This window comes from Quercus robur, chromosome 2 (assembly GCF_932294415.1).
Source record: "Quercus robur chromosome 2, dhQueRobu3.1, whole genome shotgun sequence".
Taxonomy (NCBI): Eukaryota; Viridiplantae; Streptophyta; class Magnoliopsida; order Fagales; family Fagaceae; genus Quercus; species Quercus robur.
This window is the reverse complement of record NC_065535.1, coordinates 39,983,991-40,041,290: the sequence shown is the minus strand read 5'-3', so window position 1 is coordinate 40,041,290 and position 57,300 is coordinate 39,983,991. Positions and strand designations below refer to the sequence as shown.

The 57,300-nt window shown below is 35.5% G+C and overlaps 2 protein-coding genes across 2 annotated transcripts; one reads left to right on the top strand and one right to left on the bottom strand.

Annotated features, from left to right (window-relative positions):
* Positions 1–16,562: 16,562 nt before the first annotated feature.
* On the bottom strand, positions 16,563–24,484 carry LOC126713679 (mitochondrial-processing peptidase subunit alpha-like). The gene is made up of 13 exons (XM_050413508.1): positions 24,324–24,484; positions 23,108–23,353; positions 22,713–23,009; positions 22,454–22,621; positions 22,204–22,371; positions 22,029–22,109; positions 21,675–21,741; positions 21,180–21,277; positions 19,840–19,912; positions 19,669–19,739; positions 19,543–19,592; positions 18,275–18,387; positions 16,563–16,875 (listed from the first exon to the last, which is right to left on the bottom strand). Exons 1-13 carry the CDS (start codon positions 24,366–24,368, stop codon positions 16,823–16,825), a joined length of 1,530 nt encoding a protein of 509 aa, XP_050269465.1. The 5' UTR covers positions 24,369–24,484; the 3' UTR covers positions 16,563–16,822.
* Positions 24,485–31,167: 6,683 nt separating this feature from the next.
* On the top strand, positions 31,168–34,475 carry LOC126713678 (nudix hydrolase 8-like). The gene is made up of 9 exons (XM_050413507.1): positions 31,168–31,520; positions 31,613–31,881; positions 32,360–32,425; positions 32,590–32,727; positions 32,812–32,886; positions 33,009–33,059; positions 33,147–33,181; positions 33,307–33,415; positions 34,181–34,475. Exons 1-9 carry the CDS (start codon positions 31,400–31,402, stop codon positions 34,364–34,366), a joined length of 1,050 nt encoding a protein of 349 aa, XP_050269464.1. The 5' UTR covers positions 31,168–31,399; the 3' UTR covers positions 34,367–34,475.
* The last annotated feature ends 22,825 nt before the right edge of the window (positions 34,476–57,300 follow it).

The window sequence follows — 57,300 nt, the reverse complement described above, 5'->3', positions numbered from 1 at the left end:
TACACATGAATAATATTGTAGACCCACCACTATGTGGGCCCAGCTTGTAAATCTTCTGCCCTTAAAGTACTTTGATCAGATGATGGTTGGCATTCACGTTTATAACATTCTTTTGAGCAGTCAAGAGTAGAATTATGAAGGGTCCAGAAATGATGTTTACACAACAGATAGATGGCCATGATTGCTTATTTGTCTGATATTTCTCTCTCTCTCTCTCAACAATCTTAGAGTAAGGTTACAAGCACAACAATTTTTCATAAAATTTCTTGCAATTATTGAGTTACACTTTCTCTTTTTTATATAATTTGACTCACCATTAATACCACTTTAATATTTACTATTAACAACTTATCACCATGATAATTATAAAATATTTTGCAAATTTTTTTTGTTATCCTAGAATTATTGAATTGTCTAATAGCATTGCCAGGGAGGAATATATATATATATATATAGAGAGAGAGAGAGAGAGAGAGAGAGAGAGAGAGAGAGAGAGAGAGAGAGGGGTATATCTGTGTGACAATATTAGACATTGTGAACATAAACAGAGGGCTAATTGGTTGAAACCAATCAAATGGTAAACAACCTTTGATTTTTAGTTCTCTCTTTTTGTCCAAAAGAATGAAGAATCAGGTTGCTCATATTATCCAATTAGTTGACCTTTGACTAATCAAGAAATGGACCCCACATATCTTAACACTGTTTTCATGTTCTTGATTCTTTGCATGTGCCATAATATATCTTGATATTTATATATTCTTATTGTGTTATAAATGGTTATTTCCTTTTTGTAGGGGAAATTAAATGTGCCCAGGAATTTCAATAATAATAAACAAGGATAATATTCAGCAATGCGAATGAAATATTCCACAAACTTTCAAGGTGCATTTCACTTGGCAGCATCTTTGTGAGTTTAGGTGTTCATTTTGGAAGGGAGGAGAATAATACTTAGTATATATGTATTTTAAATTATAGATAGTTTCAGAGAAACAAAAATGTGGAATGAGAAGTAACTATTATACATAGGAGCTGATAGGCCAAGAATGTATTGACCTCTTTAGTAACTTAATCAATTAATTTAGCCAAGTGAAAGTAATTTGATTCAATTACATGCAATGAGCATGGTAGCACAAACAAATCACCAAATAACTAAATATAGAGAAAATTAAATTTGACACGGATAATTTGTTTACAAATAGAGAAAACCACCGAGGCAAAACTTCACTGGATGAATTTAAGGTCACCACTCCTGAGAATCCACTATTATCAAAACAAGCGGTTGTAGGGGGTGGGCAGCGCTAGTGGTGTTGGGCTGCCTCTTGCTGCACTAAGCCCAAGTTTTCTGGATAAGAGAGTCGGGACTGGCCCAGCTTCAGATTAAGTTGGTCCGGCTTGTGCGCAAATTAGGCCAAATCTGCCAGGGACGTGTTCACGACAGGCGAAACTGTTTCAGACAAATTATGGCAGGCAGACATAATAATAATAATAAAAAAAACAGAAAATATCTAGCCACTTTAATGGGGAATTGACCAAATAGCCCTTAAAATCAATTACAATAACAATACTATTTGTTTTCTTTTTTACGGAAGAGAAAAAGGCATAATAGAGGACATCAAATGTTTATAAGCATGGGTTAGTCGGAATATTAGAGGAAATCGACCGGAAATTCAATCCGTAGGAGCAAAACCACAAAGGGAAGAACGTTCCTCCTCAAAGCAGTCTATCTCTCAGGAAAGAGTCCTATCGTAGAGGTTAACCGCCCTGAGGGAAACGGGTCTAAGTGGTTTTCTGCGTAGATACTCTCGAGTTTTCTTACAGAGGGCCGGATTTCATGAGGGAGAGAAGGGACTAATTTACCGGTGCATGCCCACCTTTCTAATTCTCACTATATCTTTCTTTCTTCTCACTTCGTTTTCCTTGCTCTTTCTTTTAAGTTTTCTATTTCTTAGTCAAAGTTCTGTTGTTCCTCCTCTCTGTTCACAGCAAGACCCTCATTTTATAGTGCTTGCCGTGACCCGATTTTACTATTTTAACCCTTAACTCTCTTTGTCTGGTCTGGGTGTACTGGCTGACCATCACTGTTCCGTCTGTGTGTCATCCTCCCATCGCCAGACAAGGAAGAATATTTTGTTTGCTAGTCTGCCGTGACACCCTTTCCTGTTACGGTCTAGGTTATTTCTCTCTCCCTATCCCTCATGGCATGCACCTAATGGTTCCAACTCAGCTTGCCTCTTTTGGGTAGTAAGCCATCCCAGCAGGACACCTTCTCGAAAGAGCCTGAGCCGGAACCATAAAAATAGATTTTCCCCTCGCCCTACCACCAAACCATGCCCTCTGATCCTCTGACCCCCCGACCTCACCATGCTCTGTATTGGCTGGGTACAGGCTGGTGGTGCCTGGGCCTTGTGCGTGCCCTTATTCCATATGTGTCCAAAACTTGCTTGCTGCCCATTCGTCTGCCGTGGTCTGGAGGCTTGCCGTCCGTGTTTTTTGACCTCTTATGTGTACTGCTTTTTGTTTTCCCGCTCCTCTCAGGAGCTGGGCTTTACTTGATGATGAATCTTACATTTCTTTGGACCATTCCTTGTTTTTCTTTATTTCTTGTAGTGTCATTCTGTTATTCCTGCTATAATAACTTAATTCTACTGGGCCTCTTTTAGGCCAGCCGTTTATTCCTTCTCTCAGTGGCTTGGCATGACCACTGGTTTGCTTTTATTTATGGACTCCTATGTCCCTTTTGGCTTTCCTTTGGGCATCCTCGGCCCGTTTGCTTTCTTTGGGCTTCCTCGGCACTTTTGCTTATTCTACATTCCCATGGGCTTTTTACTAACTTCATTGGGTTTCCCTGGCCCAATAACCTTGTTCTCATCCTTGGGGTTTATGGGCCTGCTATAAACCCCTTACTTTCTTAGTTTGCATTACTTTGGGCCTACGGCGGCCCTTTCTCGCTTTTCTACCTCATACACTGCCCATGGGATGCTATTTCTCTCTTTCCGGGCTTCTTTGAACCTACTTGCCTCTTCAAGGCCCATTTGTTTATTTCTTGGGCCTGTGATCCATTATTCCCGCTGCTTGGGCCTAATGGTTTTGCTGTCTGCTTTGTCAATTCTTTGTTGCCCTTGTTATTGGGCTTTCTTTCTTTCCACCTGGATTCTCACAAATGGGCGGTTATAAGTAAAAGGAATCCTAGTGCCTAATACCAACCTATAGTTGAACTCTTACCCCAATATCCAATTGGACTTGTAATGTAGTGACAATCTCTCCTTTCAATGCTCGGCTCCCAATGCATGATTAACCAATGATACACGGATCCAAGTTCGTGACTAACACACCAACTTGGGAAATATGTTGGCTGCAAAGTTCTTCAGTTCATCCAAATGATGAAGATCAAGAAACTCCTTGGTTACAAAACCCTTAGCATAAAGATGCAGCAGCTTCTACAAAGATTATGATGAACTAGGGCAATTTTGTCTCCGGTCACAATATGCGTGCAACAACAATTGCAACAACCTTTGTATCCCCTTTGACGGCCCTTAAAATAATCATTACATATGTCTAGGGTTGTGAGAAAAGAAACCCTACACAAATACACTTGGATATGCACGAAAATAGATTTAGAAATCTGAATTTCGTAATTCTCGATAAATACTGTTTCTGTCGAGCATCAACATTAAACCTCGATAGATATTATCTATCAAGATATCTGTCGAGTTTTAATGAACAACACTTCTTCACTTGTTTCTTGGATAGACTTGCATGGCTTCAATACTAGACTTGAACTCTTATTCCTTAAAGTACTAAACCCATCCTCGATCTACCCAATTATAAGTAAAGTGCGTTTTGTCAAAAGATTAGTCAATTTACAATAATATATGTTCTAACAAGTTCCACATATGTCCTAACAATCTCCCCTTTTGGCAATTCGTGACAAAACTACAACAAACAAATGAAGTATGAGAGAAGTCATAAATCACCAAACTCAGAATCACTTGTTGAGTACAATAAAATCTAATCCTAACACAAACACTTGAAAAACTTTGCAAGAAGAGAGTTCATGGCATGATAGATTTTGACAACCTGTCTTTTTGAAACACTTTAAACAAAATTCATCAAGGCATCTTAGTGTGAAACATAAATAAAGGATTGCATACATAAAAAAACATGTGTATAAAGAGAGAAAAGAAATAACACATGGAGAGATAGGTGAATAATAACACACATCATCATATATAAATGAGAAATGAGTACAATGTATGTTATAAAAAAAATAGGACCGGTGTACAAAAGGATAATGTAACTAAGATAAAGAAAAGAAAAGTACATATATCCTCACTACATCCTTCAAAAAATATAAACACTCCTATAAAAAATGTCCTACGCTAACTCTCCCCCTAAATACATGACTACTCTCAACTCAAAACTACCATCCCTTGTTGTCACGAATGACAAAGGGTAAGTCACTGAGAAGTCGTCTCGTCATCATTGGAAGAGTTAACATCCTCATCCTCATCATCATCATCAGTACCATCATCAACATCCTCATCCTCAGAAGCTTCTGGAGAAGGAGAGGGAGAAGCGACGAAGCCATCAAGGCAAGCCTGTCGTTGTGCGATATGACTAACATGAGTGTTCACCTGATACAACTCAGTAGCAAGTGTATCAAGGCGAGCATCCATGTGCTGAAACTGTGCCATGACTGCCTTGAGGGTCACACCACCCACAGAAGAAGAAGAAGGAGCAGAGGTGGATGGAATGGAGGGAGCTGGAGAATCCGTCATCTCGGTCCATGGCCGCTTTGGTCAAAGCTGGGCCTTGTTTCGTCGAATAGACACTGCGCTAATGGCATCCATGGCCGTGAAGTGAGGAGACTCAGGAATAGGGATAGGAAGATGGCAAATGATCTGCGTGATAGTCGAAGGGAAAAAGAGCTTATCACGGGTCTCCGTATCCCTATAGACATTATTAATAAGAGAGAGAATGAAGTGAGAAAGAAAGTCTATAGAGAGGTCCTTGATGAGGGATAGCAAAAATCGAGCACGAGACTTTGTAATAGAGTTATAGTGAGACAAAGGATGGAGAACAAAAGTTATCACCATGTTTAGGAACCTCGGACCTGTTGCAAAGCCCGAGCATAAGGTGTTTTGGTGCTCACCCCATAAAGAAGATGTCTCACAAAAGAGAGATAGAAGTTCGTCTTTGGACACAGTCCTCAAACGTGGACAAGCGAGGTAATCAGGATATGATACCCGCAGAATATGTAGTATCTCGGAAACAAGCTTCAGAGTGACTACGATACGTGTACCTCTAATATGCGTAGCAAATTGAGGTATAGAAGTATTGATACAGTGTATATTGGAGTAGACCTCCTGTATGATCACGATAAGACAACTCACGGGTATCTCACAGAGAGATTCCCATCCCCGACTGTGAATGACATCGGGTAGAGCAGTATCGGAAAAGTTCGATAGAACCACATGGCACTCTGGATGAACACCATGTTTAGAGAAGTTCTCCGAGAAGTCCTTATGGGCCTTGTCATCACGGAACCGAATGTGAAGAGGAGTAGTAGAAGAAGATGTCCTGGAACGAAGAGGGTTTCGAAATGGAGTGGATTTGCGCTTGGGTGTCATGTGTAGTCTATCCGAGAGAGAGGGGGAGAGAAACAAAAAAACACAATCACAACAGAATACCAACAAAAGAAAAGAGAGGGTACGTATGTATGAAAAATGTATGAACATGTGATGTGCTAAAGGAAATTGCATCATGGGTTCAACCCAATCCAAACCTATCAGCACACAATTTTCAACATATAAACACACATCTAGTTGCATGAAACATTGAGAAAATGTAAATGGAATGCAATGCATGATCATATAGCATCAAATAAGCAACACCCAACCCAAAAATTTCACAAAAAACTCAAAAGTTTTCAAAAACCCCAAAAACCTAGGTCTAATGCGTGAAATGCATGAAGAAAGAAGGATTAAAAGATCATACTAGAGGAGAAAAACACAATCTAGGCCAAAATCCAAGTGGGGAAGGTGAAGGGAGTGAGGGAAGAGTGTTTGGAGGGAGAGAAAAGAAATTTCTGTTAAGGGAGAAATGAGAAAGTGAGATCTAATTTTGCGCTGAACCTATTTAAACAAATCGTATCTCGATGGATCGAGGATCAGTCGAGATCTGTTAAGCACTAAATCTTGATAGATATGAATCTGTCGATGGCAAAATCACCTTGATGGATCGAAAATCTGTCGAGAAGCTATCGGCTAGACAAAAACTTTCTCGATAGATCGAGAATCTATTGAGAAGCTATCGAGACAAATTCCAGAAAACTTTGATGAATCGAATTTACGATAAGATCTGTTGAGGAAAGAAGTCCAAGAGGCTTGATAGATAGAAAGCTGTCGAGGATCTATCGAGATTGATAAAAAGAAGTTTTTCAAAGAGAGGAAAAACACACAAATGAATGCAAACAAGCAAACTACTTAACCAAAGATCCAATCAACATTTTAAGCTTCTAAAAACATCTCTCAACAAGAAAATGCAAAGCATTCATAGATTCAAAACACACACACACACACACACATACACTATAAACAAGTCTAACTAATTTTATATTTCAAAAACAAGTCAAGACAGTTTAGTGAGCATACATTAACACATGTATTCCTTGTAATGGGCAAATCACATTGTACCTGCATATGTATCAAAAGTAGCAAAGAATATGCGTGTTGTGCGTGAAAACATCGCAAGAGTGCATAAATGTCTTAAGTTATGACGATTTAAGATATGAGAAAATCAATTTTAACTCACACATAATCATAACTACTTGATGGTGACTATCACCTTCGAGGTACATCCTATAACTCTCACATCTTCTAAAAACACGCTTGCAACCATATTTAAAAGCATTTTAATTCTTTTTACTTTTATTTTCTTTGCATATTCTTTTTCTTTTTAGCATATCATGCATGGACATATAAGAAAGAGAAGAAATATTCAATTATGTTAAGCTTTAAACATCACAAATTTTCTATGCCGAAGCACACGGATGTTATTCATGATTGACGGGCTTTAGTGGTGAGATGGTTATTTATGCATTTCTCTTAAGATTTTTTAGTTTTTCCCGTAAAAAAGAGTGATATGAGTCTTAAGTACAAGAAATTACTTAATCGTACTCACCACAAACACGAGTCACAATGCTCACTTGCTTAGTTGTGCATTGAGATGCTCATCTAAGTTACAAAAGATACAAAGTTTAGAAAACTGTGTTTCAATGGCCATTCAAGGTACACAAGTACCAATGTACACAAAAACATACACTGTTTTTGTATTTTTTTGATTTTTCAATTTTTTTTAAATTTTTATGAAAAAAAAAAAAAAAAGCAAAACTGAAAACAAACAAACAAAAACATGTTAAACAAAACATAGCATAAAACTAGACTGACTCAAAAATAAGAAAGCAAAACACACAAGTAATGCATAAACAAAAAGAGGGAGAAAGAGAACAAGTGACTAAATCACTTTGAGATTTTTTTCCTTCCACACCTTGGAAGAACTTTCATTGAGCGAACTTTTGATCCGGCGGTGAGGGGGAAGAATGGAAACCATTCAAGTTCGAAAGGAATATGAGGGCCTTAAGAAGATCTCTAAGAGGAGCAAAAGAGGATGAAAATTGATTCTAGTTTCCAGATGAGATCATACTGTTGCTTTGTTAAGTGGCTAACAATTTGTAGCAATTTGGACAAGTATGCCCTGAAGCTCCACAGTGATGATAAAGATGCTGCTTTTTCTGTTTAGACTTTTGGTTATTACCCTTCTTAGTATTAGGGTTTCTAGTCTTTTTCTTTTCAAGTTTAGGGGTGCTCCTAAAATTGATTTGCCCTTGTCTACATTCTCACTAGCTATATCAGTTTTACATTCATTGTTCTCAGAATTAACATTATTAACAGGTGAGACAAACACAGTAGTACTAGAAGAAGTAATCTTAGGAGAAGAGAAATCATACCCCAAACCGGTTCTATCAGAAGCAGATTTCTGAAAGTTAAGCATCTCATCAAGCTTTGCACTAGAAGTCCTCTCCAATTGAGCTCTGAACCATGATAGTTCTGCTTCAAGCTTCTTGGTCTTTTCCACCAAGAAATTGTTCTCAAATCGCAGTGCTCCAATGGTTTGATTAGCTTCGTCAAATTTTGTGGAGAGCTCTTCTCGATCAAGTTCCACTTCACTCAGTTTCTTGGTGGCCAGCCTATACAGTTTCTCATGCTTTTCGGAGACCTTGTACAACTTTGCATAGGTTGTATGGATGTCATCCTGCTCATCCATCTTTTCAAACTTAGACTCCACCAAGTCCTCTTCTTCATCCACCTCTTCAACACTCCCTTCAGTAGGATTTACTATGGCAGTGAAGGCATTCAAGATTCCTTCGTCATCATTGTCATCTGAGTCATCCTTAAGCTCGTGGTCTGTTTGGATAGAACTTATTTTGCTGAAATTGAAAACTGAAAACTGAAAACTGAAAACACTGTAGCAAAATAATTTTTAAATGTATGAATAGTGATGTGGGACCCATTTTTAATGAAAAAGTTGATAAAAAGTGGAGTTTGTGGGACCCGTGAATAGTGCACAAGTGCACTGTTCACAGAAGAACGGGTCAACCATTGCAGCTGAAAAGGAAAAAAAAAAAAAAAAAACTGAGGAAACGCAAACGCAGCACTAATAAGTGCTATCCAAACTAGCACTCGGTGTCACTTAAGGTAGCAGCAAGGGCCTTGCTTTTCCCAATAGTCTTGAGATATGTTGGACATTCTTGTTTCATATGTCCAAAACCTTAACATCTGAAACACTTTGGTCCGGAGGGAGTAGTGTACTGACTGCCTTCCTTAGCATCATTCTTCCCTTTATCTTGGCTTTTGAATTGTGAAGAACTGGATTGCTTACGGTCCTTGTTGAATCCTTTTGCATTGACATTCTTTATAAATTTCTTGAATTGCCTGGTGATGTAGGATTTCATCTTGGAATCTTCATCATCAGAGAACTCATCTGTATCACTGTTTTTGGCCTTCAGTGCCATGCTCTTGCTTGATTTCCCAATCCTAGTCAAACCTAATTCATAGGTTTGCAAGTTGCCAACCAGCTCTATCAAAGGAATTTTGTCAATATCCTTTGATTCCTCAATGGCAGTGATCTTGGCATGGAATCTCTCTGGTAGAAATTTGAACACCTTTCTTACAACCTTAGGTTCGGGAATGGTTTCCCCAAGATTAAAGGCAAAGTTGACTATGTCCTTCAGTTTGGCATAGAACTCATCAAACAATTCATCCTCCTCTATCTTAATTTCTTCAAAGCTTGTGGTAAGCCTTTGAAGTTTTGAATTCTTGACAGCCTTAGTCCCTTCATAGGTTGTCTAGAGGATAGTCCATGCTTTCTTAGTAGTTTCTGTAAAGGATATCTTCTTGAACTCCTCATTGGTGACCATACTGAATAAAGCATTCAATACTCTGCTGTTGAAATTTGCCACTTTGATCTTAGCATCATCCCAATCAGCCGGTGCTTCCTTTGGCTTAATTCAGCCAATCTTCACAGCTTGCCACACCTTTTTATTTAAGGACAGAAAAAAAAATCTCTCATGCGTACTTTCCAGTACGTATAGTTAGTGCCATCAAATAAATGAGGTATAATTAAAGATTGTCCTCTATCCATGACAAACAGGGGTCAGTGGATCACACAGCAAAGATTAACCCTAATTAGAGTGTGCCTACTCTAATTGACTGCTTTGGTAACTTAATCAATTAATTTAGCCAAGTGAAATTAATTAGATTCAATTACATGCATGAGCGTGGTAGCACAAACAAATCACCAAAGAACTAAATGCAGGGGAAATTAAATTTGACATGGGTGATTTGTTTACGAATGGGGGAAACCACTGAAGCAAAACCCCACCGGGTGAATTTAAAGTCATAACTCTTGAGAATCTACTATTATCAAAACAAACGGTTATAAGTAAAAGGAATCCCAATACCTAATACCAACTTACAATTGAACCCTTACCCCAATACCCAATTAGACTTGTAATGTAGTGACAATCTCTCCTTTCAATGCACAACTCCTAGTACGTGACTAACCAATTGATGCACGGATCCAAGTATGTGACTAACAGACCAATTTGAGAAAGATGTTAGATGCAAAGTTCTTCAGTTCATCCAAACGATGAAGATCAAGAAGCTCCTTGTTACAAAACCCTTGGCCCAAAGACGTAGCAGCTTCTACAAAGAATATGATAAATTAGGGCAATTTTGTCTCTGGTCACAATATGCATGCAATAACAATTGCAACAACGTTTGCATCCCCTTTGACGGCTCTTAAAATAATTTTTATATATGTCTAGGGTTGTGAGAAAAGAAACCCTACACAAATACACTTGGATATGCATGAAAATAGATCTATAAATCTGAATTTCATAATTCTTGATAGATACTATTTTTGTCGAGTAGCTATTGAGCATTAACATTAAACTTCGATAGATATTATCTATCGAGATATCTGTCGAGTTTTAATAAACAACACTTCTTCACTTGTTTCTTGGACAGACTTGCATGGCTTCAATACTAGACTTGAACTCTTGTTCCTTGAACTATTAAACCCATCCTAGATCTACTCAATTACAAGTAAAGTGTGTTTTGTCAAAGAATTAGCGATTTACAATAACATTTGTTCTAACAAGTTCCACACATGTCCTAACAGGAGCAATTAGGACGAGCACAATAATAGAATGACATTCCTTGGCATTAAAACTATCAGATCCCAAACTAATCACCTATTTTCCATCCCAAGTAATGCTATAGAAACAAGCTATTTTACAACATTTTTACAAACTGTTGATGTGACTTTAGTAATTTTCAAATAATCATTGATAAACATAAATGTGATGTTAGTGGTGGACTCATATTAGAACTAATAAGAATTTTCCATATCAATAATTTGTAAAAATGTTGTAAAATAGTTTGTGACTATAGCATTACTCTTACTATCACTTTTTTCTTTATTTTTTTTAAAAGATAGAATTTCTATTCTAGCATAATCTAAGGGTCCCTTTAGATAGAACTTATTTTGCTGAAACTGAAAACTGAAAACACTGTAGCAAAATAATTTTTAAATGTGTTAATAGTACCGTGTGACCCATTTTTAATGAAAAAGTTGCTGAAAAGTGAAGTTTTGGGACCCGTGAACAGTGCACAGATGCACTATTCACTGTTGAAAAGTCAAAATATGCGACTGGGAAAAAAAAAAGAAAGAAACGCAAACATGGATCCGCAAACACAGATCCAAACAGATACCAAGTGTATATGTATGTAAAACTCCATTTTGAAGACTTGAACCCCCGGTCCTTACTCCCCACACCCCATAAGCATTTATACTTATGGAGTGACCACCGTACCAAGAGTCCGCGGTCTTACCATCCCTATAAGAGTAACAGATATATAAAAGAGTTCACAGTCATTAATTACTAAAAATTTATTAAAATAGTAAGTTATGATTGATGTAAATGTAAGGTCATTTTTACATGACACCACTAATAAAGTTTTTATTGTTTACTAACCGTATCTTATCACCTCAATAATTTAACATTTTCTGCGTCACTGCACCTATTGTATGCATAAACGCATTTTAATTTTCACCCCCAAAAGTCTCTTCCCCATTTTATAATTTTATTTCTTTAACTTTTTTTCTTTCTTTCTTTCTTTTCTTTTAAGTTGCTAAAAATTTTTAAATAACAATTTTCAGACTAGAGTCTTGAAAAAAATTCCAACTATTCTCATCAAAAGTATTAATTACGATATATTAGGAAAAGTAAGCTGAATAACCAATAAGAGTATACTGCAATGTACATGGACTAGTATAATATGTGATGATGCCCTGGATAAAATTAAAATTTCACACAAATGAGGCTAGGAAATAAAAGGTCGCATGTTTTATTGATGAATCAAACGAAATTAAAATCTTCCGAAAACCAAACCGCTTGAAACTTTAGCTAAAAATTAAGAAAACTAATAAAAAATTTGTCACCATGGCATTTCTGTGTTTTCAATAAGATTGTTGGTATAAAGGAGTGGTTGTTAAATCAATTATATATAAATCCTTCGGAAAATAAAATCAGCCTTGATTGCAGAGGCCTCTAGAAAAATTAGCTACTTTCATGTTTGTCATAAAGATAACTTTGTAACTCATAATCTTGTTAAACATGCAATAATACACATATCCACCATACCTTTCAAATATAATTCAAGCTGATTGTTTCAAAAAAAAAAAAATCTTAATAGAATTTAAAGCTTCTCAAAAAAAGTGGGCAAATAAAATTAACTGAAAATGGAAAGTCAAAAATAGACGAGGTCAGAGGTAGAAGCTGGGAACACAAGCAAAATAGGATAAAAGAAGGGGGGGAAGAAATCATGTAAGAAATGTAAGCCGGTAACCAACTTAAAATGTTTAGGAAGAATATGGAAACATAATTAATTAATATGCTTGCCTACACAGTGAGAGACAAAACATGTAGGTTTTTACAATGTGAGTTGGGTATGACTCTTGATACGAGGAGAAGAATTTTGATGTTAGGTTTATCTAATATTGGCCCTTGCTTCTATTTCACTCCATTTTCTGTTTTGACCATAGATTTTCCTTTCTTTGGCATGGTACGTACACCACGTTTGTTTCTTCACAAAATTCATCCACATTTCCAAGTAGCTTGATAGAATTCCGAGTCATTTATCATTCCTAACTCACTTGGTTACTAAATCAATAAAATTGTCTTCTTCTTTTTCTCCTAAGATATTTGAAACATCTTTACTCTTGAATTTTGCCCCTCAGATATTTGAGACAATGACTCCGGCTCTGAAGAGGACAAAGAATTAACAAATGACTTTAAAATGGGGTGTGGGAGAGGAGAACGGAAATGGACAAAATATATGTAAAGATAAGAACCTTTACATTCTCATCTTTAATTTTCCTTTAAAAACAATAATTTTAGGAGTAAAGTAGGGGTGCAGTTGGGCGGGTTATGAGTCGAATCATAAATGAGTTAGAGACATAATTTTTTTTTTTTTTATATATATAAATTAAATACCTATTACTCACCCAACTAATTTAATTTAATAACCCATTTATTTAACCCAAAATAACCCAAATACTCTCATGAACTTCAAAATTACCAAAATACTCTTGGAATTTCTAAAATGACCAAAATAAATAAATAAATAAATAAATCCATGTTGGTTGGCAATCATATTATTGGCATTTGAACTTCTATGAGAGATTTTGTGGTGGGACAAGCGCACACATGTTACTGGACAATTGCATGTTCTTAGATAAAATTTTGGATACTTAACCTTTAATGACTGGCATTTTTTTTTTTTTTTTTTGGTAAACCAACGCTGAAATAGATTAAGTACTCATAAGTTTGTTACAAAAAAGCTCGGCTTTGTCAAAAGCCAGCAAATCCTCCACCACAGGCGGTGGGTTAACAAAATTAACAAAATCCGACGAAAGGGTGGCTCCAAACTTAGCCAATGCATCAGCACATTGGTTTGCCTCCCTGAAAATGTGCTGGACATTTGTACTATGGAATTTCTTCAATAGGGTCCTGTAATCACCAAGCAAAGGCTCTAGCATGAGATTATTTATCGAGTAATTATTGAGAAGTAAAACAATAAGCTCAGCATCAAGCTCAACACAAATGTCAGCAATTCTAAGTTGAGAAGCTAGTGTGAGACCATCCTTTAAAGCCCATAATTCTGCCATGACTCCAAAAGTAATTCCCAATGATCTAGCAAATCCCATAATCCAATCACCATTCTCATTACGGATCAGCCCTCCACCACCTGCTACCCCAAGATTACCAATAGCAGATCCATCCGTATTTAGTTTCAGCCACCCCACAAAACGTTTTTTATTTTTTTTGGATGGAACCTGGATAACATAATCAAAGTGTGGTGGTGTGAGTTATTTTATTTTTTTATGGAAGACTTAATCTAGTGTGGTCATTTGAATCCATTTTTTCAATGCTAAATTGCATAAAGTTGCAATTTTTCCAAAGAGAACTCACAGGCCATGCATGTCTTTTAAAAACAATAAAATCAAAGCTAAAATCAAAATTGACCACGAGAGATTTTGAAATGTTGTTCAACATTTTAATTACTGAACAACCCCAATTAAAACAACTAGACTTGAAAGAGCTAAAGCTAGCAATATTCTGAATAACTAATTAGAAGTACTCAACATCCTTGGACCACATTGACATTTGCCTTTTCTCTTAACAAAATTTCATAGACAAAAAATAACTTGATTCTGGAGGGTGTTTGGTACATGCACTTAAACAACAATTTTCACTTTTTAAACAAAATTACATATATTTTCACACACTTTTTTACTCACACATATTTCTAAAAAATACAAACAACGTTACTAGAATAATATTACCATATGAGATTGTCAAACTTCTACTTTCTTCTTTAGCCTAGAGTCAGTCCAGTGCACAAACAATATGCATCTCTCTAGTAAGGGACACAAAATTAGAACCAAGTAAAATTAGCCAAATCTATGAAATAAAAACCAAATCAAAATCTGTGGAATACAAAAGCAGTTCATGAATGACGGCTGTATTCCTATCCATTCATCTACCATACATGCTTATTTTCACCAATTAAAACTATCTAAGACAACTCAATGCTTCAGATACGAAATAAGTCTAGAAAATTCACTTAACCTGAAGTGAAATAATAAACAAGGACACAATTGAAAGGTGGAAATTGGTGTAGTCTAAAGCAATCTCAATTTCAAGTATAGCACGAAGTGCAAAACAAATCCTAAAGAAACCAAGCAATAGCAAAGCTTCTTTGTAGAAAAGTCTACCCAATGCCTTACTTATAATTACATACACCTATTATATAGGTCTAGAATTAACTTCAAGTTAGTCAAATTAGCGGGAGTTTTTGTTCTTGCTTACAACCAAATTTATAGCCAAATTTTATCCATTTATTTATAAAAATGGTGTAGTATATTTCAGTCAACTTTAAACATGACTATCATATCTAAGTAATTTTAAAAGTCTAAAATGCAATTTAGACTGGAGTATCTATCAAACAGTAAAAAGATTAAGGTATTCAGCTACACAAGCCCTAGAAACAAAATGACAATTAGCAAATTAGCATAAACCTGATCTACACAATGAAAGACAGCCAAATTTTAAAAGGGACTTAGTGTCTATTTAACTAACTTATTTTTTGCCAACTTATTTTACTCTTCAGTTTATTTTTGCTAATATTTATGAGTCCCACTATATTATTTCAACTAACATTTACCTTTATCTATAGTACTTTCAGCAAAAAGTTTTCAGTTTCAGCAAAATAAACGAATCCCAAACAAACTCTTACTAGAAAAAAAAAAAAAAAAAAAAGACAATGGCCAATTTTTGTTTCCAAGAATCTACAAAACTCTTCACCATATCTAACTTGGCCACGTCGCAAAAGAATTTTCTCTTGCATTACCATATCCCCCCTTCATTCACACAAGAAATTATAGCAAAAACCTCTTCTTCTTTTTTTTTTTTTTTTTGAAAACCCTAAACCCAAAACTCTTGAAAACCCTAATTTAGAACCATGGAATTGGTTGACTTGAGAAATCTGATGCAAAGATAGGAGACCCAAAGTTCATGTTGCACTCTAATTTAAAACTCAACCCAAGAATTGGGTGACTTTCCTGAGAAATCTTATACGAAGATCGAAGACCCATAGTTCATGTTGCACTCTAATACGACCTTTGACAAGTTTTTGAAAGGAAAAGAGAGCAGGGGAGATGAATAGATATGTTTGGCTGCTAAGAAAACAAAAGAAAATCACCAAATTTAGAGTTTATATTTTGACATCAAGGAGAGAGTGAGCGCACAAATGCTTTGTGGTTTAGAACTTTAGATTTTTTTTTTTTTTTTTAATAAAAACTTTAACTTTAGATTTTAAATTTTAGATGGGTATCCACTAGGTATTAGCAGATTTATCTATTAAAACTCATTTAATTAGATTACCCAATGAATCTTTACTTATTTAACCCAAATGTTTAATTTGGTTGAGTCAAGACTTGCCTAAATTAGGTGAGTCATGGGTGGATTAATAGTTTGGATAAAAATTGCAACCCTAGAATAAAGTCACCAAACTAGTAGACAAGTGGAGAAACAAAAGGCAAAGTTATGAGTTAATTGTAGATATCCACAAGAATTATAAGGGAAATTTGTATTTGTAGTGTATATCCTAAACTTCAAAACATTGTATCCAAGATCCTAGATTATCCTAATTAACCACAAAATTAAGATGAAGAATGATGTTGAACTAACCATACGTGACAATTATCATGCTATAAGGACCAAAAACTACAAGGGATAAATATTAGACTTTTCACATGCAACTTTAAAGTCTAACTGATGTAACAAATACCTACCTGACCATCTGTGATTAACTATACATCTACCTGTTTCTCTTTTCACAAGATAATTCTTATTTTAACTTTCCAAAGCAACATTTACAGTAAATTTAGTACTAATTCTCAATGATCAACCGTACAAATAATTAAGCATGTATGTCCCATTGTGAAACTGAAGGCTCAAAAGTAACACCACTTTCAGCGGCCTGGCCTAGCAAGCCTAGCCGCTTTTTATATACTAGAAATCAGAACGTCAGAACTTCCTCAATTTTCAACTGCAATCAAGGGTATGAGAACTTGAAGATATGCACATGTTGAATAATATTAGTACAAGCAGTTTTTATACACGAAAGCCACTTCATTTTGAATCGAACTTGCTGCTGACAGAATCATAGGTTGGAACGTAAATAACTGCAAAACATGATAGAAGAATTAAGAAAACAATCACCACTGAATGAATAATACCCTATTAAATAAAATAAAGGGGAAATTACACTTTACCCACCAACAGTTAGCCTAGTGGTTTAAAAATTGGCACTTTACCCACCTGAGGTTAGCTCCATTTGTCTTTCATTACTCACCTTTGTTAAAAACATAAGTAAATTTGTATTTTTGTTACCCTTTTATGTTTCTCTCATCTCAAAACATAAAAAAATCAAAAATCAAAAGTAAAAGAAAATAAAAAAGCTAGGTTTTGTAAAAATTAAAACCTAACTTTTACATCTTTTTTTATGTATCAACTTTTAGATCTTCTATTTTAACACATTAAAAATTGAAATTATGCATTTCAAGGTGAGTACGAAAATGATGACTCTCTCTCAAGGCTACTCGCTGTCCTGTGCTCCAGGATTTGACTGTAGGAAGACTTGATTTGAATCATGATTTAAATTTTAAAATCATTGTATCTACAATTAAAAGAATACAATTATCTATATATATATATATATATATATATTTGCAAGCGGAGGTGGTTTACGAACTTGGCATAAAACACCCCATGGCATAAATGCCCCAGCTGGAATACCTTGATTTCAAAGGTTATCTTGTTGAACATGTTTTGTTGGAAAATCTGTCCAACTTAGTTGAAGCTGTTGTCAATGTTGAACCAAATTTAAGATTAATTGATGATATAGAAGATCATGGTAATTGGGTGTGCAGCCTCATCAAAGCACCCAGTCATATTGAACGGCTGCATTTGTCCAGAAATACCATAATGGTAAAGCAGGTTTTTTCATTTTCTATTATTAAATTTCTGAAAAGTTCTTCTTGGACGAGCAGTAATATTGTTGTTGTGACTTGTGATTGTTATGTTGTGGTGCAGTGCCTCTGCAATGCTTTTGAATTTGATCCTCCCATGTTTCATAATATGTCCTTAAAGGTTGAGGGTTCTTACACGTGCCATGTGCTAATGCTCTTGCTTCAACAGGCTCCTAATCTTGCAATACTTGTCTTTGTTAAGGTATCTTATGTTCAAATGATGAGATCTAAAAGTTGATACATGAAAAAAGATGTAAAAGTTAGGTTTTAATTTTTACAAAACCTAGCTTTTTGATCTTCTTTTCCCTTGATTTTTAAGTTTTTTATGTTTTGAGAGGAGAGAAACATAAAAGGGTAACAAAAATACAAATTTACCCATTTTTTAACAGAGGTGGGTAATGGGAGACAAACGGAGTTAATATCAAGTGGGTAAAGTGTCAATTTTTAACCCATAGGTAGGCAAAATGTTTTTTGGGCAAACCACATGTGAGCAAAGTGTAATTTTCCTTAAAATAAAATAAAGAGGGTTCTCATTGGTGAAAAGAAAAAATACCATCTCCATATGATGCCATCGTAAGTGGGGAAGAAAGAAGCTTTTGGGCAACTGAAGTAATATCCTTCACAGTAACTTCATCAACAGCTTTCGTGAAATGGTCCACAGGTTTCCTAAGGAATGAAAAGCATATATCTTAAGAAAAAAAAAATTATATATCACACCTCTTTAAGATGCATGGAAATGAAAACAAAAAAGCAAGATCAGGTATTATCAATACCAAAAAAATAAGAAATAATAAGTTATAATAGAGGTCAAACCGAAAAACACTTAGGTTCTCCAAATGACTTGTACGTAGAGAAATAAGAATGATGTGGGCAGGGACATGACTAACTAAACTAGAAAAGCCCAACCAGAGAAGACATTCTGCCTTCAGCAAGTGAAGTCCCCAAGCATAACAGTAACAAATTTCACTTGCATCTTTAATGAATCTCAAATAGGCTGCTGAAGCCTGAAAAGAAAGATAAAATCAGGCTCCATTGGTGGGCATTTGCAGGGGTGCTTCAGCTTTATTAGCTTTTTGTACAAGGGAAGAATTCCCCTTCAAACCATTTTAGAGTGAAGTCTCTCCAACCCACTACAGGATGATTTATATGATCTTGTATGTGAAATTTCAATTAATTAAAGCCTAGAAAAAAATCTGGGACACAATTTATCATTTATGACACCAGATTCTGTAATATTGCAGTCCTAGAATGAACTTTCCAAATCCACTAAATGTCAAATAGTTCTTTTCTTCAGGAGGGTGGGTGTTTAAACTCTTAACCATGTACTATGACAAAGGGGTTGCCATCATAATCCTAACAAGCATCTTATATGCATTTAAGACAATTAAAGTAACCTTCACGGTCCTAAGATGGTTCCTCAGATTGTAATGTTTATATGTGCTTCATACCTAATTCTAGAATGATCAATGTAGAGATATTCCAGTTAACAAAATGCATACTTTCCCTATACTGTGTTTTTACACCTACAAACCCTCATTTCTATGGTACAAAACAAGAAATAAAAAATGTGCACAATTCCAACTAAACCCTCTATAAGCTTTTTCTTTTTACATGAGGGTAAAACCACAATAATTCACATCAACCAACTAAATCTCCACCTAGTAACACAAACCTATTGAAAGCACCCAATAGGCATGCAGAAAATGAAAATATAAAAGAGATATCCTTGTGCAGTGCACGGCAGAAACAAAAGAGAATGAAGTGGATTAATGCATATAAAGATGTCTACAAGTTCCTGGACAGTCATGAGTCAGGCCATACCTCTCACTGGAGGTCAAAATTTGTCTACCTATATCTTCTGATGCACATATCTACAAAATACACTTCACAAGTAAGCATATGGGTTATAAAAAAAAAAATAATACACATGGAAAATAAATAGCATACTCTGGATTCTAAATTTATTAGGATGTCAGACTTTGTTGACTGTTTAGCACGATCCAGCTGTACCTGGTCAACTGAAACAAGAGAGGGGAATAACATGTCAGAAGCAGGATTCAAGATTACATGCGACGATGAAAAACCAATGCTAGGCAACATAAAGGTGCAGGCAGCAACCTTCTCCAGGTGTTGCGACTGCAATAAGCTCCTTAGCCACTATATCGATGGCTTTTGACACAAATTTGGAACCCTGAATTCAGAAACATTAACTCTTTAAAGATGCAACAATATAAACAAATAGGATCCACAGATAGGAACATCACCAGCCAAGCATTGTACCCTCGAAATAATGATGTCAAACTTTGAGGAACTTCACCATTCTAAACACTTGCCAAAAAATAAAGAAGTCTTTCTGCATAACCATTGCAGGCAAAGGCCCAAGGGCTACAGTATCTTTACACATACTAAGAGAGAAGAGGACTAGAATTATAAAAATTTATTTTTTTTGATAATTATAAAAATTTCTCATAGATTGATGGGTCACTTAACCATGCCAGAGTAGGAAAAGGCTTGCATTCATATAATTTTGTCTGTAAAGAAGGGAGAAAGGGGAGGGGAGCAAAAACTTCACTCAATGTAATCACACCTATGCAACCCATGTTCCAAGAGAGATTAGACACCTTCATATATGGTATTGTCAAACACCATAGCTTTCCAGAGTACTGATTGATCATCAGACACTTTTTTTTTATAGGTAATCAGAAAACTTATATTAAAGAGGGAAAAAAATAAATGAGAATTACAAGATGTTCATGATGATGAACAACAACACAACACAACACAACAGCAACAGCAACACAGCACAGCACAACACAACACAACACAACACAACACAACGGCAAGAGAGAAGTCAGGAAACTAAGCTAAGGGAAGGCATAAACTCAGAGAGAGAAGAACACTCAGTAAAACCCCAACAACGAGACCACTCCATTAGACTGCGTTGGCATAAAATCTCTAACTCCTCCAACGTTTTCTCTTTATCTTCAAAAGATGTCGATTTCGCTCCAACCACACAATTCACATTAAGCACCTTGGAACCAATTCCCAAATCTCCGAATTATGCTTCCCAAGCCACAGATGCCAACTAGATAACAAACCCACCACCGAACCAGGCATAACCCAATGAATACCAAAAGCTTGATCATCAGACTTGCACAATTCTGATAAGCATTTCCCCTTTTGAGTCCAAAGCATAAAAACTTAGCATCTATTGGCCCATCTTAAATCATCTTAAGTGCCTATTCTTTCCTAATCAGCATGGAATCGACCTCAAGAATGAATTGAACCCTCGATTATTAAATTAACACTATAAAAACAGGATTTAAATATAATATTTACAATGCCAAGTGCCTTCCACCCAAAGTGACAAGGTTTGTGAGATAAAAACGATCTTTTAAATATATCAAGAACTATAATTTGCAGGTCTACCCAAATGATAGGTTAGAAAAGATGCTTACAGTGGTAGCTTGGATGCCAAATATGCCACTATTTTTGTAGATGCTGCTGAATGCAGAAATTGACTGAAATTGTGGGTGCTCATTCAAAACATGAGTGTCTGCTCACCATACAAGCATATATTTAGATGCCAAAATTACAATAGGTAAAAAATAAAAATAAATAACTTTAAAAAATAAAAAAATAAAAAAAAAAAATAAAAACATAAACAAATGCATCAGGGATCTAGGTGCAGAAAATTACTCAGAAAATAGGGAAAACTAAATCATTTTTATTTTTGATAAGTAAGCTTTGGCCCAAGGAGGGGGGAATGGGAGATTTAAAATAGTGACCTCTGCTTTATAAGGAGTGGTCCCAGCTGATTGCACTACCCTTGGAGAAGAAAACTTATAAATATATCTACTAAAAATCTTAGAACCCATAACTTTGAATGCATTATGAGGTTTCAAGCTCAGTTACATAGCTGTCAAAGGTAATGTATTTCAAGAACAACTTACATAGGCGTGAATACATCCCTTTTCCAGGTCCACCAGCTGAGAAGGATCCACCACCTCCCATTAGTGCCTATAGTAAAGTTAGATTTACTATCACAACCCATTAAAATGATCTTGAGCAAAAAAACATGAAAATAAATATTGCGGAACCAAGTAGATAACATATTCCCCCAAAAAAAAAGGTAAGTTACACACGACTTACACACACGCATGATGGGTCTTGAACCCACAACCTCACCCTTAACCTTATTCTTACAAAGGAAGGAGGTGTCATTTGAGCTAGAGCTAATTGTCCATTCCTGAGAATATTTCAGTTTTTAACCACATAAAGTCACTAGAAAAACTCAAAATCCACACCTCAAGCACAGTTAAAATTACAGCCTCCTTCTCCTTATGCCAGCCACCAGGGAGTTCAAATGCAAGAGCAAAATGGGTTCTCTGGTCATGCAAGGGAACATCAGTGTTAACATAACGCTAGATGGACAGCAAAGACAGGAGAGAAAAACTTAAATGGAACATTTATGATACACACCCCAGATTTACTTTGACAACGATAATCACCTCCAGTATAAACAGATTTTGGCTCCTCGGGACAAGAGACACTAGGTAGATCAGACAAAAGTGGTTCTGCAACAGATAAGAGTTCATCATGCTCAACACCAGTAGCTGCAAGTACCAACCGAGGAGCAGTATAATTGCCCTGAAATTGTTAAAGAAAACCCGAGTTTAATACAGATGATTCAATAACTGGGCCAATAAATTTGTATAAATTTTAGACTTACAGAAACAAATTCCTCCAGAATTGTACTATTCAGTCTATAGAATGCAGATTCTGAGGCTAAAATTGGATTCGCCAGTGCACCAGAATATCCAGCAGAATAAATTGCATCCAAAAGCAAATTTTTAGGGTTGTTAGAAGTTTCGCTAGTCTCAGCTTTCAGCTTCTGAAGCTGCAGAATGTAGATTGGACTCAGTAATTCTAATGTATTTCGCACATTACAGACATGCTAGCCGATGCACAGCCTGATGAAAAAAATTTACCTCTTCATTGACCTCCCAATCCAGGAAAACAGGATTCCTCACACTGTCAATAAGAAGCTCTACCATTTCAGGAACATAAGTCTTCAAAGCATTAAAGGTGTAACTCATCTGCTCCTTAGAAGATGAGGCTTCCACATTGCCACCAATAGCCTCCACTTCACGCACAACACGCAAGTGGCTCCTGTTTCTTGTGCTCTTAAAGGCCATACGCCGTAGCAGGTCTGTGGCCCCAATTGATGCTGGTGTCTCATAGTTTGACCCACAATCAACATATAACCCGATTGAGGCTGTAGGATTCTGGTCAAGCAACAGCAATCCCGATAAATAATTAAAATTTGAATCCATAATACATCAAAAAAACAATAAGAAAGAATAACTCCTACACCCATACTCACTGCCGATGTTTCAGAAGCGATCTTGACACCATTTGGGAGAGTGGTAATCTTGGTTTTACTTGGTTCAACATAATCTGGCAATGGTGGTGGGAGCGTGACACCTGCAAGTGGGAAGTCCAGAGGAGGTAAAGACTTTGATCCTCCCCCCGTCAGCCAGCCAAAGAGAGCCCCTGAAGCAGAGGATGGATTTTTGGCAACCGCACTAGAACTTGCAAATCTGGCCAATGCCCCATTGCACGTTTGACCCTAATCATGGTTTAATCACAGTGCACAGCATAACAAAATTCCATTCTATCAGACAGCCCATACATAAATATAATAAAAACATTATGAGGGAAAATAAATAACCCCACTCCATCGGCTAAATTACCACCAAAAAGACAATACAAGCAAATTTAATCAAAATCAACACAGTAGCATCATATAGTGACACAGGTTTGTTTGTTTGTCTGTTTGTTTTAGCTTAAAACACCAATTTAATTTGTGTGTAAATACATGTAGGTTGTTGTAATATGTAAGTGATCCTACTTCAGCGATAGAAGAAAGAAAGAAGAAACTGAGATTTAATTAATGGCTAGCTCAAGCCACGATTGAGAAACAGGAGGATTCCTAGATCGTTAAACAGAGTAATTTATTGGATAAAAATAGCTCGCTCGATCAGCACAGCACTCAAAAGAGGATTTTATGATCAGTCTCTACTCTCTAACAGCTAGTAATAGCCAAAGTCACCTTTCAACTCTGCCTTCTCTAAGCCAAAGGTAACTATTTATATTTATTATTTAAAACTAGTCATCCATATTCAGTTATTTACAGATTTTATTTTTATTTAAAATGCTTGTAATTTTTTTTAGCACACTATTAAAGAGAAAGTCTCAGGCTTCTCTAGAATTAAAATCCAAACTTAGGTGATTTGCCCAGAACCCATTAGCAAAGCTCTAGTAAGTATACTTCGATTTCTTATTTTCCATTGATTCCCAAAAAAATATTCACCGCTAGCTTTTTATATTTTAAAATCTCACCAGCAACTTATACAAGCTTCATCCAAAAGCACTAAAAGTTTCAATATTTCACAGAAATTAAAATCATCAAGTTTTAGATTATTAGATAAACAAAGTTTTAAACTTTTCTTGCAACAAAAACCTGGTCTCTGAAAATTCAACCTGAACTCCAATTTTGTTTCCATAGAATCCAAGGGTGTTGTTGGGAAAGAGCATACCTTGAGAGACCTGAGCCTGAGGCGTGAGGCTGCGGCTCTGTACATGATTGGTGGGAGACTTTCTACTCTACGACTCGCCTCCAATTACAATTACAAATGCCTGGTTGCTCTCTCTGTCTCTGCAGCTGTTGTCACTTTGTCCTTTGTTAATGTGGGGTTTGAAAAAAATTTACAATTGTGCTCATTTCATTCATTTCATAGCGGTAGTGTTAAACTAGCCTTCCTTTGCATTCGCACCCGAGATTTTTAAAAATTTTCATTTTACTATATCAAAACCTATTTTATCTATTATACAATAACATTTTACAACACATCCAATATCCCAACTTTTATTTTTCTATACAACACATCTCTCTATATATAATAGATGAAACTGAAAAAAAAAACTCAAATTAGAATTCCAAATTAGAGTTCTAATTTTGCATTATGTGTCCTAAATTATTTATTCTTAAAAAGTTTTATTTCTTAATTTTAGAATCAAATGTGGAACTACATCATAAATATTTATCTAAGTGAGTTACTAAGTACAAAAACCAAAGAGTCTAGAATATATTAATTGTAAAAAAAAAGTGCTTCACAATAAATAAATAAATAAATAAAAATATGGACAATTTACATTTTATATCTAATAATATCCTTATAAATTTTTTTTAAGAGTTACTAAAATATAAAAATGACTATCAATAGTATTTAAATTATATATATAGGAATTATATTATGCATCTTATTGTATATCTTTTAGTGTATCCATGCATATGCATGGGGTTACAAGTTAGTTAAAATAATATATATCTATGCAGTAAAATATACAACACAAAATCATCTCTCCTCTTTCTATTAATAAAAAATTGGAGACACAATAAAATAATATTATTTAAGAATACAATCTTGCTACAGTAGCATTCCACTTGTAAAAGGCTATTGTAGCACAAAGGTAATGCGTGATTTTAGTGTTTGTGGATTGTAAAATACCATACTAAGAGCACCCACAGTAGATGTGGGATATGTGCTAAATGCTAAAAATTTAGCACATATCCCACACCAAGCACAAAAATCAGCTTCCATCAGCCATGGTATATGTGCTAAAATTATACCACTTATGTCCGTACCGTTGCAAATTTGCAACGGTACGGACAGATGTGGTATAACTTAATAATGTTTTATATTCGCTTCTCTCTCCTCTCACTTCTGGTCTGAGCTCTTGATTTCTTCTCTCTCTCTCTCTTCTCCCATCATACCCAAGCTTCCCTCAACAGCTCAACAGAGAAGAACAAATGACACTCCGATCGGATCAGCTCAACAGAGAAGAACAAATGACACTCCGATCGGATCCAAGGAGAAGCAGATAATCTTCATGGGCGAGGCCCCTCCGCCGTCTTCATCGCCATCGTCATCACCGTCGGAGGCGCGAACGGCATGGGCGAGGCTGCTCCGATCGGATCATCGCCATCGTCATCGCCGTCGAAGGCGCAAGCGGAATGGGCGAGGCCACTCCGATCATCCACATCGCCACTCCGATCGGATCATCGTCATCGCCGTCGGAGGCGCAAGCGGCATGGACTCCGATCATCCACATCGTCATCGCCGTCCACTCCGATCATCCACATCGTCATCCCCATCGTCATCGCCGCTCCGATCTCGCCGATCTCTCTCTCTCTCTTTTGGTGGTTGGTTGTTTTGATTATTGCTGGTTGGCTGACTTTGGTTGATGGTGGCAGGTTGATCAGGTTGTGGTTGTGAGATTTGGGTTGATATTGGTGTTTGAGTTTGGGTTGATCGGTTGGCTGATTTTGGTGTTTGTCTGAGTTTTGTTTGTTTGTTTTTTTTTTTTTTTTTTTTTTTTTTTTTTTTTGGGGTAGCAGTGGCTAATATTGGTGGTCGGTGGTTGATCTGTGGGGGTGGCCGGTGGTTGTGGGCTGTGGCGGTTGTGGGTTGTTGTTGCTGTTGCTGTTGTTGTTGTTTTTTTTTTTTTTTTTGGAAAGTGAATAATATATTATTTTAATATGAAGTAAATATTATTTTAATGTATAGAATTAGATTATAAAACATCTGATAAATGAGATGTTGTAAAATAATGTGGTAAAATAATAAAGTAGGTGTTTGATGTTGTAAAATGGCATAATATTTACACTATCTGCTACGGATGCTCTTGCTCTCCATCAATTGTATTGTGCTCAAGCTAAAATTTTTTACCAACTTGCTATAGGGAATTGTTATCAATATTAAATTAGTTTCTCCATTCTCTCACTCTCTCCTCTATCACTTCCTCCCCTCTCTTGCCTCTCAGAAAAATGGTGATAAATGGCTTAGAGCATTCACAACAAAAATATTAAAATAGCTCTTAACATCCTAAACACTGAAGAAATGCATTTTATCGGTGGTGCAAAAGCTGAAAACTTTTAGCAACATGCTACAGTAACTTGCTACTAATATTAGGTCACTGTAGCAAGTTGCTATTATTTTAATTATTAATTTCTTTTTTTTCTCGCTCTCGTGGCTCTCTCTTTCTCAGTCTCTTCTCTCTCCTCTTTTACTCTATGACTCTCTGTGGTGGCCTTTTGCGTGTTAGGGCTTTGGCCCTTCTGCTGTACTAAGGCCTGTGAATCCGGAGTGAGGGAGTTGGAACTGGCCTAGTTTAGATTGCATCGTAGGCTAGCTTGTGCGCGAGTTGGGCTTACTTAATGTTGAGACAAGCTGTTAAGGGCACTGCAGACTGAATGCAAGACATAGTCGTGGCAGGATAATTGTTACAGCAGAAACTATAGAAATATGCTACAACAGAGTGTTATTGCTAAAATAAAAAGGCACTTTTGGCAACTAACATTGTAAGCAAAATAAACAAAGTTACAACAAAACAACTGATAGAACAAATAGGAACGAAAAGGAAATACTACAGCAAGACATGTAATACTAAAACAAAACCGGTAACGTTAATACTGTCAACATAAACTGAAAGGGGACTGTCACATAATGTCTAGTGATGCAATTAGAATAGCCTCGTCCTTCCCAACCTTGGGTTGGGCTGTTTAGCAGGTGCAGGTCCAAAAAGGGAGCCAATCCCCAACGCAAGTAACCTCAATACAGGCTTTTGCTAGAAATTACTTGTGTTGGGAAAAGGGCCTAAATGGTTTTGTGTTCTAGATTATGGGTCCAAGAGAGTGGGAATGTCAAGGGGAGAGAAAAGTCGATCTATTGATACATGCCACTATTTCTGCCATAACTCTTTCTATCTTACCACTTGATTTCTTTTTATTCTCTTTTTTGTTAAGTTTCTTTTCTTTTTTCTCTCTGTGTGTTTTCTTTCTCCGTCTAACCCTTTTCATTCTCCTTTGAACAAAGTTTATCTCCAAACTAGTTTGGAGAAAAACTCTACAAACTCCTCATATATCCCTATATTGAGTGTGAATTTTGAAAATTTAACCGTTAAATTGCATGTTCTTATTATATTCTTCATGCATGTAAAATTTCAAGAAAATCAAAGATCAATTGCTATCTCATCAAACAAATGTTAGAATTTCAAATTTTTATGATCTAAAATTGTGTATATAAAATAAGTTTATTGATCGAATAGTAAATAATATCCAATTTGAACGAAATTTGATATACATGTTAAAAACATAAGGAACATGAAATTTAATGGTTAGATTTTCAAAATTCACAAAAAAAAAAAAAAAAAAAAAAAGAAAGATATATGAGAAGTTTGAAAAGTTTCTCTCCAAACTTTGTTCTTCTCCTTTCATGTCCCTATTCATAGTTACCTCTATCCGTTTTATACTTGCTTAAATTTATGGGATTTCTCCATTTTGTCCCTCAGGCTGTACCAACCACTTTTGGTTTCTTATGGGCATCTCTCTAGGACTACCCACTAACCTGGTTGTTATTTGACCATTACTTCTACTCAAAGGGTGCTTGCCACACCACTCTCCATTTCCAAACAAAAGTTCTTGTTTTGTTTCTCTCCCACTCACTACCTTGTCTCCCTCAGTGGATAAAGGTTGAGGGCTTTCTATACCTACTCCTATGGCATGCATCAAGTGGTCCTAGCCTGTGTTTACCCCTTTTGGGAAAAATGTCATCCTAGCAAAGTATTTTCCCGAAAGAAGTCTTGGCAGGAACTCTAGAATAGATCTCTTTTCTCTAAACTGCCAAACCACACCACTTGAATCCCTTAACTGAGGGCCCACCTCCCCTGTATTTGCTGGGTACACGTAGGTGATGCCCTGGGCCTTATACGAGTGTCACTACCATCTGGGTTTGTCTTCTTTCATTCCCACATCATTTCTGCTGCTCCTACGCTGTATTCTTCTGCCATGCGTACTGGTAATGTTTGTCTTCTATGGTGTGAGGCATGGGTGCGCTTTTGGGCATGTATTACCTTTTTTCGTCCCTTCGTGGAATGGGCATTGTCCAGATAAGGGCCTCTGCCCGTATAGCCCATTAGGTTCCTATTCCTGCCACTTCTCTTCCTTTCCATAGGCCTGCTTGCCATGTTGGCCGATTGGGCTCATTACCTCTTTTCTTGGGCGTCCCTAGCCCACTTGCCTCATCTATACCTCTTATTCTTCCTATGGGCTTGCTAGTTGTTATTCCTATCATGTTGGCCCATTGGACTTGCTACCTTTTTTCTTAGGCTTCCTCGGCCCACTTACTTCGTCTTTACCTCTCATTCTCCCCATGGGCCTACTAGCTATTATTCTTGCCATGTCGGCCCATTGGGCTTGTTACCTCTTTTCTTGGGCTTCCTCAACTCACTTACTTCGTTTTTATCTTTTATTCTTCCCATGAGCCTGTTGGCTATTATTCATGCCATGTTGGCCCATTGGGTTTACAAACTTGCTTCTTTTTTTTCTTTCTCTTATTGTTGGGCTTCTTTTACTTTTGGGCATTTCATAAAAAAAAAAATGGGCATCAACACTCTCCATCTCTCTCCACCTCATCCTTCTCTCTCTATTCCTCCTCTCTTCACCACCTCTTCGCCACCAATCCCCACTTCTCTCTCTCATCTTTAAATATCTCTTTCTTTTTCCTTTTCATCTCTCATTTTTCCACTCAACACTCATGCTCTCTTTTTCTCTCCCTTAGATATGGTTGTATGAGAAGCTCAAGTTGATTCATCCTCTCCTCGTTCAATTCAATCGGTACCAACCAAAGCACTATCAAGATCACAAGCTCAAAGAAAAGGAAATTGAAACTAGTTTTTAAATAATAATTTTTACATTATACGTGTTTGGCTCCCATTTTTAAGAATAATTTTCAAAATGCTGAAAACAAAAAATAATGTTTGAGAGGCCATTTCTATTTTTTATATATATATTTTTGAAAAATTTACAAAAAAATAACGTGTAGAATTTGTAGATTACTTTTTTATATATATTTTTGGATAATGACAAGGGAATAGAGCTCATTTTTTTTTTTTTTTTTTTAAATAATGTTAAGTTTCAAATTTGAAGTGTGAGAATTTTTTATGATAAAGAAACTCCTTAATTTAAGGGATAGAAGAGTTTGGCCAAATTTTTGGGGTCTATTGTTTTCAATTTATTTACAACTATGCCATTAAAAACATTTTTTTTGTATTTGAAAACATCCTCTCAGCCATTTTCAAAATCATGTTTAGAATAAGGAAAATATGATACAATTTTCTGAAAATTGTATCTAGAGAATATCAGCCAAACAATATATTCAAGTGTGGAACCTATTATTTTCTGAATTGCAAAATAAAAACTATATTTAAATACTCTTACCAAACAGGCCCTAAAAAATTGATTGTTGGAGGAAATTTATGAATTGAAGAAATCAATTCAAAATTCAAGTTGTGATTGATTTTTGTATGTAAATGAGTAATTTCCATTATATAAATGAATTCCAAGGTAATATATCATTATCGTAGTGAATAAAGAAAATGTAACCCTTTGAGTTTTTGTCACGTGAATGTAGGTCGTGTGGTCAAACCATGTATAACTCTAATTGTCTTGTCTTTTGTCTCTTTTTTATCACTTTATCACAAATTTTTTATCACAAATTTCTACACCTATATTTCAGTACTTGATCTTGGCTTAGTTTCTCCGACAGACTACTAACACACAAAAATGGAAGAAGTGGAATCTCTAGTTTTATAAAACTAGCACCTGACCTCACATAAAGCATATTGCACTGCTTTACTTAGCTTAATGCCATATTAGCCATTCAATATTGAAGAAAGGTTAGCAACTGGGACTTTATGTGGTTCCTCTTACGATGCTCATGGTGATATAAAATGAGACATCGATACTTGTTGAATAGATTCTGCTTGGATATTGACATGCATTCCTATTTCTCTTTCAGGAATATTATAAATTCCTTCCAATCTTCCCATCTAACGCTAAGTTCGAATTAAGCTAATTTTCATTCCCAAAACTAAAGGTAAAGAATGACATATATATAGGGACTAACGTAATTGTGTGAGGGCAAAATCTGAGTGGCCTGGTAATGTATACAACATGCTGCTAATGCTATTTAAGCATCAAGATAACGATTATACTAAAAATAAAACAAGGAAAAGAGAATAATCCTTCAAGGGAAGGGAATAGGAACAGTTCCATATATGGTGCAACTAGTGAAAAGTTATAAACCTCCCCATATCAAAATGATGCTGTTTTCGAGGGAAAATTGTTCAGTATGCCTCAGAAACAGAAAGTTAAAAACGGATTAAGCGCACAATATGATGCAAAGTGAGTCCATGAATTGTTGAAATGGATATAGAATATTCTCATCCTTCTGACAAACAACTGAAATATAGATAAGTAGCACTAAGGGAAGTTGTAGTGGCTGCTAGTTTATCAGGGTGATTGATTATTGTTTTCAGTTAAGACAAAAATATACTGGTTAAAATTTTTGTTTGGATGATGTGAACTAGGAAGAGGTCTAGATTATGCAACAATGTTGATTCTTAACTACAAAAATTAAATTTACATCTCTTCCCTCCTACTTGCCTGCCAAATAATATTCTCCCAATAAGAATATTTTCTTTTCTTTTCTTTTTCTCTGCAAGGGCTATATATAGATAATGGAAAGTCAGGTCATCATGATTCTTTGCAAGGATGGTGATGATGGCAGCAGTGATGGATGCCTGTCAATGGTCCGGTTTTTGCATTCAGCGTCTCATAGAGCAGCCTAGAAGTTCTGGGGCTAAAGATTGCAGCTTCCAGTGTTTATCAAAGGGTGAGCATTACTAATTGTCTGAGTTGTGAACATTTTTTTTCCTAATACAAAAGAACAAATCAAAGTCATAACATGTTCATTTTATTGTCTAGGTTTCTTGCAGAAGTCTATTCTCTCAACTACCTCAAGTACTCAACTCAAGTCCTCTACCGTGCCACTTCATGGGAGCAGCTATGTGCACAAGAAAAAGGGAATACATGTTTTATCTCCAAATATATCATCACCAAGCATGAGAGTGGAATTGCTTGATGCTTGGGATGATGACTATGATGGTGTCATTATTAATCCAGAAAGCTTACCTTTAAGTGCAAATGCTTTTGCATTGGCCCTTCGAGCTTCTCTGTCAAACTGGAAGTTGAAGGTGGGATTTTAGTTAACTTAATGACGCATGACAAAAGTCAATCAAGGCAGATACTAGAATGCAACTCATTCATAAGCATGTCCTACTATCACATACTCAAATTTACAGATTTGCCAAAAATTTTCCTCGGAAGATTAGCATGTCATTCAGAAAATTGTAATCGTTCTGTTTTGTATTTATATTTCCCTTTTCAGTATAATCAATTTCATGTTTGTGAAGTTTCAACATGGACTAGTACTTGTTCTGTTCAGTCATATATTATCACATGGCTTTGGGATAGTCCCCCTAGCAATGCTTCCCATGAAGCAGGTATTGCCCGGATAATCTTGGGAATTCTTTGTTTGTATTAGATAAAACCAGGGATGATTTATAATCAAGTTGCAACTTTAACAAATCAGAGACCTGCCATAACTTATTGTTCCTGTTGTTACTTTCACCTACAAGCTTTACTTGATGCCTAATTAAATGTGCAATGCAGGGGAAAAAAGGAGTATGGCTCAAAATTCTACTAGATCAAGCTGATCTTGTTCCAATTGCTATACAGGTAATGCTTTAGTATTCCATTGTGGAGTCATGCAAGAGCTCTCCTTTATCATTAACAATACCACATCTGACTTCTTTGTTATGTAAATTATCATTGAATCATTCAGTATTAGATTAGTTGCAAACTAATTGTTATGTGTAACTTCTTTGTTTCTTGTTTTAAAGGAGGGTTTCAATTACCATCAAGCTGAATCAGGATATGTTATGTTAACATATTGGATTCCTAATGAGCCCTCCATGCTTCCTGCTAGCCCTTCACATCAAATTGGCGTTGGAGGATTTGTGCTCAACGACAAAAGAGAGGTACATGTTTATATTATTCTATTTTTAGATTGGGAATGGTTAATTCTACACCTTTTTTTTCCTTATTGTTTTAACTATATTTAGGTCCTTGTGGTGAAAGAAAAATGTCCTTGTAGTTGCTCAGGCTTGTGGAAGTTGCCTACTGGCTATATTAACAAGGTGAAATATTTTCCGCACTTTGAATTATGTTATTAAGCAGATTCCACACTAATCTCCTTTGTCGATGAAATGTTTCCTTTTGAGTGCAAATAATAATGAGTGCTTTCTTTGGCTCATTTCAGTCTGAAGACGTATTCACTGGAGCCATCAGAGAAGTGAAAGAAGAAACTGGGGTAAGAATCTTTCTCTGAATATTATAGCTATGAACATTGTTTCTTGTTAATTACTTTTAAGTTCTAATGCACCCTTTCTCTTCACAGGTTGACACAATTTTCCTGGAACTGGTTGCTTTCAGGTAAAGTTTTATTCTGCTACTATTGCCTTCAGTTAGAAAATGTCTTCTGCCACTATGAGATGAACATATATATTGACGTTCTTTCTTATAATTCTACCTTTTTTTTTTTGGTTGCAACTTCAAAGACATGCCCACCTTGTGGCTTTTGAGAATTCAGATTTGCTCTTCGTGTGCATGCTTAAGCCATTGTCCTTTGAAATCACAATCGATGAGAAGGAAATTCAAGCTGCCAAGGTATAAAATAGTACAGTCAAATTGTAACTTCATATTTCTTTCATCACACATTGTTGGTCATGTTTAGAAATTCAATTTATGAAGAAAAAAATTAGTTATATAAAATTCCAAAAACTGCTATCCTTTATATATCAAAATCTCAAATAAAACTTACAAGGAAAAGACATTAACATTTTGAACAAAATAAAATAAAAGTGAAGAAAGTTGTGTGTATTTACTTTTGAAAGAGAATCATATTCCAAGACATCACAAAATAGGCTGGATAGTTTAGAATTTTGGATCAGTAATATGGGACCAAGAGAGTAATTGGCCTATTTTGCCAAATAGCATAATTTTAGGAAAAAATTAGAAAAAAAGCAGCTGGCCAAACTTATTTAGTTATGTAACACTTTTTTTGGAACTCGAGATTTTCAAGCTTGAGTTAACCAAACTCTAGTTTTTTAAGCTTGAGTTTACCAAACTCGAGTTCCAAGCATTATGTCTACCAAACTCGAATTCCAAACATTATGTTAATCTAATAAAACATAATGCATGGAACTCGAGTTTGGTAAATTCGAGATTCACTTGGAACTCAAGTTTGACAAACTTAAGTTTCAAAAAAGTGCTACATAGCTAAGTAAATTTGGCTAGGTACTTTTTTTTTTTTTTTTCTAAAATCACGCTATTTGGAAAGACTAGCATAATATTCCTTTTCACTGTAATTTATTTTTTATTTGTCATCTCTAGCTCTCTCAATTGATTGTGCAAAGTGTTCTGCTTCTTCAGTGGATGCCTATTGATGAATTAATTGGACAGCCATTTTATCAAGAAGACCACATGTCAAAGAAGGTCATTGATATTTGCATGTCAGCTTATGAAGATCGTTACAGCGGATTCATTGCAAATCAGCTCACCTCGAAAATTGACGGAAAATTATCCTACTTGTACTACAACTATTCAAACAAAAATTAGGTCACGAAGCTTCTGTTCCATATTTACGAGGGACATACCTTGTGGCTGTGGCACATTGGTTTTAATGTAAAGGTACAAATACTTCGGACAATAATCAAGTTTTTCCAGACGTTTTTATTGTAATAAAACTCGTCTTTGGGGGAAAAAATAATGTAGTTATTATATATATATATATATATATTGAGAAGGGAAAAACTCAATTCATTTGACTATGACTCAATCTTGTCAAATAGGGCCTTGAGGGCAAATGTTAAAAGATAATAAATATTTAATTATGAATTGTAATTAATGTACAGTTTTCAAAAAGAAAACTATACTTGTTATAGATGTTCATATATAAATCCATCATAGTTGGGACAGATTTTAACTCCAAGCTAATTTGGAGGAAAATTCCTCCAACCTATTCCATAACTATTCAAACAACCATTATGTATTTTGTCACATGATCTATTTAATGAATTGTGTAACTTGTTTAAATAATATCATGAGTCTTATAATTTCATATGCGTTGATAGTTTTATGAATCACCACATAATAGGTTAGAGGAGATTTCTACCAAACAGTTTGAAGGAAAACTAAGGTCCTAAGTCCTAACTATTTGATCACCCTCCTTGTATTTTGTTATTACTGAATCAGGATGTTATGGGCTGTGTAACCTTAAGGCGTTGCTGTGGTAACACCATTACAGTGTAGTTTTTGTATTATCCATCCAGTTAACGAAAAAGAGAAAATTAAGGTCCCAACTACAATGCAGTTTATTTGTTTATGACTAAAAGTTATTTGGAGATTGGCCTCTTTTGAATCTTGTCTAATCAAGTGACGATTTCTAGTAGTAACATGGCAATATACCATTTTTCCATTATGCTATGTTAAGTTGTGATTTTTTTTATGATAATTTTGTTGGCTTTATTATGTGTCAATTCGATTGTAATGCGTGCAATGATTTATTTGTATTTTGTAGCTTTTAATGTACATGGGTTTAGTTTAGAGTCGGTGAAGATTTGCTTAATTAGTAGAACTCAAGATTGACTTGCGAGTAGCTCAGGACTACAACCCAAAAGTTGACCTATGAGGAGCACGTGAGGAATTTCAAAAGTTCGTTACAACTGTGCTAACTCGCAAGTAGACCAACCCATGAGTGAATTGCTAGTTGCACTGCTAGCTAATGTTCTAGTGGCATCTTTCCTCCTTTATTCCTACACTATATATACTCTCATTTCCCACAAAATTGTAAAGTGAGAATCATACAGAAAACCCTAAAGAAATCCCTTGAAAGTGTAAGAATTATGCCTTTCATTGTGAGAGCCTAACACCTTAGTTTCTCCACCTCTCTTCCCTCCCTCAATGCCATACTGAGAGGAGATTTAATCAAACACAATCCACACACATTCTGAGTGTTGAGGGTGTTTTGATCCATTGGGAAGCATTGGAGCTTGACCACATATTCAGCCGGTAAGGCATGGGGATGCAATCGGGCAGTATCATGGGACCTAGTAAGCTAGTGAAGGCATGACTCGATGTAGTTTGTTAACAGCTAGAGCTTGGAGAGCACACGTACAATGGGTAGATTAGGCTTGGATGATCTCTTTGATATCCTTGTACTTCAACTTATTTTTAGTGGATCATTTTTGGCTTAGAGGGCTGCAGAGAGGTTTTTACACCGAGTTCTTCGATTTTCCTCTTCAGTAACACATTGGGTGTTATCTTGGGTTTGATATTATTTTACCTATTTTCCTTTACATTATTGCATTGCACATTTATATTCATCCATGCATTTTTTTTGGTGGTTCAGTTAAATAATTGGCTAATTACATATATTTTGTTTGAATTGTGTTTAGCCTAAAATTAATTAAGTCGTAATTAAAAGTTGGGGGCCTAAAACAGCACCTAGTAATTAGGTGTGTAAACTTTCACGCTAGCTTTTAGCTTATTCAACTTATTTGAAGTTTGCCCACGTGACACACTTGATTATTTGCAAGCCTACTTGCTACTTTTTCAAGAGCAAAACAACATTTGCAAGTGTTTGGGGCATGGGCGACTCCACTTGAAGCCCAGGGGGTTCAAATGAACCACTTAAAATGGCAAAAAAAAAAAAAAAAAAAAATTACCATATATAATTTTAGAAATTTTTTTTTTTTATTTTGACCCCCTAAAATATAATTTTGAACACCCTAATCCTTTTTTTTTTTTTTTTTAAGCTCAGCTGAAACAAACTTGACTATGATCCTATTAATAATATCTTAGTCTTTTTTAAACACATACACACACAAAAACCCAATGACAAACCAATCTAAAAAAAATAAAAAGTCTAACAACAAAAGTAGAAACAATTAGCGTGAAAGTAGAAAAAGCTCTTTTAGATCTTAAAAAATTTGAAAAAAAATTAATCAAATGAGAGATCAGTAGATGAATGATTTCTTGGATAGTAGCATTTATAATGAAAATATCATGCAACAATTTTAAAATATGAAATCTTGTAGAAACAATTGTAAAACTTCATGTATTTGTGTTTTTGTGGTTTTTTTTTTTTTTTTTTTTTTTTTTTTTTTTTTGTGATATCAATATATTCAAGTTTTCTTTTGTTTTAAATTTTATATAATTTATGTTTCTTATAGACCCCCTTTAGAAAATAATCTTGGAGCCGCCACTAGTTTGTGAGCCCACTTTCATTACTTTTTGGTTTACTTTTTTTTAAAACAATAACTGTTTGAGGGTCCCCTAGGTCCCACATGACTTTTTCTTTTACTCTTTTTATTTTTTATTTTTTATTTTTAATCATACGTTCAGCAATAAACTTTCAGCAAAATGCTAAATAAGTTGTTCCCAAATGGGCCCCGATTAGGAGGACTAACCAAGTGAAACCAATTTTTTGAAAAGATGAATTCCATGTTTTGAAAGGAACTTGTCTTTTCAAAAGACGAGTTCCATGATTTTAACGAAGTTTTCGTCGAAACTCGTCTTTTGTCTTTTGAAAGGCATGGTAAATTGTGAGTAGTAGACAATTATTTTCACATAAACCCACTATTGGCACCACATTTATTTTTTTTTACTACTAATAACTTGTCATTGGAGCAAGTTGTGAAATATATTTGGAAGAAGTTGTGTCCCTAGATTTATCCAAAAAAAACTCACCCATAGACCCAAAAATGAAATTGTTTAGCTTTTTTCTTCATCTCATAACCCCTAAATTCCTATAAATCACCTATCCTCTGTAATTACTAATTAGGTGACCCATGGAAGAAGAGTAATGCTACAGTCACAAACTATTTTGCAATATTTTTAAAAAATGTTGATGTGACCAACTTATCATTGGTTTTTATCTAGACCCACCATTAACATAATTTTTTCATTTACCAATAACCATTCATCATATCAGTATTTTGTAAAAGTTTTTGTAAAAATGTTTGTATCTCTAGAATTACTCCATGGAAGAAATTGAGGAGCCCAAATATTAAGGTAAAAACTTTATTTAAAAAAAAAAAAAAAAAAAAAAAAAAAAAACAGATTTGTGCAATCTCTTTTCTTATATCTACTTGATCTACTAGATATAAGAAAATATAAGAAAAGAATTTGCACAAATCTAGATTTTTTTTCTTATATCTACTTGATCTATTGATTATCAAAAAATAAATAAAAATATACTCTAAATTTTCTAAGATCCATTTTATAAACTATAGGTATGTGTTATATAAGATCATTTCTTGTCTTTAGAACATTTGATAGGTTTGTATTAAAATGAAAGTGTGTAAATACGTATGAACTTCTGGCATGTGCTACTCACATGATCATTAGTGGGTGCTATAGTCACGAGATACTCGTGAGAAAGTCGTAAAATCCATTGATTTGAGCAATTATTCACCAACTCTATACTAAACTCATATACATCAAATCCCACAAAATACATAGAATTTATGCATGAAATTACAAAGAAATTTGGCATGGAATATAGCCAACATAAAATAGAAAATCACAATTTAACAAACCTTATTACAAATTGGTATGACAATGAATATAATTGTTATCACATTAGTAATATAATAAATAAAATTTAAATTATATTTATATTTTGTATTAAAAAAATGACACATTAGTTTGTAAATTTTATATTCCATATGAAAGCTTAAACAGTGTAAAACACTATAGTTTGTTGAGACCCCCAATTTTAAAAACACTGCTTAATTGCTTTTACTTTAACTTATTTAAGTGCGGAACAAGAGTAAATGAAGCGCAATAAACCGGATCTACTCTAGTGCATGAACATAAGCAATAAACAATAAATGTAAAGCACAAAGAGTAAGGGAAGAGAGATGCAAACACACAATAACATGGCGATGTGTTATTGAAGAGGAAACCAAAAAACTCGACAAAAAACCTCTTCGCAACCCTCCAAGTCAAAATCAATCCGCTAGTGAATAAGTTGGAGTACATGAATATTAAAAAGACCCTCCAAGTCTAATCTACCCAATGTACTTGAACCCTCCATGCTTCAGCTACCAATGGACTTTTCGGAGTCTTTTCTTCACTAGTTATCCGGATCCCGCAATACCACCCGATTGCATCCACCAAGCCTCATCGGCTTCTTTTGGCAAATCCCCAATACTTCCCAAACTCCAAATCACTCTCTACACTCTAAATAGGTGTGGGTTGTGTTTCGGTACAAATCTCCTCTCAAGGTATAACAATGGGAGAGGGAAAGGAGAAGAGATTACAAGAGAATTCTCACTTAAGGATAAGTAGGTCTCTTTCTAAAATGATGGTTGTGTTGTAGAAATCTCTCTAGGGTTTTCTTCTAAATAGCCTCCTTTTGAATTTTGTGGGTAATGGGGGTATATATAGTAGGGTAAAGAAGATGTAAGGTCACACTTAAAATCTTCCAGATAGAGAGTTTAGCGGGTTACTCTCAACTTGGCCTAAGTTGCAAAGTGACTCGCGAAATACATTTTGGCACTTGACTCTTCAGCTTCCAGCATGTGCTTCTCATGTAAATTTTGCGGATTGCACCACCCACGAGATCAACTTCATGAGCAATCTTCACCAACTTAATACTAAACCCAATACAATAAAATCCCACAAAATATAAGGAAAAAAATTAATGCAATTACAACACTTTTTGTCATAGAATTAAGCCAACACAAATGTTATGTGAAAAACCATAACTTAACACCATAACATCACTTTGTCAACCTTTTAATAATTCAAAATAAAGATTTCACAAGAGAACATAAAATACAAGGATGATATCATTGAATTGTAGTAAAGTCTCTACTAAAAAGATGAAATTATATTATACTATGTCTTAAAAATCTAGTAACAAAAGTATTTCTCAAATTCAGCAAAAAAACAAAAGTATTTCTCAAACTCCAAAATCACATTGTTTGCATGTTGCATATCTCACTAGCTACTCCAATTCTATGGATTGTGATATGAGCTAGTACATGAAACTCTATCTTCATTGAAAAATCCAACATCAAAAACTTATTATAAAATCCTATGTTTTCATTAGACTCTTTATTTAAAAAGGAAAAAAAAAAAAGAAAAAAAAAAAAAAGAGTACTGCAATGGACATAAAAGCGACTTTGTTTATTATTACATAACCAGTGGGGTAAAAAAAACTTGTCTAGGTTGCACAAGTTTCAAAAAACTTATTGGATCTTACTGGGTTTTATTAGTGCAATTGCATAAGTTGTTCAACTAAATAACAAGACCGACTTTAATATTGGTCCACTCGATAATTGATTCAACTAGTCTAATTTATCCTAGTTTAATAACTACTTGTCAGCAACTTGAACAATGCATGAGAAAGTTAACTAAATAAAATATGATTTTATCTTTAAAACTATTTACTCTTTTTTTGTATATAAATATGAAATTAAATAATTATGATAGTTATTGTGGGAGTTGCAAAACAAAAGGTAAATAAGACTCACAATTAATTTATAATAAGTAGAGAAAAAATTCACAATGGGAGAGCTAAAGAGAACGACCGATTAGACGACTAATAGAAATGGAAAAAGTAACAATAGCTTATATATTTCTTTCTCTTAGAGCATTCACAGCAATGGAGCTAAATAGCCATATAGCTATTTAAGCTCCACCAAAACACTAAAAACCACCATCCAGCAGTGCAGATAGATGTGCATTGTAGCTGAAAGCTAAAAAAAATAATATATTTTTATTCCAACCGGCATTAAAATAATACCACTTGCTCCTTTTTTTCTCATTCTTTTATCACACCGTGCCTCTCTCTCTCATTCACTCTCATCTTATCTCTCTCAAGCTCACTCTCTCAACTCTAGTCTCTCAAGCTCACTTTGTTTACCGCTGCCGGCCTGACCATCGTCAACGTCGCCGCCACCAAAGCTCGACGTCACCGACACCCACCAGCCGCCAATCAGCCTCAGACCCACGCCGCCTATCTACCTCAGAGCCACTTCTCTTCCGCCAATCCACTTCAGGTCAGTTGTCTCTGTCTTCTTCATGTGGATGCTTGGGGTTTTTGATTTGGGTATAACATCAAAGAATGTGGGATTTTTGATTTGGGTATAACATCAAAGAATGTGGGATTTTTTATATATGAAATTTTATTGTTGTTTTGGATTATTGGTATTTGCCATGAATTTGAGGTCAAATTTCTTGTTAGGATGAACTGAAATTGGAATAGTGGGTCACAATTTCCACGAATTGGTAGGCTTTAGGAATACTGTATGCCTTTTTTTTTCAAGGCGCATAGCAGGGGAAAAGAATGTTTGTTTGGTAATGTTTGATGTTTACACTTTATTTTCTTTTTGTGTTTAATTTGCTTGTTGGGTCCATGAGAGGTTAAAATGTTGATAACTTAGTTCAAGAGGAATGTTTGGAAAGTTTCCTCTGTCTCACTCTCTCAGAATGAATAACACCCTTTTTCTAATGCTTTTTTTTTTTTTTTTAATGGCTGTATATTTTATCATTAGAAACCATAATTATTTATGGAAAAGATCTTTATGTTTTCTTTATTAGAACAATTCTTATATGCTACTGCATTTCATATTCCTAAGATTCCTACATGTTTCTATTGGAATGTTCATTGATCTTCCGTTGATTTACTTCTGTGAACATGGAATTTAATGCATCTTGGCATCAAGTGTGTTTTTATTGTTTACTATTTTTATGTTCCACACAATTGTGTGTCTTAGAAGTGTTGTGCTGCATTTTTTGTTAGAATAATGGATTTATGAAATTGCATGTAGTATTTATGCATAATCATGTTCTATTGTTATAATTCTAAGTATTTTAAGTTTTGATATAAATGTTAGTTTGGGAATTTTCTATGTGCAGGGAAGTTTACATTTTTTTTTCTAATTTTATGGAGTCACATAGAGACACGGAGTTACGTAGAGACCTACCATATTTCATGGGTATCATGAATGGGGATATAGAAATTGACTCAATTTTTGGGAACATCTCAAAATACTCCTATGTCAGTTTCTGATTCTCCACCTCCACCTCCACCTCCACCTTAACCTCAAGTTGAAAATGCCTCTTCTACAAAAGGAAAACGGGGCTCTAACTTTAGTGTAGAGGAAGATCAACTCCTAGTATCAACATGGCTCAATACTATTGATGCCATAAACAGTAATGAACAAACACTAAATACATTTTGTCAAAAAGTTTGGGAGTACTTCACGTAGTACAATACATCCAGTACCATATGTACTATTATCTCCGTGCTAAGTCGTTGGGAAACGATTAGTGAAAAGACAAATAAGTTTGTCGGGTGTATGGCTAAAGTTAACACACATCATCAAAGTGGTATAACCGAAGAAGATAAAGTATAAATTATATGGCAATAGTGTTAATATACCCATTCACCAATAGTTTGAAGATATTAATCATGTTATATTTCTTTTAATTTGTTTAGATTACCAATGCAAAGGCTTTGTATAAAGAGACGCACAAGAAATCATTTCTTCTTGATCATTATTAGCTCATATTAAAGGACCAACCAAAGTTTGCCGATCCTAATGGAAGATCGAGAGCAAACGTGCCTCCAACTCCAGAGTCAACATCTATTGGCGATGGGGATTGTGGGTCCGGACTTGGTGACACTTCCCATTTTGAGAGGCCAATTGGTAGGAAGGCTGAAAAGGCCATCCGAAAGAACAAAGCCACCGAAAAAGATGTAGGGGAATATTTGACCAAGAAATTGAAATTTATTGAGGATGTAACTCGATTGGAAGAGGAAAAAATGTTTATTGAGAGGGAAAAACTTAAGATTGAGAAGGAAAAAATCATGATTGAGAAGAAAAAATTTGATATAGAATATATGTTAGAGGAGGAGAGAATCATGATGAAAGATACAAGTGGCTTGACTAGAGCACAAAAGCTTTTTATGAACAACTCCAAGAGGAAATCATGGCAAAACGAAGTTCATGTAATTAACGGGTTTGATTGCATTTTGAATGCAGCTTAGGCTTTTATGTATTTTGTAGTGACTTATGTCACTTGACTTTAATCTTAAACTAGATGTATGTGTTTGTGTTATGACTACATTGTATGAATTGGTTATATTCATTTTGTAGTGGCTTATGTCACTTAATTTTAATTTTAAACTAGATGTATATGTTTGTATTGTGACTACATTGTATGAATTTGTTATATTCATTTTATAGTGGCTTATGTTACTTGACTTTAATCTTAAACTATATGTATGTGTTTGTATTGTGACTACATTGTATGAATTGGTTATATTCATTTTGTTGTGGCTTATGTCACTTGATTTTAATCTTGCATCTATAGTAATAATTGCTTTCCAATTGCCTTGAATCATCCCTGAATCGCTCTTTGTTGTGCAAGTTGCTATTTGATGACTCAGATGAGGATGAGATAATCGAAGAACTTGTTATGGAAACATCACAACCTAAACATCGTCGCTTTATCCGACGTAATCATTTGGTAGGCCATGAGAGGCTTTTTCTTGATTATTTTGCTCCTGCAACAATATATCCACCTGCTTTATTTTGTAGGAGATTTCAGATGAAGCGTTCTCTTTTTCTTCGTATTCAATCTAAGGTAAGAACTCATAACTCTTACTTTGTCCAAAAAAGAAATAGTGCCAACAAACTTGGTTTATCTTCATTACAAAAGATAACTGCTGCACTTAGAATGCTTGTGTATGGAGTATTGGGTGATTTGATAGATGAATATGTACGGATTGGAGAAACTACTGCATTAGAAAGTTTGAAAAAATTTGTTACTGCGGTAATTGATGTTTTCTCTGAGGAATACTTGAGAAAGCCAAACAATGAAAATATTGCTAGACTGTTAGCTTATGGCAAACGTCGAGGTTTTCTAAGTATGTTAAGTTCAATTGATTGCATGCATTGAAAGTGGAAAAATTGTCCATTTGCATGGAAAGATCAATATTGTGAGCCTATTATTATTTTAGAGGCAGTAGCATCGTATGATCTTTGGATATGTCATGCATTTTTTGGGTTATTTGAGTCAAATAATGATATTAATGTGTTAGAGCGGTTTCATGTATTTAATGAATTTGCTAAAGGACGTATTCTTGCAGTACATTACTCAATCAATGGTCATGACTACACAATGGGATATTACCTTGCTGATGGTATATATCCAAAGTGGGTAACATTTGTGAAAGCAATCCCGTCTCCTCAAGGACATAAGCGAAAATTATTTGTAGCAGCCCAAGAGGCGTGTAGGAAGGATGTTGAGCATGCATTTGGAGTGCTTTAAGCACGTTTCGCAATTGTTCGTGAACCTACACGATTTTTCCATCTTGAAACACTCCAAAAAATCATGAAAGCATGTATAATTCTCCATAACACGATTGTTGAAGATGAGCGGGATAATAATGAAGTGGTAGACTTGGATTATGAACAAATTGATGGAGTGGATAATCCTCCTATGCAAGTGTTACGTGAACAAAGTGATGGATTTATGTCATACTGTTAGGGACATATTTTTATGTAATTAACATATCCTTTGACAAAACGCACTTTATTTGTATTTGGGTAAATCTAAATAGGTTCAAGATAATCATTACAAGTGGTTAAATTGAAGACATGAAGATTACTCAAGAACTGCTCAAGAAAAGTGCAATCTGTAGGTCTTGATACCTCTTCGACAGAAGCTCAATCTGTTGAGATACATTAAAGCTCAACATATGTCTCGATTTATCGAGCTTACAGGTTTTCAGATTATAGCTAGAAATGTTTTATTCTAAAAGGCTATTTGTTTATGGGTTTGTATAATCCTTATAAGACTAGGAAAGCCCAAGATTTGTGTAAACCTATTTGGAATAGGAGAGCCCATTAAATTCCTATTTAAAGGAGGTGGAAAAAGAAAAACCTAACCCTAGAGAGCTTTATAAGGTTTTCTTTTTGAAACCCTAAGCCTCCTCCTACAGAAGAAAGAGTTCTTGCTAAGTTTCTTGTACGCTTTTGGGTTTTGTTACCAAGCAAAATCTCTTGCACCAACATTGAAGATCTTATTGGTGTTTCTATGTGAAGCTGCTGCAAATCAACTACAACAATCAAAAGGTTGTTGTGGAGTTAGTCACGTATTGGGATTTGTGCAAAGGAGTAAGCCGTGTATTGGGATCTGTGCATCAAATTGGTTAGTCATGTACTTGGGAGTCATGCATCATAAAGGGGAACTGTCACTACAGAACAAGTCTAATTGGGTATTGGGGTAAGGATTCAACTGTAGGTTGGTAAGGTACTTGAGATTCCTTTACTTGTAAATGCTTGTTGTGATAATAGTGGAGTTTCGGGAGTGGTGACCTGAAAATCACCCGGTGGGGTTTTTGTCGTTAGGTTTTCCTCATTCGTAAACAAATCACCGTGTTATTTATTTTCCGCTGCATTATTAGTTTATTGGTGATTTGTTTGTGCTACCACGAGTTTGTATGATAAATTGATTAATTAATAACTTGGTTAATTAATTAATTAATTTCTATCAGAAGGGGTCATTCAGTTTGTGGCCTATCAAGTGGTATCAGAACATGCACACTCTGATTAAGGTTTAATCTTTGCTGTGTGATCCATTGACCCTTGTTGTCATGAAAACTCTTGATTGTTTTGATTTGCATGATCTTATGTTGAATGATGATGATGATATTCAAGATGCCTATTGCAAGCTTTATAATTTTTGTATGAAATCTCTTGAATATTCTACAAAATTAAAAGCTAAATTTAAGAAGGTCAAGCTTGAAAAAGATGATTTGATTGCAAAATTGGATGAAGCCAATAATTTGAATGAGAATTTTAAAAATCAAATTTCATCTCAGGTGGACAAAATTAAAAGTTTGGAAGAGCAACTAGTTGAATCTAAAACTGAAGTTGAAAAATTAACTAGTGCCAAACTTGTTGTTGAGCCTAACTCAAAAGAAAAGGATTTTTATATTCCTCCATTTAAAAGGAATAATGAAGAGTTGAAGGCTAATATTGTTAGGATAGACAAAGGTAAAAATTCTGATGTTAACGCTGAAGTTTCTAAACCTATGTCTAAAACTCCTCCTAAGAAGAATAAAAATTCTGAATTTGTCGGCACTTGTCATCATTGTCATATTGTTAGTCATATTAGGCCAAATTGTCCTAAGTTAAGGTCTTTGTCAACCTCCAAGGTTAGAGCTCCTTCTAGGAAGCATAGTAGTTCGAAAACTACTCATGTTTGTCACCATTGTGGTGCTTCCGGTTATACACGTCCTAATTGTTTCAAGTTGTTTCCTCATAAGCGAGTGTCAAATAGGTCTCATCCTTTGTCTAAAGGCTTTGTACCTATTCTTGGTGAGTTATTAAAAACTTTGAACTCTTTAACTCAATTTCAGGGGAATTCTAATTCCTCTATGTCCTATAGTAGTCATACTAGGACACGTGTTTTTTCATCTTCATGGCTAAAGACTCGTGCTGTGTGAGTGATAAAGGATCCTAAGACTTAATTGTCTTTTCTGTTTGTCCTCTACTTTAATTCTTTCTATCTAAAGTAGGACTCTTTTTGCTTGATTTCTTATCATGCTTTCATACATCTGCACCCTTCTATCATGCCTTCATGAATATGCATATTTCTTTCATGCTTTCATGTTGTTTGTTTAACATGTTTTTGTTTGTTTGTTTTCAGTTTTGTTTATTTTATTTTTGATATAAAAATAGAAAATAAAAAATTGAAAAATCAGAAAAATACAAAAATAGTGTGTGTTTTGTGTACATTGGCACTTGTGTACCTTGGATGGCCATTGAAACAAAGTCTTCTAAACTTTGTATCATTTGTAACTTAGATGAGCATCTCTATGCATAACTAAGCAAGTGAGCTTTGTGGCTCATGTTTGTGATGAGTATGATTAAGTTATCTCTTATACTTAACACTCATATCACTCTTTTTGACGGGAAGGACTAGAAAATCCTAAGAGAAAGGCATAAATAACCATCTCACCACTGTTGTCCGCCAATCATAATATGACACCTGTATGCTTCGGCATAGCAAAATTGGAATGTCAAATATCATTGGGTATTTCTTTTCTTTCTCTAATATGCTCATGCATGATATGCTTAAAAGAAAAATATGCAAAGAAAAATCAAAAGCAAAAAGATCAAAAATGCTTTAAATATGATTTCAAGCATGTATTCTAGGAGATGTGGGAGTTATAAGATGTACCTTGAAGGTGATAGTCCCCATCAAACAGTTATGATTGTGTGTAAGGTAAAGTGATTTTCTCATATCTCAAATCGTCATAACATGTATACACTTGTGCAATCTTGCAATGTTTTTCACACACAACACGCAATATTCTTTACTATTCTTGATACATGTGCAGATACAATGTGATTTGGTCATCACAAAGGTTTACATGTGTTAATGTATGCTCACTAAACTGTCTTTACTTGTTTTTGAAATATAAAATTGGTTAGACTTGTTTAGTGTGTGTGTGTGTGTTTTTTGAAGATCTATGTGCTTAAAATTTTAATTGAGAGATGATTTTGAGAGCTTAATATGTTGATTGGATTATTGGTTGAGTTGCATGTTGGACTGCATTCATGTCTGTGTTTTTCACATCTCGAAAAACTGTTTTTAAAAGCTGGCTCGACACCTCCTTGATACCTCCTCTATAGCTAGCTATCTGTCGAGCTTCCTAAGCTTTTTCTTATCGCAATCTCGACAGCTTCTTGACACCTGGTGGATCGATTGAGAAAAATCCTGTCTCCTCGATAACTTCTCGACACCTGGTGGATCGATCGAGATCTTTTTAGCCTTTTGTTGATTTGTCCCTCGATAGATCCTCGACAGCTGCATCTGTCGACGTCTATTATGCTCGACACCTGTCTTGCCACCTCTCGATCAATCGAGATCCTCTTGCATGCATTATTTTTCACATGTTTTGCATATTTTTGGTTATCTTTATGTCCATAGCATCTTGTTTTTCTTTTTCTTGTAGGTCTATGGTTCCTTATTCTCCTTATTCCCTCTATGTCAATTTTCTGTTTGTCTTCATCATGTCTTTTGGCTTTTTATGCCCTTTGACAATCGTGTCAAAAAGGGGGAGAAATTTGAGAATTGAATGTCATTCCTTAAGGCGAGTAATAGATTCAGGGGGAGAACTTCATGTTAAAGGGAAGAATGTTTTTGTTGTAACTAACTTAGGAGGAGAGTTAGTTTAATACATATTGATATTGATATATTTTTTGTGTTGTGTATCTTTTGGTTTTGTAACAATTTACATACATCATTTGTTGTTTCTATATTAAATGATGATGTATGTGTTTCACTCTTTATCTCACATGTGTTGTTTTTTTTCTCTCTTTATACACATGTTTCTTATTTATCTAACTTGTCATTATTTTCCACATGGTACCTTGATGTGTTTTGTTTAGTGACTTTCAGGAAAGACAAGTTAAAGCCAAGTCAAGATTCCAAACCTTCTTCTTGCAGCAACTTCCAAGGTTCAGATATTTTAGATTAGGCTTATTTATTCTGTAATCTTGAGTAGAATGTATTCTGGGACATTCAATGTACTCTTATGGTTTTGTCACGGATTGCCAAAGGGGGAGATTGTTAGGGACATATTTTTATGTAATTGGTATATCCGTTGACAAAACGCACTTTATTTATATTTGGGTAAATCTAAATAAGTTCAAGATGATCATTACAAGTGGTTAAATTGAAGACATGAAGATTACTCAAGAACTGCTCAAGAAAAGTGCAATCTGCAAGTCTCGATACCTCCTCTACAGAAGCTCGATCTGTCGAGATTCATTAAAACTCGACAGATGTCTCGATCTATCGAGCTTACGGGTTTTCAGATTATAGCCAGAAACCTTTTATTCTAAAAGGCTATTTGTTTATGGGTTTGTATAATCCTTATAGGACTAGGAAAGCCCAAGATTTGTGTGAACTTATTTGGAATAGGAGAGCCCATTAAACTCCTATTTAAAGGAGGTGGAAAAAGAAAAACCTAACCCTAGAAAGCTTCATAAGGTTTTATTTTTGAAACCCTAAGCCTCCTCCTACAAAAGAAAAAGTTCTTGCTGTGTTTCTTGTACGCCTTTAGGTTCTGTAACCAAGTAAAGTCTCTTGCACCAACATTGAAGATCTTATTGGTGTTTCTATGTGAAGCTGCTGCAAATCAACTACAACAATCAAAGGGTTGCTATGGAGTTAGTCACATATTGGGATAGCCATGCATCAGAAAGGGGAATTGTCACTACAGAATAAGTTCAATTGGGTATTAGTGTAAGGGTTCAACTGTAGGTTGGTAAGGTACTTGGGATTCCTTTACTTGTAACCGCTTGTTGTGATAATAGTGGAGTTTCGGGAGTGGTGACCTGAAAATCACCCGGTGGGGTTTTTGCCGTTAGGTTTTCCCCATTCGTAAACAAATCACCATGTTATTTATTTTCCGCTACATTATTAGTTTATTGGTGATTTGTTTGTGCTACCACACATTTGCATGATAAATTGATTAATTAATAACTTAACTAATTAATTAATTAATTTCTATCACAAGGAGTCATTCAGTTTGTGGCCTATCACATACATTGAGAGGTATGGACGCATTAGAGACCGAGAAATTCATTTTCAACTCTAGGAGGATCTCATTGAACATTTATGGCAATTGCAAGGCTAGTCATAGGAACTTCCTTTTTTATATGTTGAGAAGTGTAAGTCATAGGAACTTGTGTGAGCATGTGAGTTTTATTGTAATTTGATTTGAGTTATGTATGTGAGTAATCTATGGACTACATTGTTCTAGTTATAATATGTGTTCTATTTTATATGTTTTCTTATAAAGTTTCTCCATTTCATAGTTCACATTGTTCCAAGATTGCTTTCGGACAATTGAGACGATAATAGGCTATCATAACTGTGAGGGTGAAAGGCCAGGGAGCCCATATCTATGTATATGTTGAGCCAAAGGTCCAGTCCGAGTAAGAACTCCTCCTCGGCCAGGCAAGGCCGAGGACAAAGGGAATGGTCTATCATTAAGAGTGACATTCCGGACCATTCCATGGAAGATGATCTAAATCTACAAGTGGACGGTGGAAATGAGAGGAAGATAGTATAAAATAGGGAAAAAGGGAAAAAAGAAGGAGGGAGAACAGTCTGGAGACCGGACTTGTAACAAATTCTTAAGAACAGTACTTAAGAATCAACCTCCTCAGGTAAAATCCGAGGACGTCTTTCCCTATTAAACTTACGTTATCTTTCTTTCTTTATCACCAAAAACTATTGGTCGTTCGTTTAATTCGCTAAGGTCCAAGTTTCCAACACATTCTCTATAAATTCATTGAATTGGGTTCATTGGACCAAGATTCCGTACATTTTGGGCTTGGGTCCCAAATTGTGACTTTACAATAACGATTGAGAAATTTTTTTTAGTCAAAAGATAAATTTGTATATATATAATTTGGGGTTAAAACAAAATATTATTGTTACTCTAGTTTTTTATTTGCTATCATGATGATTGAGAAATTGTTTTAGTAAAAAAAAAAATGTATAAGTATAATTTGGGGTTAAAAAAATCACATGTTAATACTAGACGATTATTTACTATCATGTGGTGGTGGTGGTGGAAGAGTTGGTGATGGCGGCGGTGGAAGAGTCAGTGGTGGCGGCGGTAGCAATTGCAGTGGCGGTGGGAGAGTCGATGGTGGCGGCGGTAGTGGCAACGGTAGCGGTTGCGGGTGGTTGTGATTGTTGTTTATTGTAGTGGATATATTATTTTATTATAGTAGATATATTATTTTATTGTGATGTTTATATTATTTTATTGTGTTGAAAGTTAAAATAGATCCACTGTTGCAGCATATGTATAGGTAAAATAGATAAAGTAACTTTTGGTGGAGCTAAATAGCTAAATTTTTAGTTCCACTGCTGTGAATGCTCTAACAAGGAAACAAAGTACAATTGAAGTTCACTCTTATCACTTCTTTTTTATTATTTTGTGTCCCCTTTTTGGGCGGTGAGGGCTCTATTTATATATTATTCGAATCTTCTTTCCTTTTTTTCTTAGTAGCGTCCAATTGTTGCTTCTTGTTTTCTATGCTTACCTTGGACCTAGCCCAATATTTCTCTCTTCCCTTTCCTATCTTTTTCGACTTTAGGCTTATGGACCTCTAGAATTTATCCCACTCCCCCCACAGTTATTAATAGACATTTATTTTGATTGTGTTTGTATAAAATTTTGAAAATTATTGTATTCATTTAGGACAAAGTTTGGCAAAAAAAACTTGGTTGTAGTTTAAGGCTACAACTTTATTTAATTTCTTTTTATTGGATGGAAATTTTGACAAATCCAACATTGGATTAAATTTTCTTCTTATAATATCTATACTTGCAAAATTTTTAGAAGATTAAAGATGAATAACTATGTTATTAATTAATTGTTTAAATTTTAAGTTTTTGTAATCTAAAATTATGCATTAAAAAAATAGTTTTTAGATCTATTGGTAAATAATATCTGATCGGCATGAAATTTGACATGTGTATTAAGGATATAAACAACATGCAATCCAATGGTTAGATTTTCAAAATATGTAATCATATTAATTTTTTAATGAAAGTTGTAGCCTTAGGTTACAATTAAGTTTGTAACCAAATTTTGTCATTTTTTGTTAGAAGTGTTGGGGTACATTTCTTTACACCTAATATTATTTAAATAACACTTATTTATTTTTTTTCAAATGTCACAAACAAATTATTAGGCATGCCTAAATATTTTTCGACTATCACTATGCTAGCCCACGACTTTTCTCCTTTCTATCACAAAACTGGGCTACAAATGCAAAACGCTGTGGGACCTAATATTTTCTCATAAAAGCCCGAATTATTTAGTAAGTGAGTGCAAAGTTGTGATTTACAACTATGTTTTATGTTGGCTTTATTCCATGACAAAAAGTGTTATAATTGCTCTAATTTTGTTCCTTGAATTTTGTGGGATTTTATTGTATTGGGTTTAGTATTAAGTTGGTGAAGACTCAAGCTTAAATGAAGAATCAGTGGATTTCACGAGAAGCTCGCGAGAAGCTAAGCTGCGAAAGAGCATGTGAGGAGCACATGACTAGAAGCTAAAGAGTCATGCCAGGCTGTCATTTTCACGAGTGTCTCACAGGTAAGGCCTTCCCGTGAGACAGTCGCGAAACATTCTGCTTGGAGGATTTTTATGTGTGAATTCCTTACCCTTCACCCATACTATATATACCTTCATTACCCACAAATGTAAGAGAGGTCATTCAGAGAGAAAAACCCTAGATAGGTTTTCTACAACACATACACCCATCCTCTTGAGAGAAAGCTACTCATCCTTAGTGAGAAATCATTGTAACCTCTTCTCCATCCCTCTCCCATTTCCATACCCTTGAGAGGAGATTTGTACCCAAACACAATCCACACCTTTTCAGAGTGTAGTGAATGTTTTTGGAGTTGCTGGGAAGCATTGGAAGAAGCCAAGGATGGCAAATGCAACATGGAGCTTGTTGCGAGATCCGGAGAGCTAGACAAGACACGGTTCCGAGAAGCATTGTTGGAGTAGGAGCTTGGAGGGCTTAGGTACAGAGGGTAGATTAGGCTTGGAGGGTCTCTTGCTTACCCATGTATCCCAACTAATTGTCTAGTGGATCGATTTTTGCTTGGAGGGCGGCGGAGAGGTTTTTCGCCGAGATTCTTTGGTTTCCTCTTCAATAACACGTCTCGGTGTTATCTGTGTTTGTATCTCTCTTCCCTACTCTTGTTCATTTCATTTTTACTACTGTGTTGCTTTAAATTTGGATTAGAGTAGTTGTCTTGCTTATACGCTTGTGTTTACACTATTCCGCACTTAGTATTAAGTTAGTGTAAAATCAACCAAGCCATAATTTGAATTGGGGGTCTAAACGAGCTCTTGTGTTTTCACACTTTTTCGAGCTTTCAGTGAGATAAAATCTAATCCTTTCTAAGGCCCAAGAATTTTATACTTAACAGATATTCTAAAAACCCATGATGCAAATTCATGGCAATATTATCTTGTCCAAATGGGATTCAATCCCATGATCAAAGCCCATGATTCAAACTCATGGCAAATTATTCATCAAAGAGGCCCAGTCTCCACTAGCAATATCAAAAACCCAATTTTCATTGGCAATATAAAAAACCCAGTTCCCACTGGCAATATTAAAAGCCCGATTTTCATTGGCAATATCAAAAGCCCAATTTTCATTGGCAATATCAAAATCTCAGTTCCCACTAGCAATATAAAAACCCCAAGATTATTAACACTTGGCAAAAAAGAAAATATCACGGTATAATCGTTGCTAAAGTATTGCTATGACAATCGTCTTATAAAAACTCATTGGGAGTTATCTTGAAGATTATGATCTCATGTTATAAACCCATGAAGTACATGATCACCATTTGTGTCACAACATCAACAGTCATGATAAATATTCAAACCCATAAGCTCAACATTTAAATTATGATGCGGTTATTAGAAACCACGAGCATTACTTACAATGCGGAATTCACGGTAAATGATTTATAAAGGCATTTTGAAGCTTGTCCTATTGTTTCAAATATTACAACTAATTGCCCAAACGCCCATTGCAAGTATCTATGAAAAAACCCAAAGTATTCACTAACAAAAGTCCATGAGGAATGAAAACCCATGGCAAACATGTGTTGTTAATGTCCGTTTTGTAGGATGCACACAATCTGGCCCAAAGGAAATAGCCCATGTAAGCAAGCCCAATCCAAAAGACACCACCAAGACGCAAAGGATGGAGAGTGGACAACCAGCCCTTGTTCACCTCTAACCAAAAAACACTAGAGACCCCTACAAGAGAACCAAGCCTTTGAGGATGAACTAGGGGCTGTCTCATTAGTTTTTTGCCACCCTCTACCTGATGTGAACAGTGCTCGAGGGCTGTCATATCAGCTGAAGTCTAAAGGATGATGGAACTCCATCATCTTCCTCAAGACTGTACCTCTAGTGGAAGGGGAGCTGAAACCAAATTATCCAAACCTTAACACATTGATGCTATAAATGTTAAAAACGTTTAAGACGTGATTTATGTGCCAAGCCCATGAATCCTAAAGGGGAAAAATTGGGAACATGTGGTTTGGAGGGCATAAAAGGATCTCCAGTGGAACCCTTGAAGTGGACTTAGAGTTTGACACCTTGCTTGAGGTGTTGAATCTTACTTCTTGGGGGTTTGAATCTCAGTTGCAGCATTAAGATTCATTCTTGATACACGCCTTAATCACATTGATTAAGCTCAGCCTCAGAAATCCTAGCATTTAATGCAAAACACTCTAAAATCCCATCATTACCCAAAGAAGCAAGGCAGTCCCTAAAGTAAATCTCCTACTTCTGACCAAAAATCTCAGGAAGATTAACCTTGATTCACTACCTCTGATTAGTATTACATTTTTGGATTCTTGTTATTAATGCTTCTCTAAAACTCCATTATAAAAACATAAACACCTCAACTCACTGAAGGACAGCTACCCTCTCTGAAACTCTTGGTTTGTTTACTACTTTGCTCGTGGTTTAGCTTTCCTTAAGCTCACCACTCATCATCTTTGGCCCACACTTATCTAATCTCAGATACTCTTTTCCCCCTTTCACACAATCACAGCTCATAAATGTCTCCCAACTAGTCACAAACAGACCACCACTCACAAAAAGCCTTAATCTTAGTATTAATTCTATCTCACTCACTCAAAATGGCCCACATTCATCTCGTTCATGCCTTATAAACACACTCTCACCAAAATCTTAGTTTAATACTTGCTGTACTGAGCTGGGATTACTCTCTCCCTTCACACCATGCCAATTAATCCTTCTTTTCTTCTTCATATGGAACCTTTAATTTTTAATTTTTATTTTACTGTTGAAGGATATGATGTATTTATAACAATCGAACTCTTTCCTCATATTGATGTAATAATGGCTGAAAGTACAATAAATTCCTCTTGACTGAGACATACAAGGACCCACAGGATTTAACATTTTCCTATATTTATCTAATTATTGATTGCTGGACTGTGTAATTTCACCCCTACTGTTGAACAATTTATCTTTTTGGACTTAAGTGTAACTTCACCTTTACTGCTAGAGAATTTATTTCCCTTGAACTATCAGAATAGGACCACTAATGTACTAACTAAGTATTGTAAAGTATTTCCATTGGGCCTTTGTTGTTGTTTTGTTAAGTGCAACCTTTGTTTTCTTGCTTGGATAGGCTTGTCATCACACCGAAAGCCTTCGGGTGCCATCTCAAGAGCCCATAGTCGAGTTTCAGCTTGGTTTCCCAACATTTTATTCAGAGGCATCAATTTCCCCCTCAACAAAGAGATTATTATTATTATTATTATTATTATTATTATTAGGTGTTAATTTTTTTTTTTTTTTTTTGATGCAAAAATCAGGATTTCATTCAGTATGCGAAAAAGCAATTACATTGTGGATAAGAGCTTGCTCAATGAAGCAACGGTTCTCTTCAATCCATGTACTAAAATCAGCAATTCCTTTAGCATGTTTGGTTAATAAGTGTGCTGGACTATTTCCTTGTCGCCTTACATGGGAGAATTCGACTCGCCTAAAATCACAAAACAGTGCGTTCACACCTACAATAATGGGTTCCACAGAGGATGGTGGGCTTGTTATTTCACAGAGTGCATTGTAGATAGTAATGGAGTCCCCTTCCAAGACCAACTCTTGAATTCCAATGTCTCTTGCGAATAGAAGTCCTACCTCAAAAGCTTTAGCTTCTACCTCTAATGCTCCCAAAGGTGCCATAATCTTCTTACTTAGAGCTGCCTCCACCCGTCCTTCCTCATCTCGAATAATTACGCCGATACCCACTGCACCCTGTGATGAGAAAACGGCTCCATCGACATTAACCTTGAACATCGGGGTTTGTGGTGGTGTCCAGAAGCTCCTCAACTTCGGCCTTGGCCTTGGTTCGCTTGGTAACACTGTTGCAGCTGTAAACTCTGCCAGGTACGTTGCTGCCCATCGGATTATTTCGCTCCCTGTTTTCCGTTTCCCTCCATTCCTTACCTCATTTCGATTACACCAAAGTGCCCAAGCTATGGTGACAATCCGAGCAAGTTTGTCTTCCTCCACCTTATCGACCATTACCAACTGCCACAAAAAATCATGGAAAGACACGCACTCCTTTCCACCCGTTGGTGCAACAACCTTTGAATATGCCCAAGTGTCCTTTGCTTTTTTACAACTCCACAATACATGCCCCGTTGTCTCCACCTCAGTGCAACACTCTTCACAGATGCCATGCTGTACTACTTTTCTTTTCATGAGATTTGCCTTTGTGGGAAAAATCTCCTTGCAAACTCTCCACACAAAGTGCCTCAGTTTGTGTGGCACTGATAGGCTCCATAGTCTCCTCCAAAATTGTCGCACTTGACTATTGTCTGAGTTGGTCCCCATGGTCTCAGGTTTGCTGAGGTTTACAGCTAGGGAGTAGGCGCTGCGCACACTAAAGAGTCCATTTGAAGATGCTGCCCAGATTATCTTGTCACTTGGGCACCGAGCACTTAATGGCAAACCCTTGATTACCTCTGCCTCATGTGGATAAAACAAAGCATCAATAACCTCAGAATTCCAACTATCAGATTCAAGCTTTATCAATTCACACACCCTTGTGTCCGGTTCCAAGAATAACCTTGGTGAGCAGACTTTATGTGTGGGTGCCGTAGGTAGCCATTTATCCTCCCAAATCCTTATGTCCCTACCATTGCCCACTCTCCACCTCAAACCCTCACGTACGATTGGTTGAGAAGCCAAAATACTCCGCCAAGTATATGATGGATTGTTGCCAATAGTAGCATGGATGAAGTCAGAGTGTAGAAAGTATCTAGCCTTGAGCACTTGTTAGACAAGGGAATTGGGCTTAGTTTGGAGTCTCCATCCTTGTTTTGCAAGAAGAACCGTGTTGAACTGCTTAATTTTCTTGAAACCCATACCACCACAAGACTTAGGCTCGCATAACTTGTCCCAACTTAACCACGCTATTTTCTTTTCGTCATTCTTTTGCCCCCACCAGAAGTTTCGGATCATGCTTGTCAAATCTTCACAAAAGGAGTCAGGTCATTTGAAATAGCTCATTGTATAGGTCGGAATAGCTTGCGCCACTACTTTGATAAGGATTTCTTTTCCAGCTTTGGATGGCATCTTCTCTTTCCACTCATGTTGTTTGATGACTTGTGCCCCAAACCTGATTTTAATCTCCTCTTGGACCTCACTAGGAGTGCTCTTGCTAAAAAATAGTGAAGTTTTTGCCCGATTCAACTGTTGGCCAGAAGCTTGCTCATATATATGTAGAATACGTTGGAGTGAGTTGCATTTTGATAAAGAGGCCTTGTAGAATATCAAGCTGTCATCTGCAAAAAACAAGTGGAAGGGTTTTGGTCCTCCCCTGCAAATAGCTATTCCCTCCATG

Bases quoted from the DNA above. Each gene is read 5' to 3' on its own strand.
- LOC126713679 (XM_050413508.1), bottom strand. From the start codon at position 24,368: ATGTACAGAGCCGCAGCCTCACGCCTCAGGCTCAGGTCTCTCAAG. The intron at 22,622-22,712 runs GTAAATTTTTTT...TACATTCTGCAG, and splicing joins ATTGGGAGGTCAATGAAGAG to CTTCAGAAGCTGAAAGCTGA. The intron at 21,742-22,028 runs GTGTGGATTTTG...ACTTTACTATAG, and splicing joins TAATTTTAACTGTGCTTGAG to GCACTAATGGGAGGTGGTGG.
- LOC126713678 (XM_050413507.1), top strand. From the start codon at position 31,400: ATGGTGATGATGGCAGCAGTGATGGATGCCTGTCAATGGTCCGGTTTT. The intron at 31,521-31,612 runs GTGAGCATTACT...TTTATTGTCTAG, and splicing joins CTTCCAGTGTTTATCAAAGG to GTTTCTTGCAGAAGTCTATT. The intron at 33,060-33,146 runs GTAAGAATCTTT...TTCTCTTCACAG, and splicing joins AAGTGAAAGAAGAAACTGGG to GTTGACACAATTTTCCTGGA.